This window comes from Pyrus communis, chromosome 9, assembly GCF_041283825.1.
Source record: "Pyrus communis isolate YQ-2024b chromosome 9, ASM4128382v1, whole genome shotgun sequence".
Lineage (NCBI taxonomy): Eukaryota > Viridiplantae > Streptophyta > Magnoliopsida > Rosales > Rosaceae > Pyrus > Pyrus communis.
Window position 1 is genome coordinate 14695770 of NC_142573.1, and position 70854 is coordinate 14766623.

General features: G+C 37.0%; 6 protein-coding genes, 1 long non-coding RNA gene, 1 other non-coding gene and 1 pseudogene across 17 annotated transcripts; 6 read left to right on the plus strand and 3 right to left on the minus strand.

The window, feature by feature from the left end:
- The first annotated feature begins 9625 nt into the window (after window positions 1-9625).
- LOC148694306 (uncharacterized) lies at window positions 9626-10592 on the plus strand. The gene is made up of 2 exons (XM_088700674.1): window positions 9626-9922; window positions 10017-10592. Exons 1-2 carry the CDS (start codon window positions 9632-9634, stop codon window positions 10590-10592), a joined length of 867 nt encoding a protein of 288 aa, XP_088556800.1. The 5' UTR covers window positions 9626-9631.
- A 3945-nt stretch (window positions 10593-14537) lies between these two features.
- On the minus strand, window positions 14538-18154 carry LOC137738899 (protein JINGUBANG-like). The gene is made up of 2 exons (XM_068478369.2): window positions 17429-18154; window positions 14538-15572 (listed from the first exon to the last, which is right to left on the minus strand). Exons 1-2 carry the CDS (start codon window positions 18041-18043, stop codon window positions 14847-14849), a joined length of 1341 nt encoding a protein of 446 aa, XP_068334470.2. The 5' UTR covers window positions 18044-18154; the 3' UTR covers window positions 14538-14846.
- A 2010-nt stretch (window positions 18155-20164) lies between these two features.
- On the plus strand, window positions 20165-23074 carry LOC137740120 (uncharacterized). Its single transcript, XM_068479928.2, has 4 exons — window positions 20165-20649; window positions 21336-21780; window positions 21898-22013; window positions 22360-23074. Exons 1-4 carry the CDS (start codon window positions 20277-20279, stop codon window positions 22773-22775), a joined length of 1350 nt encoding a protein of 449 aa, XP_068336029.2. The 5' UTR covers window positions 20165-20276; the 3' UTR covers window positions 22776-23074.
- A 197-nt stretch (window positions 23075-23271) lies between these two features.
- LOC137739996 (auxin-responsive protein IAA27-like) lies at window positions 23272-26640 on the minus strand. 2 transcript variants are annotated; one of them, XM_068479776.2, is made up of 5 exons: window positions 25877-26640; window positions 24480-24709; window positions 24064-24205; window positions 23768-23829; window positions 23272-23632 (listed from the first exon to the last, which is right to left on the minus strand). In XM_068479776.2, the coding sequence occupies exons 1-5, from the start codon at window positions 26413-26415 to the stop codon at window positions 23586-23588; spliced, it is 1020 nt and encodes a 339-aa protein (XP_068335877.2). In that variant the 5' UTR covers window positions 26416-26640; the 3' UTR covers window positions 23272-23585. The 2 variants fall into 2 exon arrangements, with proteins under 2 accessions (XP_068335877.2, XP_068335876.2); XM_068479775.2 differs by having other exon boundaries at window positions 24480-24712.
- A 9498-nt stretch (window positions 26641-36138) lies between these two features.
- TRNAS-CGA (transfer RNA serine (anticodon CGA)) lies at window positions 36139-36220 on the plus strand. Its single transcript has one exon. It is a non-coding gene; the product is annotated as a tRNA-Ser (tRNA).
- Window positions 36145-37125, plus strand: LOC137740614 (protein THYLAKOID ASSEMBLY 8, chloroplastic pseudogene; annotated as a pseudogene).
- A 194-nt stretch (window positions 37126-37319) lies between these two features.
- Window positions 37320-41665, plus strand: LOC137743402 (uncharacterized). 9 transcript variants are annotated; one of them, XR_015966569.1, is made up of 11 exons: window positions 37325-37532; window positions 37658-37711; window positions 37923-38059; window positions 38264-38327; window positions 38568-38679; window positions 38770-38863; window positions 38957-39017; window positions 39446-39505; window positions 40145-40220; window positions 40733-40819; window positions 41501-41665. It is a non-coding gene; the product is annotated as an uncharacterized LOC137743402 (long non-coding RNA). The 9 variants fall into 9 exon arrangements; XR_015966572.1 differs by lacking the exon at window positions 41501-41665 and adding an exon at window positions 41275-41313; XR_015966567.1 differs by lacking the exon at window positions 41501-41665 and adding an exon at window positions 41221-41293.
- Window positions 41666-44649: 2984 nt separating this feature from the next.
- Window positions 44650-50112, minus strand: LOC137740044 (peroxisome biogenesis protein 2). Its single transcript, XM_068479831.2, has 8 exons — window positions 49797-50112; window positions 49222-49335; window positions 48966-49119; window positions 48137-48273; window positions 47943-48043; window positions 46761-46878; window positions 45221-45387; window positions 44650-45080 (listed from the first exon to the last, which is right to left on the minus strand). The coding sequence occupies exons 1-8, from the start codon at window positions 49902-49904 to the stop codon at window positions 44966-44968; spliced, it is 1014 nt and encodes a 337-aa protein (XP_068335932.1). The 5' UTR covers window positions 49905-50112; the 3' UTR covers window positions 44650-44965.
- An 11427-nt stretch (window positions 50113-61539) lies between these two features.
- On the plus strand, window positions 61540-65317 carry LOC148694307 (uncharacterized). The gene is made up of 4 exons (XM_088700675.1): window positions 61540-62445; window positions 62591-63193; window positions 64277-64328; window positions 64437-65317. Exons 1-4 carry the CDS (start codon window positions 61540-61542, stop codon window positions 65315-65317), a joined length of 2442 nt encoding a protein of 813 aa, XP_088556801.1.
- Window positions 65318-70854: the final 5537 nt, after the last annotated feature.

Consider the following 70854-nt stretch of genomic DNA (forward strand, 5'->3'; position numbering starts at 1 on the left):
ACCGACAAGCCTCTGATAGAAGCTGATATCCGAGAGCGGTGTGCCTCCCAAGTCAAGTTTGAGCTTGCTATCGAGAGGAGTAAGTGCAGGCTTAGCATCGCTCATATTAGCATCCTTGAGTAGGTCCATGACGTATTTTCGTTGGTTAAGAAATAGTCCCTTGTGAGAAGATGCCATTTCGATTCCAAGAAAATACTTCAGCACCCCAAGATCTTTAATCGCAAATCTTTGTTGAAGTGACTTTTTGAGTGTGGAGATCTCTGCAGCATTATCACCTGTAATTATTAAGTCATCCACGTATATCAACACAACTAATTTGCTCGCAGCTCCCGTGCGAACAAATAATGATGAATCTGCATTACTCCTTTTGAAACCAACACTATGAAGAACTGAACTTAGTTTTGCATACCAAGCACGAGGCGATTGCTTCAATCCATAAATCGACTTATGCAACTTACACACCAAATCAGGCTCCTGGCTTTGAGGGTGTCCTGGTGGCAATCTCATATAGACCTCTTCTTCAAGATCACCATGTAGAAAAGCGTTCTTTACGTCCATTTGGTACATGGACCAACCCTTATTGACGGCAACAGACAATAGGACCCTAACTGAGTTCATTTTTGCAACAGGAGCAAATGTTTCTTTGTAATCTACCTCAAATGTTTGAGTGAATCCTCGAGCCACCAGCCTGGCTTTATGTCTTTCAATTGAACCATCAGAATTAAACTTGATCTTATAGATCCATTTGCAGCCCACTGCCCTTTTTCCTTTTGGAAGTTTGGTGATGCTCCAGGTGTTATTTTGGTCCAGTGCTTTGAGTTCATCTCGCATTGCTTCTTTCCACACAACTTGGTTATTAGCCTCATGAAAGTTTTGAGGCTCACTGTGACTTGAAATGGTATTAAGAAAAGCAGCATGAGATGGAGTCACATTTTGATACGACACGTAATTGGAGATTGGATACCTCGGTTTATATATGACAAAATCTTGAAGTCTTGTGGGAGGTTGTCTATCACGCCGAGGGTTGCGTCGAGGTACTGGGAGAGTTGTCTCATCCTCGTTCAAATTATCAGCCACACTTTGAAGATTTTCTTGGTTGCCGCTGTTATCATCATCCACAGAACCATCAGGATAAGTGCCTTCATTGTTGACTTCAGTGAGTGGTGTAGGAGATTCATCATTGTTGTCATGGTTAGAACCTCTTTCGTTTAAAACATCTGGAGTGCTGATTCTTGGTAGAGGAAGCAGATCAAAGATACACTCCCCCTGACCTGTGGCTTCAAGTGACTTGCTGAAAAAAGGGTTAGCTTCATGGAATCGAACATCTTTGGATACAATGATTTTTCTCAGTTGGGGATCATAGCACTTATATCCTTTTTGTGTTGATGAATAACCAAGAAAAATGCATTTGAGAGCTCTAGGGTCCAATTTATCTCGATGGTGTGACTGAACATGAACAAAACAGACACAACCAAAGGTTCTAAGATGTGAGAGGTCGATTTTTCTTCCTTTCATGACTTCAAGGGGAGATTTAAACCCCAAGACTCGGCTAGGAAGTCTATTGATGATGTACACAGCCGCCATGGCTCCTTGGGACCAAAATCTCTTTGGTACATTCATGTGTAACATTAATGCTCTTGTTTTTTCCAGTATGTCACGATTTTTCCTTTCGGCTATACCATTTTGTTGAGGTGTGCCAACACAGCTTGTTTGATGCATGATACCATGATTGCTCAAATATTGTGACATGAGATGGGACGTGTATTCGGTGCCATTGTCAGATCTTAAAGTTTGAATTTGAGAAGAAAAATGGTTCTTAACAAGGTTGTGAAAATCCTTGAATACTTCCATTACTTCACTCTTAGACTTTAAAAGGTACAACCAAGTGGCTCTAGAGAAATCATCAACAAAGATCACATAATACTTATAACCATCAAAAGATTCAAACGTTGGTCCCCATACATCTGAGTGAACTAGTTCGAAAACTTTACTAGTCCTAGATAAGGATGGGTTAAAAGGCAATCTAGTGTCCTTAGACAAATGACAGGTTTCACACGAAATTAAATCATTCCCTAAATTTGGAAACAAAGATGACAAAACAGGTTGAGAAGGATGAGCTAGACGTTGATGCCGCAATTGACTATCTTGGGATGGATTGGACTTGGCTTGAAATCCCCTGGGACTGCTCTTTGATATGTAATAGAGACCATCTAGATAAAACCCTTCACCAATCGTCTTCTTGGTGAGACAATCCTGAAAAATGACATTGTGAGGAGAGAAGATGGCTAAACAATTCAAGGTATTGGTGATTTTTCCCACAGATAGAAGTTGAAATGGAAAAGAAGGAACATATAAGGCTACTGACTCAATTTTGTCCGACATTAAGTGGATATTTCCCTTGCCTAAAACCTTGGAACTCTCACCATTGGTAGTTGAGACTTGAGAAGGTTGCGAAAATTTTTCAAACTTTTGAAACTTAGAAACATGATTGGTCATATGATATGTGGCACCCGAATCAACAATCCATAAATCATGCATCATATTTACATTAAGAGCAGTTTTGAAAGCAGTCATGATACCTTGCATGTCATCTCGGGACATGTGTTGTGTGTCTGTCAGAAAACCAGCGAACTTGCCTAGCAAAGCTGTTGAGTTTCCATCTTCAAAAATGACCGTTTGATCACTCTTAACCTCTTCTTTCTTGCTTTGAAGATATGCTGCAAACTCATTTATGAGTGCAACCGGATTTGCTGTGAAGCTCTTGAGTGCGTCAGACCCATGTGAGGTTGAGGTAGATGCATTGTTGGCTCTGTGTGGTGCACGGTTCAGTCTTTGTGAGCCCTTGTTATCCTTCATGAACTCTGGTTTTAATTCTGGATGTAAAATCCAGCATGTCTCCTTAACATGGCCAGTATAGTTGCAATGTTGGCACTTCAAGTGTGGATTCTTCACTTTGTATTTTCTTTCGTTGGTTAGGTAAGACCTTGCTTCAGTTACATTGGTCTTTGTGCCAATGTTCATGACTTTCCTTCGTACTTCTTCACGTTGGATTGTTGCACATACACTGGTGAAGGAAGGTAGTTCGGGGTTCATGAGTATGTAGCTTCGTAGGTCTTCGTATCCTGAATTGAGGCTTGACAAGAGTTGGAATATCTTGTCTTCTTCTGCCCTTTTCAGTAGCACGGACGCTTCAGTTGTATGAGGCCGATACATTTCCAACTCATTCCACATGCTCTTCATGCTGCCAAGAAGTTGAACAAATGGCTTTCCTTCTTGTTGCAGGTTGGAAATGTCCTTCTTTAGTTGAAACACACGTGCAGCATTGTTTTGACTGCCATACATCTCCTTGACTGTCTCCTATAGCTCGAATGATGATTCAGAATAACTGAATATTTCAGCTAGTTTACGCTCCATGGAATTTAGGAGCCATGACATAACTAGCTGATCCTTGCAAAGCCAGTTTTCATATGTTGGTGAGGAAGCATCAGGAACTTCGATGCTTCCATTTATGAACCCTAGCTTGGACCTTCCACCTAGAGCAAGGCTCACTGCTCTCGACCAAGGTAAGTAATTAAACTCATTTAACAAGACTGAGCTTAACCTTTGATTTGGATTGACATCCACCTCAGACATATTTCCGGAAGAAAGAACCGGTGAACTTTCAGCATCTGACCTAAGAGGATTGTCTTCAGCCATCTTGAGGATTGATCACGTTCGAATGAAGCAGAAGCAGGTTATTTTTCCTGCTCTGATACCATGTTGATTTTCAAGGAATGAATTGTATCTCATTCATTCATCATATTTAGTTACAAGAACAACAAAACATATATAGAGGAACCTATAGAAAACTAAGAGGAAAGCTACGGAAACAATGGAGAGTTAAGACCCCTCCATGACACCTCCACCTAACTTAAACCACTAATTAATCCTTACAATGATGATGAGGTCTCCACTCTACCTAACTAAACATCATCAAGGCTTGCATTATGCCTAACGTAGATATTAAACTAAGATGCACTAAAGCATCACTTAAGTTTTAGCCGAAAGTTTGAATCCATGCATTAGCTAGCTTTCCATTATTCTATTCTTCCATGATACTCCATGATGCTTCCAACTCTTAGGAACCCTACTTCCAACCCTACTTCAAATAAACAACCATCCAATAGTTTGCAAACAAAATTTGACAGAAGCCGGTTCAACTACAGGATTACACTTCTTCCATTATTCATGGCCAAGTACAAAGTCTCGTGGATTATGAAGTTGAAATAAGAGAAGTCTACCGCTCAAGATCGGTCAAATGGTGGGATAAGTTCAACCATCAGAAGATCATCAATTTGGTCATATCAGAATTTCCCATCACTCCAACTCCGGTTATCTCAACAATTCCAGCTATTCCAGCACAACCATTGCCGACTATTCCAGAACAATCTTTATCAGACATTAGTTCATCCTCATCCCTCAAAGGAACAACCAGATCATCCAAGTCAACAAGTTCAAAGAAGAAAGAAAAATCTTCCCAGCTCAAAGATTTGGCCCAATAGCTAATGGCAGAAACAACTTTACTCCATGACAAAGTTCAGAATCTGACTTTTCAGATGCATCTTCCCAACAATTAGCCCATTCATCCAACCAAAAAGCTAAGTGGGCAGATTTTCAGGATTCCTTAGACCCATTTGAATTGTAATCAATCTATTTGATTAAACAGTCATCCATCATGTGATTCCAATAGGAAATGTGTCAGTTCCAACACCGAAAGCAATAGCAATTATCAGCAATCATTCCAGATAATTTATTATTCATGAATAGTAAAATCACTTTTTTCACTATTCATCAACAGTAAAAGCAAACAATCATTCCATTTTTCAATGATACCACCGTGAATCAATAGTTATCAGCTTTAATCATTACTCTCTAGCTCAGGAAACAGCGAGATTCTTGGCCTCAATCATTCCATTCATCCCAATCTATTAAAAGAAGGCTCAAGCTTCATTCGGATGAGGTTGAAACTTCTGCGCATTCTAATACAAGAACAGAAGCAATATTTAGCTATCAATATCTCAGTTCAAAATTTGTAAACATTTTAATTTTCAAATGTCAAGGATGCCTGCGTGCAACATTATCCTTTTCATCAGTTATTTTCCCATTTACTGGCCCAATCGTCAGGAAATCAGTTGTAAAGTCTTTAAGTAAGTTTTCAATAAAACTTATTTTCAAATATATCTGCATCATTACTTTGAATTCATTATTTTCATTGTGAAGAATATTTTCATAAAAACTTATTTTAATTGGCATAAAATTTTTACTCACAGTCAATTCATCGAGTATCTCAAATTCAAGGTAAACACTAATCAATCATTTGTTCAATTCTTTCTATTTGTTTATAATAGTTGATTCCATGGCATCTTTAATCCAGGATATCCTCCTCTTCAAATTTCATATAATTCCATGAATTATACATTTAACAGTTCATTCAATCCTGATCATCATTGCCCTTGGTATAATTGCCCTCATCGTTATTTTCATTAAGTTTCCGCCCCCATTTGGTATATATATTATCATATATACTAGTATGGATTTATAAATGTATGGAAGATGAAATTTCTTTGAACTATTTTCATGGATGATAGGTAGATTAATTTTTATTTATTTTCGTAGATACCTATATCACAGGATAAATGTATCTTATCAACCTATGGTATAGGTATCATATATGATGACATATAAATTTTCTTTTAACTATTTTCCATGAAAGTGGTTAGATTTTCAATTTAAATAATAAATATTCAAATTAAAATTTTGAGTAAAGATGCATAAGTCAAGAAATATAATTAAAGTTGAAAAATTGGAAAATTGGGCTAAATCCAACAGCAGCTCCAATTTTTTAACTTGGATCAAAGTACCCTTTTTCATTTTTATTAGACAATGTTCGAAGAAGTCAAAGAAAGAAAGGAACCCGGGAACTTTCTCTCTCTACTCAACCCTCCACCTCCTTCGCCTAAAATCCTAAATCTAGAATTTTCAAAGTCGTTGACCCATTTCTCCGACTTAGGGCCGGTAACAGCCCTACCCTTCTTCCTAGCCTCTCCTTCTCCTCCTCCCTGATGTCCTCCTCCCCCTCCTTTATCCCTCTGTCTTTTCATCTCCTTCATCCCCTATGCTCTCACTCTTCCTGCCGCCCTAACCCTCCACGCCCTCGCGCATCATCTTCTTTCTTGTTTCCACTTCTTCCTACGTTGTTTCCAACACTACTTAGTATAGCTGTCTTCCAGATTCTTGTCTTTAAGGAAATCTTCGTGTGTACTATCTTTCATTATATTTGGTTGAGTTTGGCCTTTTTTGTTTTAATGAAAATGGGTTAATTTTGTTGCTCCTAAACTATAAAGGGTGTTGCCATGGTTGGTGTGCAGATTTGAAGTCGTGGTTTCTCTTAATGGATTGGGCTTTCCCAGGGCTTTTCCCTGGGAAACTATTGTGCAACCTTTAAGTTATAGATTCATGGTGATGGGGGGCTATGGCAATGCAGTGACGGCAATGGCTTTGGCTTGGCAAACCCTTTACCACTCATGTCGTTGTCGTTATTCTTACTAAAACTGCTACCTACACCGGCTGGAAGAAACTATTGGTTGCTTATTGTGCTATCAAATCTTTTGTAGGTTTATGGGCTCATGGCATTACAACGATGATGGTGGCTTCCTAACCCCCCAACACACACACACACGGAAAGAGACCTCTGCCACCCATGTCATTACTGTTATTCTTGCTAAAACTGCGACCCACGTTGGCTAGAAGAAATTATTAGTTGCTTGTTGTGCTATCAAATCTTATGCAAGTTTATGGGCTCACGGCGTTACGATGATGATGGTGGCTTCCTACCCCTTCCACCACCCCCACCATCCTTCTCCCCCCCCCCCCCCCAACACACACACACAGAGGTCTTTACCACCCATATGTCATTGCCATTATTCTTACTAAAATTATGACCCACACCGGCCGAAAGAAACTATTAGTTGCTCATTGTATCAAACCTTTTGCAAATTTATGTGCACATGGCGTTACGACAACGATGGTGGCTTCCTCCCACACCCCCCCTAAACACACACAGAGACCTCTATATGTGTTTATCCTGGCTACAGTGGTAGGCTAGCATGGCCCTACTAACCACACCTCTTGCCAATTATGCACATGCATCTCCAATGTAGACACGTCATGTCATAGACTCTAATTTTGTTTTTCAATTTAGTTTGTGTCGCTACAACAATTGTGTGGCCTTGTTGGTTGTGATGGCTTTATGCAAGGGTTTCGATGCTAGGTATGTTGCGTCTATCGTCTTTGTTACAAATCTGCTGCTAAACTCCTAATTCTAAACTACAAAGAAAATCGTCTAAGAGCACAATTGATTTATGCCCTTTTCAATTTCATTGAGCACATATGTCTATTTGTGCTTTTAAATGTCATAGAACACAAAAACTATCTCAAATGTGTCTCCTAAACAAAAGGGCACATTAATTGGTGTCTTCAAGAAAGTGTGTTTGTGCCTATTAAAATTTGAGCACACAAGTTGTGTCACTATGTATAGATATCAACAATCATAATTTTTTATTAATTTACAAACACAAAAAATAATTTTTGTGTCTTTTGGCTTAATATATTTAAATCATTTGGTCTTAAAGACACAATGTTCGTGTCTTCCTACTAGGGTTGGGTTGGGCCTAAATTTGGAGGAACCTGGCCCTACCCATTTTAAAATGTAACGAGCTAGGCCGAGAATCGGTCCTAACCTGACCCGCTTCAAACGGGCTGGTTCGGGACGGGTCTATGGGTCTCATTACTTCTTCTTTTTTTTCGATTTTGGAACAGCGCCGATCTGTTCCTTAACCTTCACGAGCTCGTCGGAATTAGCCTCCACATTGGCCTGTAATTTTCGACCTGAACAAACACACATTGTCAAAAAACACTAATCATTATCAAATCTCCGATACAAACTTTGAATATAGAAACATTTACTCATAGCAATGCATCATTCACAATTCAACTAATCGAAATCTGTAGAAACCCTAAGCGTACCTTGATCGGGGAGAAATGACATAAGGCAGAGCAGAAGCAGAGGAATGAGAGGGAGTCGAGGGAGAGGGAGGAGAATGAGTTGAAGGATTGACTCAGAGTCTCGCAACCAAACACTCGACGGAGTAGCCATGGACGCTCAGTCGCAGCAGCAAGCCAGACCGGTGAAGAAGAATGAAACTTGGGGTCGGAAGCCTAAGCCCAAGGAAGAGAAGAAGGACAACCACGAACAGCAAGCTAAGCTGAAGAAGTCGCAGTAGAACACCACTGTCAACGCCAAGTTGAAAAAGTCTCATCAAACATTTGGTGTGCAACTCAGAAAAAGCCATCACAATAGAAAGCTAAAAGATAGAAAATTGATGGGAATCAGAGGTTACAGAAGGAATTGGGGCTGTTGAGAAGTAATAGAGGAGGTGGAGGCAGCGCATGGGTCGGTTCTTGAGGGTTGTTGAACTTTGAAAGTGGTGGTAGAGGTGGAGCTAGTAACTCAAAGTTTGAGTCCGATGACGAGTCTCTGTTTACCCCAATCAAGGCCTTCATTCTAGTGACATTATGATAGAGTCAAGAGGGAAAGAGATGAGCGAGAGAAAGGGATAAAAGGGTAGCTGAGACTTGAGAGAGTGACTATGATTATGGAACCTTGGCTTGGACTCAGGTAGAAACTAACGGTTGAAATTGGATGATAGGTTATCATTCAATTTCAACGGTTCATTATAATTAGAAACGGGTCGGTCCGAGTACCCGTTTTTCTAAGTATCTGGACTCGGCCTGCCCAGTAAATGAAAAAGGCCCAGCCCGGCCCGCCCTGTTTGTTTTCTAAAATATTAGGAACAGGCTCGTACCCATCCCGAACTGTGATTACCTGCCCCGACCCACGGTTCTTATACCCGTTTGCCCACCCTTACTTCATACCACACCTATGAGAAATTTTTCATTGTGACTGGAACACTAGGGCACACCACATATTTTTATATAATTGGTGGGAAATTTTATTTTTTAAGTTATGAACTTTTTAACACACATATCTCACCATTTGTATAGTGACATGTAGTGTACCACCCCGTGTACCTGTCACACTGAAAAATTTCTCCACACTCGACCCCACTCAATTTCAAAAGCTGGCTCACCCACACCCCACTTAGCCTTTTCATACTCTCTATCATTTTTCTCCCTTAGGTCATCTCCAACCGAAGGGTCCACATGGTCAGAGGGTTAAAAATAGCCTGAAAATCGTCTCCAATCGAAGGTCGGGCCAAAGGGCTAACCGATTATCCTAACCCAGCCAGCTAACCAGCCCCGAGCGGGGCCACATTTTCAAACACAACGGCTAGTTGACGTCAGTTACCGTTGGATTTGATTTTTTTTTTTTTTTTTTGGGGCAAAATTTTTAAAAAAAATTCTCATTTTTTCATATAAACACCGAAGCCATTCCTACACCATTTGTTACATAATTTTCACCATTCCATATTATCTCACTTCATTCTATTTCAATTCTTCACATTCTATTTTCTTACCTCTTCCAATAATCTTTCCTTCAATTTTTTTCAATAATTTTTGAGCCTCATTTGCAATGAAAGGTAAGGCTTGGACCCGAAAAGAAGATGAAGCTCTTTGCAGGGCTTATAGATGGATCTCAGAAGATAGTGTGAGGGGGACTTCTCAAACAAGTGAAGGTATTTGGACTCGTGTGTCCAAAAAATACTATAAGTTCTACAAAGGCACCACTCCACCGAATACCCGAAACCACAAGAGTTTTTCTTCAAGATGGAAGAAACATCTTCATCCAAGTTTGAATAAATGGCATCAAGCACTGATAGTAACCGCAAGTAGACATGAAAGCAGCGCCAATTATTATGACGAAGTAAGTGTTTTCACAATTTATTTTAAATATTTAATTATATTACATTTAATTTCATAAATTAATTTCCTTTAATTTTTTTAATTATATTTTCTAGATACGCCAAGCGGAGGAATTGTATATGAAGGGCAGCTCAAAACCCCTTCAGTTTCACAGTTGTTGGGAAATTTGTAAAGGGTGGGTGTTATTTGAAGATCCACCTCAATTTAGAGTAGGTCATACACCGATGTTCGGAACTCAATCATCAGCTGTAGATGGGGATGAAGATGGATTTCCTACCATTCAAGAAACAAGGGTGGAAAATCCGTCTTCGGGTGGAGGTTCCATACCTAAGGCTATGGGACGAAACAAGGCCCAAATGTTGAAGGAAAAGGGCAAGGCAAAGGATGATTACGCCGCTCAACAAGATGTGGCGGCCTCATTGCGATTAATGGCTGAGCAAAATGCCTTTGTCGTGGAAGAAAGGAACCGTAGGCATGAAGAACAGGCCAAACAAATACAAAAAGAGATGGATGATAGAAGTATACAAATGAACACTTCGGATTACACTCCAATGAGTAAGGCCTATTTTGATAGGAAAAAGAAGGAAATTATGACCCCGCGACAGTTGTTTACCTCTGACTATACTCCTACAATGACAGATGATGAAGATGATGTTGATTATGGAGTTTGAATTTAAGTTGTACTTTTTAAATTTAAGTTGTTGTAGTTTTTAAATATAAGTTGTAGTTTTTTAATTTAAGTTGTTGTAGCTTTTAAATTTAAGTTGTTGTAATTTTTAAATTTAAATAATAAATTATGTTTGACCCTTAGTTGGAGATGGTAAGAGGGCCAGAGGGCTCGGTTGGAGATGGCCTTACTTTGCTCTTCCGCTCGTCTTCCCTCATATTATTTCACCTCTGTCTCTCTCTCTCCAACTCCCTTTCTCGGTTGGAGACGGTTTTTTGTGACAGGGCTAAAACGAGTTATATGGCCCTCGATTGGAGATGGAGGCAAATATGACCTTGTACTGTTCATTAAAATATTATATCTTGGAGGACTAGAGGGCTAAAATGAGCCATCTGGCCAGCCCTCGGTTAGAGATGGCCTAAGAGGGCTAGAGGGCTCGGCTGGAGATGGCCTTACTTTCGTATTCCGCTCGTCTTCCCTCATATTCTCTCACCTCCGTCTCTCTCTCTCCAACTCCCTTTCTCTCACTTCCTTCCCCAAATCAAATCATGGTAGCTCTTGAGCCCCATCATCACTAGAAGAAAGGATCTTGTAATCGGAGGAATGAGTGGCGTTTGGACTCGCCTTCGTCCCAATACTCGAAGTTGGTGAAGGAAGGGTTGGGAAGATCGGTGCATGGAGAGTCCGAATCGGAAGTCAGGTTGGGATCCGGGTTTGGTATGGAGGGATCAGGGGACGGAGGTGGGTAGGGTTGGGAGGCAATGGTGAAGGAAGGGCGGGTGTGAGTTAGGAGAAGGAAGGAGGGGTAGTTGTCGTCGTCCTCATCAATTTTGTCGCTGTCGTCCTCATTCATTTTGTGGTCCTCATATTTTTTCCAGTTGGGTAATTATCTTTTCTTTTTAGCTTTTTTGTGTAATTTTTTTTAACAAATTTTTTTTTTTTTTTTTTTGTGTGATCCTTTTTAACATTTTTGCTTTTCTGTATTTGATCCCACAGGAAACTCAACGTCTCCTCGGTGAACCTTGTGAGTGATTCACCTTTTTTCCCACTAAATATTGGGAGAGAGAATTTTAAATGGTAAGTGCTTTACTTTTTTCCCACTAAATATTTGGAGCTTGAAATGCCGTGATATACAATGACTATGGCAATGTTAACGTTGTTGAGATGAACACTGAATCTGATGCTGAAAGAGTCATGGATGATTGTATCTAATTTCTTTTGGGTACAACAATGCAAATAGTTGACCTTCAAGGACATAAATGGACTAGTCGATCAGAATGCGCAGCTCAGGAGCCTTGTTCAGAATCTTTCTGACCAACTTGGAAATGGGGAAATGGAGTTCAAGGTTGGTGTGAGTTTCAATGTTTGTCAGTATGGAGCTTGTTTGTTTAGCTTAGTAGTTAGTGCTACCAGCTTTGCTTGTGAAAACTATTTGATGAGTTTTTGTGAATCTAGATTTTTTACCTCTTGTCAATTTTTTGAATAGTTATTATTGTCATAATCTTGGCGCCTACTATTATTCTGACTTGTTACAATAGTCGAGCGGGTCAGAACAGAGGCAGTTTTGCTCTCCTTTTTGGTTAGTTTGTTGTAAGCTCTGTCAACCTCATATATTCAGTTGCTTATTTAAGAAGAAAACATGAATTAACAATAAGTACTAGGAATTGGCTTTACTTTCATAGAAGGAAACATGTGTTAGGAATTGTTATTTTCATTATTCGTATGAATTGATTGTTTGTAGAACTAAATTGTAAAAGCTTGTTTGTAATATTTGAATTTTTTTTTTTTTTTCTAATATTTAACCTATTGGGCACAAAAACAAAATGGTGTTAACATGGCTTGGAAAAGTCAGTATTGTCAGAACTAAGACACAAAAGAACCCCTATTTGTGCTCAATCTTTGAGCACAAATGTCATATGGTGTCCTATGAACAAAGGGCAGGCCCATAGAGGGCACACATGATGTTTTAGTTACTGCATTGTTGCTATTGTTCTATGGGCACATATGTTGATGCCCTTTGGTCTCATAGGGCACAAATAATTTATTGTGCGCAATAGCCATATTTTTTGTAGTGCTAGTGATGTGGTCTATGTGGTAGCCGTATAGGGGTTTAAAATCACTTACATTTTGTACAAATTATCTCTAGATCAAAAATTGATCACTGAAGAACATGTTCCCAATGAAAACCTCTTGTAATTGGTTGTTATTAGTTATGAAACACTATTGCTTTTGTCAAAAAAAATTTAAAAAAAAAGTGTTCGAAGAAAAGAATTTTAATTTTAAACTCCGAGGGTAAATACATGTTTTGAAATCGTAAAGCTATGAGCAACCCTACTCCTAACTTTACTTCATCAACTCCAATTCGTGTGTGCCAAAGTGGTCCTGATTGTTTTTCAAAAAAAAAAAAAAAAAAGTGGTCCTGATTGTGTAAAATAATAATGTATAAAGTAAATGACCATTCGCTTTCAAGAATGTACCAAAGGGATGCGGATCCTTTCAGGAGCCAAAGGAATTGAATTCAATGATCAAATGATCCGGACCATTGAAATTTAATTCAACATCTACAATTATGATAACTTTTAGATGGACACTCTGTTTGTGGTCGTTGGATCAAATTTCAACGATCCGGATCATTTGATCCTTGGGTTCAATTCCTTCGGATCCGGAGGAGATCCGGTTCCGTACCAAAGCTGCTCGTGCGGACTTAATTTGATTTATTTAAGTTTATGTGTAGATCCAAGTAGTTAATTAAATCCCAATAATTGAAAAAGCAATTATTAAAGTTTTAATGACGAAATGATGAAAAAGGAAACGGCTGCTTTAACCTTTGTCATATGATCCAAAATCAAAGATCATATTCCATACTTGAGTGACAAGTGATCAAGTAGCCTCTGTTGAAGGCAAGAATACCACCCACAAACCACTACTTAAAAACCTTCCAACAATTTCAAGTTTCAACAAGCAAGAACTCACTGTGATATATATACAGACATATATATATTTATATATGTACATGTTATATAAATTAGTCAATAATTACATACAGCCATGGTGTGTGTAGGGTTCTTTTTCGGCTGCAAACGACACCGTTCCGTCGGAAGCTATGTTGTATCAGCCTTGGCCATCATTGGCATTCTCTTCGGCTTGCGTGTGCTTTGTTACATCATCTGTAAGTTGTGCTTCAATAGGGAGCATGATAATCCTCGCAGTCCTCGCCTCGAACAAAATCCAAACGATAGGTTGGAAATGCAGTCACCGGAGGCTCGTGATCAGCACCCTGCAGCTGCAGTTAACAGATATTAACCGAAGTTTGTCAAGTTCGGAGGCCTGAGTGAATCATCAGTCAGTACCATGATTTGTATCTCTCATCTTTTCCATTTGCTAGTTATCTAGCTATGTTGTTAGTAAACGTTGGTTTTGACCAACGATACATGCATTTACTTCATAGAAGTACACGAACTATCTAAATGCATACACCGTAGCCAAAAACCAATTTTGTTTCAAGTAAATATAGAGCAGGTCCCAGGAGCCCAATCCCATTATTTATTTGTAAGGATCACATAATGAAGATTGTAAATCATTGTAATTTAATAATCAAAATGTTGATCTAAATCATGGTTATTTACACTGGATCAATCAATGTAACATGATGATTCGGATTGGTTTAATTTAAGCCTCGAATTAGTAGCATAACCAATTCAAACAAGTCCACTTAGTGAAATGATTCGGCTCGGCTATTTCCTTTCGTAAGAAATTAAGCAAATATAATAGCAGACAATGAGCCAAACCACACACTGAACAAAATTCACTAATTGAACAAATTAATGGTAGTTTTTGTCAAGATTACTCTTCTAGTATAAATATTGAACCAAAGTGCTTGAACGGATTCCGATTACAATGATTCAAAATGTTTTTTCACCCCCAACTTATTTAATTTGCATATCCAACGGGCAACTAATATTTGCTGTATATTGAAAGCCCAAAGGAGCACAGTATTGGTTTACTTTCCAAAATTAGCACAAATTACGTCACTCCTACATAAATGCAACAACATCGATCATGAGCAAAGTAGCTACACCAGAATTCTGTACATATAATATATGTAGCAATAGTGCGACAAGTTTGTTAGTTTAGCTATAGGCTACGGCTACCTACCAAATTGAAGTCCCCCCTTTCGACGGAGAAGAACTTCCATGATACCGGACGCTATGGTATAATGTCTATCCTAGCACCATGTAAGTTGCTCACCTCTCTTCGACTACAGCTGAAAATACTCACACTCACTTTGTGCTGAACACAAATTATCAGCAATTTTGTTAGTGCAGGTCACACGCCACACTTTAAGAACACCGTCAAGACTTCCAGTACAAATTGTGCAACCCTCCTCGGCCTCATCCCCTAATCTTCCGGAAAACGCGGTGACACATCTGATCGGCCCTCTATGCCCTACGAGCACTGCCAGGCAAGTGTGCTGACCATCTTCCACATCTCTAGACCAAATCCTACTTGTGGAGTCTGCTGACCCACTGACCACGTAGTTGGCCACGCTGGCCAAGCACATCACTGCATGGGTGTGACCTTGGAGTGCACCCCCATACTGTAATTGGCCAGAGAACCAACCCTTGAGCCAATAGTGTATGTACCCATCAGTGCACCCGCCGTACAAAACTCCGCCATCTGGGGTTAGGGTTAGGGTTTTGACGGGGGAATACTTGGCGGGTAAAGTTACAGTGAGTGAATGAGGAAGCTGGTCTCCACGGCAGAAGTTACGGCGCCACACTCGGACTGTGGCATCGTCTGAGGCCGTGTAGAGCACACCATCATCAGCGACGATGATCTCGTTGATCGGCCCAGCGTGGGCTTTGATGGTCTCAATGCATTTTAGGTCTGAAATTCTCCATACTTTGACTGTTCTGTCAATGGAAGCTGAGTATAGGATGTCTTCTGATACATTGATGGCCAGTGATGTTATAGCACCCATATGCTGTTACATTCATTGAAAAAGTAATTAAGGTAAGTTTAACTCAATCTATTTAGCAAATGGTAGGAATTATAATAACAATCACCAAGAACAAAGTATGTTATGATGTAATAATATCGACAACGATCAAATATATACCTATTTAAAGGTGGGGAGCTGCTATGTACTAACACTTATATACTAACAACATGTGAAATAATTCTTACATATTCTTTGCCTTTTTCAACACACTCCAGTTTATCCTTGTCCTTTAATTATCATTTATTTAATTCAAATATTAGAATAAACGTGCATGTGTAGTGACAGAAAAAAAATGTATGCATAAATCACTTCTCCAACTACTTTAAGAGCTATTTTTATTTTCTAACAAATAGCATTTAGCAATACTATTTAGATAAATAATACTGACAAACCAGATGAATCCGACAAACAACAAAAGAGTCTATTTTTATTACAAGGTGTATCAACAGTTCTTATTAGTGAGCGTGTAAATAGAATTATTGAATACAATTGCCAGGCGTTGTAACAGAATGGACCACACATTAATGACCACATAACTTTAGAAGACTCACATAGGTGGATTCATATCTATTTCCACTGTAGTGAGTAGTGTCCCCGTGTTCCATCTGCTAATTTCAGCTAACTTTCAATAAGTTCCAGCTTGAAATAATAAGTATATACGATTCCACTTTCTTGGCAAATCTAATTCACAACTTCATTTTGTCTTGTGTTATAATGGTCATAAATAAAACCAGCAGAAACTGTGGGTTCTCAATAAATCAAGTCCCAAATGTGGCTTTGGCATGTATGAAATTCATGTTTTACATGCCTAAAACAAAGTGCTACCCCACTGGCCAGTCCTAACAACATTTTTAATAGAAAAGCATTTTGTAATAATGATATTACGAATATCTTTTGATTAAATATCTATAAGTAGAACGTTCTACCTGCAATAATATGAGATGGGAAATTACTGAACAAAACTATGGTTAGCTAATATATGAACGAGAAATTCACTACAAGAAAAGAAAAGTGAGCAACATCCACTCTAATTAGTAACTATTTAGTAGCTGTTGTTGAGGTAACAAGGATTGATGTTGCCAATGAGAAATGGTGACAAAAAATTATTAATCGGGTGACCTTACATTTTAGTAACTATTTTTGTCACCAGTTTCAAACTAAATTGGGTGACCTTCTATTCATTAATTTGTTTATACTTTCTTCGATCTAAATATCCAACATTGGTGTGTAGGGATATAAAAGGAACCGAGAAATCATTTTCCTAATATATATATTGAGTATTACTGCAGTAAACAATTTTGTATATCTAAGTTATTTAACCAAACTATCTAGCAAAGTTTCAATTATTCAAACCTAAACTCACTCTAAACCTCATTTGTTTATAACGGATAAATTACCGGATGAGATATACCGATGTTATTTGGTGAGCAGTGAGTTGCATTAGTGATGTAAAATGATCCTCGTGTTTACTGCAGCTACCTTACCAAGTAGAAGAGATAATTCTAGTCACGAAAGAACTATAAGTAGTTAAGAGTCTCCAAACCCCTACATACGTGAAACACATTAATTATAACTATTACCCTCCGAACACATCAAGGAGAAATTTTTCATTGTGATGGGAACAAGGATAGTACACGTGTTCATATATATAAATGGTGATAAATTTTGTTTTTTAAGTTATTAACTTTTTCACACATATATGACATTATTTGTATAATTACACGTGATGTACCACCCTTATACCGGTCACATTAAAAAATCTCTCCACATCAAGCCCTACCATCAATAAAGCCATAAATACAAAACCAAACAAAAACATATCGTACAGCTTCACTTACCATCTTATCTTTCCCGGCGGCAATGTATAAGCTCCGAACATAACTTCCGGTCTTCGGAATTGTCGCCAGCCTCACGTGCTTCAACCCGCCATCCCACGTTCTCTGCCAAACCCTAACCTTACCATCACCATAAGCTGCATAGACCTTGTCATGGGACACCTCCATTGCCACGACCATGCGAGCCTTGGTCTTGAGCTGCCCACATTCCGTGAACTCTGGCAGCTTCCAAACCCTAATGAGGTTGCTGGCGGAGCCAGTGTAAACTAGGCCATTTGATGCAGCAACGGACAAGATCTGACCATCCTTCTTGAGGACGGAGGAGATGCAGCGGTAGGCGGTGAGGAGGTCGGGGTTTTTGGAGGGAGATGATGATTGGAGAGGGTGGAGAGGAGAGGCGGTAGGAGAGGCATGGAGGCTTTGGGTATGGGAGGAAGGCGAGTTGGTGCGGTGCGGTGGGGTATAGGGGAAGTTCGAGAAGGATGGGGCATCTTTGGTTGAAATGCTTCTGAAAAACCTGCTCTGGAGATTTTGTGTACTATTATTTGATGGTGTTTTAGGTGTGGATGCAAAAGATGGGGTTTTGGGAGAGTTGGAAGAGTAATCTAGGGAGGCCATTTCTAGTTCTAATTTGTGTATGTCAATGCAAGAAGAGGTGGTGGATATGGATATATTGGGGAAATGAATTGTAAATGCATATAGTATTAGGAGTGATGTGAGTTAGTGAAATATCTAAGCCACTAGTCGTGAGTATGGTGGTGTTGTAAATGTTTATAAATGCAACAGACTTGCAATTTAGAGTGGGATGGGACACTTGGAGTTGGGGGCCAACTGCCGCCAGAGAAATGTAATGTAAGCATAATGGCTTGATAGGCGTTTGAATGAGGGGAATTCATTTTAAAATGCCATATCTCAATCCTAATCATTTTGTATCAATCTTCTATAGGATTATATATTATAGCATTCATTTGATATTGTAAATGTTAGCGCATAAAATTAGTAGGGTTAACAAATACATAATGGTATGTAGAGGATGGTATGGTTTTTAGTAGGGAAAACCAGATGATTTAGGGTTTTTCATCTGATTTTATGGGAGTTTATTGTGTAGGGTTATAAATAACTTCACCAGAACACAGAAAAGAAGGATCAGAGGATACCCGTGCCCTACCTAACTGCTCAGAGACCTTTATTAGTATTTAATGGGAAGGAGAAATAGGTTGAACAAGGGTTAAGGTTTCTATTCTTACTCTCTGCTTTAGCTTTTCCTGGTCTTCCCTCCTCTATACGGGTCTTGGTGAAGGTATAAATGTGGGTGGTGATTGTGGGGCCAATTTTTGTGGGGGGTTCGGGACAGCAACCGTCATTCAAAAGTAGTAGTCAGAGTCATGGTTCCTCTAGTACATGTTTCAGATCGGGTACCCCTCGATCAGAAGAGTGATCATTGCCGTTAGTCATGAAACAAATGTTTTACGAAAATTGTAAGTCCCAGTCACATCTTCCATATACTTCGCCCCCAGGATCCGGTTGTTCGTGTGTACACGAATGTCAATGCACTTCTAGCAGCTCGGATTGATGCCCTCGAGGGTAGTACGTGAATGTGATTGAGACGTGAATCAGGCGGTTTATGCGCATTTTCCAATGAGAGGCAATATAGTAATTTTACATCATCGGAAATTTTTTTACTTGCTTATCGAGACGATAATGAGTTGTTTGTATTGCAGACTACAAAATGTATTATCGATAACTCATTCAGTGGGTTTGTAAGTAAGTGGGCAAGTAGACCCATCTATATTAGTATTTATTAATTAGGTTTTGAACCTACCTAGTTATTTTTGGGGCTCGACCCATGACACACACATACACATATTCTTGAAGTACGTGACGTTACGAATGTTTGGGTGAGAGTTATTTCCATTTTCGGTTTTAATTTCAGTGCAAATATTTTAACTTATGTTAGTTTATATATATATATATATATATATATATATATTGATGTTATGTTATTATTATATTATATTATATTTTATATATACATACATATATATTAAAAAAAAAAATTTGACCTTTTGTTAGTACATAGGCATTATATCATAATATTATACTAAATGAGAATAAAAGTATGAGCTTTGAGGCATGAAAGAGAAACCATTGCAATCTGATCATGATGGAATGACATTCTCTTTTATGCAACTGCTCTAACTTGATTTCTTCCTTATATATATATATTTTTTCTTTCTATATTTTGAGTATTTTTTATGTATAGCAAGTTATTGCCAATTTTGGGAACGAAATTTTCATAAGGGGGGTAGATTGTAATAATCCATTCCTGATTTTACGGTATTTTAATTTTAAAAGTTTGAATTTACAAAAATGCCCTTTGAAGCGAAATAGTAGACTTTTGTTGACCCTTGTATCGTGAGACATAATCCCTTCTGTTAGCGTATCCTTGTGGTACTCGTTGTTACGAACGCATAGACGCAAACAAAATTAAAATTTTGAATTAAGACGTTGTTTTTACAATATTTGAAATGTTAGAGGTATTTGGATAATTTTACGTTTCGCAAGAAACTTTTTCGTTTCGTCAAATTGATAAAGAAAGGTAAATGTTTAATCTAAAAACTTAAAAAACGAGCCATCTATATTAAAACTTATGAGATATGATTCTTGTCATTTCAAACTCACTTTTTCGGTCTACCAAATCCATTAATCCATCTTTCTTCCCAATAATACCCTTGTTACTCTTTATAAATCACAATCCGGAAAAGTGGGACCCACACTTGCATCAAACGCACACTCCCTCACTCACTCTTCCTCGAAAGCGCAGGAAAAGCCCAGCTCATCGCTTCAAGCAATGCCACTCCCTCCGTCGAGCTCCAGCCAAAGATCCCCTACCAAAATGCTCGAGCGCGTCCTCTCCTCGCGCCGATACGCGCCGTACGCGGACGAATCCGCCGCTGAAAACGACGCTGTCGCCGACGAGTCCAAGACCAAGAAGCACCTGCCCATCTCCTTCTTCACCACCCGAATCACCAACTACTTGACTCGAACCGGACCCGTCTGGCCCTGCCTCCTCGTCCTCGCCCTCGTCCTCCTTCTAATATTCTCCCTCATCTTCAACTCCCGGAGATTCGTCTGCGTCTCGCCTTACGACCCGGTTTCTCGTACCGGCTTCTTCGGGTTCGATGGCCTCGAATCGGATTTCGGATCCCTCGGCGTGCCTTGGTGTAAGTATATCCGGGTCGGATCTCATTTCTCTAAAATTCCCATTCTTTAGGCACAAATTGAACGATCTGAGTTAATTTTGCTGTTGGTGTAGAAATCAGATCGAGGGTTTTGGTATAATTTTTGCTTTTTTTAATTAAAATTAAATGAAAATGTAGAATTTCTGATAGCTGAGTAAATTTGGAAGCTTGGAATGAATTTCAAACCATTTGGGTTTCTAAGAAAAGCTGGAAAATTTAGCTTTGTTAAGTTTACTTAGTGCACAGTAAAATTCAGGGTAGGTTCAATAAGTTTATGATTCAAAGGAATTGCAATTTTTATATTTCGCTTTCGATTCTAGTCGATATGAGATATGTGGATGATACAACCATTTCCATATGTTTTAGTCAATTGTAGTAGTTGTTAACGATCGAATTAAAGTTAGGGTATTTTTTTTCGCCAGACTACAAAATAGAAAATCTGATTAACGTTAGGGTTTTATGCATTAAATTTGGTGACCAATGCCTATGTTAGTCAGAATTGCTCAATGTTTAATGGATTTCGGTAGTATGTGGACCATGATTGGTTCTTTATGAAGTGAATGTAGGGATTTTTGAGTTCTTTTATTGGTTATAATTCCTTGTTTTCGTTGTGAGATCCCTGGGTTCACGCCCTTGTTTGATTCTTATAATGTTATCCTTGGCAAAAGGCAGATCGAAACACGGAAAAGCAGTTGAATGGACAACTAAGGATTTAATCAAGGGCTTGGAAATGTTTGTACCTATTTACGAAACCCGACCAATAAAAAACAACATGTACGGGATGGGTTTTGACCACAGCTTTGGGCTCTGGTTCATTGCCCAGTGGCTGAAGCCGGATCTAATGATTGAGAGTGGCGCCTTCAAGGGTCATTCCACTTGGGTTTTGCGACAAGCGATGCCAGACACGCCAATTATTACCCTCACACCCAAGCATCCTGGGAAGTTTCTAAAGAAGGGGCCTGCATATGTTGATGGAAACTGCACTTACTTTACCGGAAAAGATTTTGTGGATTTTGGAAATGTTGATTGGGGAAAAGTGATGAAGAAACATGGGATTACTGATCTAAGCCGTGTTCTTATTTTTTTCGATGATCATCAGAATGAATTGAAAAGGTACTAACAATATCTCAACGTAATCTTGCTCCTTCATCTCGTTATTGCATGGCCACTGGAATTGTCGATTGCCAGCTGCTGACTTATCATATTTTTATTATATGCTCTGGCAAGCAGAGTAAAGCAGGCTCTGAAAGCTGGTTTTCAGCACATAATATTTGAGGATAATTATGACACTGGAACAGGAGATCATTATTCCTTACGGCAGATATGTGATCAATCCTATATAAGAGGTGCATGCTCTGTTATCCTTCATTTTTTAAGTCTATTTGTTCGTCATATGCTTTATGTTGGTGAAATGCATTCTTACCTTCTTTCCTACTGAAGCCCAAGGTAACTTTAGTTAATGTACTATGGATTGAGTTACTGGTGGATCGTTTTGTCAAATTAAAAGCCATTGTAGTAAAAGACCCGGTGTGGTGCCAAATCTTTTAACTCATTTGATCAAAATGTGTGTTTTACTTCGGTTTATTGGTTTAATAGTTTTTGGTTTGTTTCCCCATAGAATTCCTTATGAACTGTTGCCATGGTGTATTGCTCCAACTAGTAATCCTCGTAGTTTTCTTTTCGGTGCTTTAGGAGGTGGTCACAGCTGCTTTAAAGACAGTGATGAAGCTAGGATTAGGTCAAAAAGGAAGAAGTTCTGGGAGAAAGCAGTGGATATTGAAGAACTTTGTGGGCCGGGTGAAGCATGGTGGGGTGTTAGAGGATACATGCATGATAACTTTACTAAAAGTAGTAAGAAGATATCATATTCAGAACATTTTCAGAATAGCCGGTTTGTGGAATCAATTCTTGATGTTTACTGGGAGGTTCCACCAGTGGCAGGTCCGTCCCTCACTCATCAAACTAGATACGATCCTGCTCGTGCTGTAACTCCTATTGTCGAAGATGGCCGATATGGCTTGTTCAATCGACTTGGCTTAACCAGATTCGACCCGTCTGTATTTAATGGATATACTCAGATGGTTTACCTTGAGATATCAAAACAGTAATTTTTGAGCTGTCTAGATTCAGATACATTGTTTAGCTTTCAGTAGTTTGTTCATATTATGCAATATGCATGCAGTTTTCTCATAGCTTTCCGGCTCGTGTATTTCCTTTGAAGTTTTTTTGTCTTTCATGGTCGACAATGGTTAATTTGTGGAATCAATCCGAGCAACGATTGTTCTGTACTAGTATCGTGCCACAGCGGAACCGATTTGGCTCGTTTTCAGCTGTCCAGGAACTGATTCAGTTAACTTGTCTGTTGTAATACTTATAAATTCCATTAATTCGAAGTTTCCTTGTTTCAGTAGCATGTTCCTTAACCTTATGTCAAATTCAATTCACTTTATTTATTTATTTTTAATTTATATATTTTTATTCGAGCAGCATTCTAATCTAATCTATATTATAAACTATAGGGAGGGGAATTTGAACTTCCATCTTATCGTTCCCAAACAAACCCAAATCAGTTCCCTTCCGACTACCAATTAAAAAAAAAAAAACTCGGTTTCAAATATCATTGGAGGAACTTATACGTACAGTTGTTCTTAAGAGAAGAAACTGGCAGAGATTTGCAAGCAGCAAATATCATTTACACGGTAATTAGAATATGTGGTCCATGTAAGAGGGAAAAACAGCAACAGCAAACACATAATCTGGACGTCTCCAGCGAAAACTTTCTAACTAATCGGAAAATTTCCAGTCCGTAAAGAAACAAAAACTAGGATTCTATCAAACATACTTCGGACTCTGCAACAAGCACCCGACTTCGAGTCCATTTTGATGCTCCGCAGAATGCTATTTCCAGCTGGTACGGTTCATGTTAGTTGCGGTTGGTTCTTGCACTTCCCCGCGGCCCTTGGAGCTGCAAACAAGAACAGTGGTCAGGTTAATTACAATCTGACTTAATGCAATCCCGAGATTAGAACATCGAAGGAAGCGAAAATACCACCAAATTCCTTCTAGTCATAACCAACAAATGATCAAAGTTAGAACATACCTAGTCCGATTGCTTCAGAACCCTTCATGATCCTCAGCCTCCTACAGGTCTCAGTGAACATCCTGTCATACACACACACTGATCAGATGAGAACAGACGACCATCTGAAGATGTTAACAGTCACTGACGGTAAAAATTGAGACCCGATCAATTGGAACGTAACAACCACGTTGTGTATCTGATTGAAGGTAATTGCAATTCAATCAGCTAGATAATTTCAATTTTTGAACACTAATCATGCGATTAAGTTCAACTAGCCATAACACAGTGTTCATACAGAACAGTTAAAAACGTACTGCCAAGGAACATCGCCAACAAGCATCCAGTCATCATCCTTGTCCTCGAAAGTCAGAACAAATTCAGAACCATTGAGAAGATCCATCAATCGACTCACACTCAGACCATCTCGCTCTGGAAGTCCATTAGAACTGCACTGCCCTGAATCACAGATAATCACAATGTTAAGCAAAAACGCATCTGATTTACTTTAAACACTGTATAAAACATGTAATACACCCTAATGCAGTCTCACTGCTCGGCAGCTAGTTTCATTCTGGTACTAGCCTATTAAAACACCAACCTTAAGTTAATTTCTGGATCAAACCGTACTGGACAGGCGTTGTACACCAAACCAAGTCGTGGTATAACTCAGTCTGCATGTGCATGCCTGCCTGCACACGAGAAAAACAGAGAGACAGAGAGAGAAGAGTACCAATGGTGAAGCAGCTAAACATCTTCTCCAGAGCCATGGAAAGTTCAGTGTAGTTGTTGTAGGTTTTAAGGTCAACTTTTCGCAGGTATGGAGCGCCGTCCATGCTAACCTTCACATAAAGGCACCCGGACCCTTGTTTGCCCGCAGCGTCATCGTTGTTTTTCGCCAGACTAGAGGCCATGGAATTCTTCCGAAATGATCGAATTGGGGGCCATCCTACCACCTGTGCCCTGCTACAAGTGTAAGAATTAATTGCTAAGCTTACAAGTTATTACAAAGGGAGAAGATTAGCAGATAAATTAACATTTTTCAAATGAATCGCTTTATTCTGAATGCTGAAGACTTGATGCAGAAAACATTAGGAATCAAATTGCAGGATGGTAAAACTTTCAACCACAAAAGGAAAAATAAAGTACAAGAAGTTCAGGGGAAAAAAACCCAGAAAAAATCTAAGGGAACGACCAAATGAGTTCATATACAAATATTAGAGATGGATTTTTGTCCAAATCTTTTTAAACATTGTTGTCCTCGACACCAAACAAATATTCTCAGTTAGACCAGTCACTTCCTAACGAGGAAAGTAAAAATTTGAGGATTATTTAATAACTATTTTGTGTTTAATTTTTAGTAAGATTTTAAAAGATACTAGCGCCTAGGCGGTTAGGTTGGGGTCTAGGCGAACTAGGCGGAATTGAATAAATTTATTATATATTGTATAAATAAGTGTTAACTTATACTTAAAAAATACATGATTTCATTAGAATATAAATTGTAAAACAAAATGACATAGATTATAAAGTATTAAAACATAATGAAAACATGGTGAACACGCATATAATCTGTGTTCATCTCTCAGTATTTAACAAGTCTCTTAAAATTTATTGAAAGAAAAAAATAGAAAATGAAAGTTATGTATTTTCTATCTAAGTGAGAATCCCAACTTAGGCTAGGTGCTTAGGAAGTCTAGGTGGGCATCTAAACAGGTCTAGACGCTCTTTCTTAATTTTTAAATGTTCAAGAATTAATCGAAACAATGAACAACCGTTTAACGTCTAGGCTAAGATTTTTAGAATAATGATTTTTAGTTTAATTTTTATGTTGGATAAAGAGAATAAATACATGAGATATTTTTGTTTTAATTCACTCTTAATTATTTTTAATTCACTCTTAATTATTTCTTCTCCTCCCTCCAATTACACTTACTTGTTCCCTATTTTCTCGTACTTCAAGCACAAAAGTGAAAATAACAAACTAAAAATAAAATAGTTACCAAAGGGGCACGAAATTTTGTTTCTTTTTATTGTTGTCGAATCAAATTTCTCAGAAATAAAAATTAACCCAGCAAACACAAACAATTAAGAAGGGAGTAAAAAGGTAAAAAAAACAGAAAAGCTTACTTGCAAGAAGGAGAAGCAGCAGCATGCTCAGAGGCCAGAGTGTTCTTCTTCTCCAACTGAGCTGCTGGCTTTGGCGACAGAGGAACGGAAGAATCCTCCTTCTTGGCTAATGGAGAACCCAAGACTCCTGCTTTATCCACATCAACCTCAGATCCATTACTCATGGTAAAAACCCATTTCTCAGAACACCCATCAATGGCGTCAGAGAATCCCCTTTTTGCCCCTGACACAGGGTTCTTTGGAGGGTTTGGAGAAAACGCAGTTGGCTTGTTATTCTCCTCCAAATCTTTCCCAAAAAATGAGACCCCAAGTCCAAGCCCTGATGGTTTTTTTTTGTCAGGAGAGTGGGACCCAGGCAGGCCAAGCCTGAGCTCAGTCTCCTTGAGGTTGATGGCGGAGGAAGAGGTCTTCTCTTCCTCTGCTGTGGTGGACGAGAGGGCAGAGGAAGTGGAAGATGAAATCTTCTCAGAGCTTCTTTCCATTGGAGAAGATGAAGTCTCTGTTAGGCCTATGTAATCATGCTCCAGTGGCCTAGACATCAAGTTTTTTTCAACCAATTTTTTACCTCAAAGTATCAGACTTTGTGAGAGAAGTGAATGAACTCGGAGACGTTCGATAGAGAGAGAGAGAGAGAGTAGGCAGAGTCTGTCTGGTTAAGCTGGTTTTTGTTGAGGCAGAAAGTAAGCTTCTTTTAAGCCTTTCTGCTGCTGCATTATTCTTTTCCATTTTATTAAAAACTCTCCGAACCTTTTTCTTCATATCGCAGTTTGCAACAATGATGAAAGTAATTTTATATATTTGTTGTTTAATTAAAAATAGAAAAGGTTTCTTTTAATGGACCATCATAATACCAATTCTGTTTAATTAAACACTCATGTTTACTTCCTTTTTTGGCAATTTAGATTTAATTCATGATGCTATTCAAAATATAATACTTGTATTATTCATTTGTATATTTTATAACTAATAATGATATTTAACCTTATCATTTTGTACAGATGATTGGATTGAAATCGACAATTCTTAAAATTTAAGGCATAATAAAGGTAGAGTTCAATAGTTTTTCATTTTCAGGAAATTAGATATGAAGGTTATATCTCCCTTTCAATTCTTACCGTTTTGGGGATTTGATGAGCTTTCTTCTTGATTAATTTATCTTCTACCTCCAAACTTGTTGCAATATTTTTTTTTCTTTCAGTTTACATACCTTCAAAATAGTGTCGTATGCGTTACAATCCAATTCTTTGTATCAAACCAAACTTAATGTTTATGACATATAGTACGTGGATAATAATATCACGTTATAATGTAATTGCCAAAGTCAAAAACTTGTTATACATAAACATGTGTAGCTATTGCTCATACTATACCTTATCTCTATGAGATGTTCACCATATCGTTTACCGATATAATAATATGTGATGCTAAATAGCCAAAAAGAAAAGACTTAACTGAAATTCGATTGTCATTCATCACTACGACGTTCAATAAATTAATTTATCAATTACATGTATATATAGGCTACAATGCTTGTATATATCTAGCACAATCATCATCTGACGATCAGATATAATTCATGTTTATATATATTTTATATAATCACTATCTAACCTTTAAAACGATAATTATATTAAATTTAATAAAAATAATAATCATATGAAATACTCTTATCGTCAAATTCGTAAATATTTCATCGGAAGAATTAAAATACAAACCCACATAAACTGAATTTATTTTTTAGCTAATGGAATTTTTATAATATTAATTGGAGGCAAGACCACCGACAGAAGTCTGCGTACTCCCCGCCAACCTTTAAGATATTGTTCCCAAATACCCCGATTCGTTTATACCCATATTCCAACCCACTAAAGTGCACCGACCGCACAAGCGCAAGTTAGAAAAGTGAATATTGCACGGAATTGGATAATACAGGGCAGGGCTTTACTAAATACACAACTGGGAAAGTGATCGACAAATTTCAACATCTGTGATCATTTCCCTCGCCACCATCCCCTAATTGGTAATTGCCGAATACTCTTTTGCAACTTCCTGATGACGGCTTTCTCCTCCCTCTCGTCGACGGCGTTGGTGACTTTAACTTATCACATTTACTGTCTCATGCTTCTGATGTGTCTGATGAATGAATCTTTACTTTTACCACGCCCGTATCTGCCGTAATAATTGCGTAATCCAAAAGTGGGGACGCGAGTGTGCAACACATCTGACACGCAAGGATCGACGGTTCAGTGTTGGCCACGTCAACTAGTGAGTGGTTAGGGGACAAAACGGTGTTCCGTTTTCTAGCGTTGACTGGAGTCAACGCTCATGATTGGGATATAGAACTTTGCGGTAAACGGTAAATGGCGGTGGTGACCGTTTACTGTGAGTCCCGTAAGGTGAAAAAGTAGTCATGAGTCCAAAGACTGCCTATTGAAAACATTATTAAGTTGGAAGCCTTTCTTTTTTATTTTTTTATTTTTTTATAAATACATTATATATATATATACTAAGAACATCTCGAAGGAAGGTAGCATTTGAGTTGTAAAGTTAAATTTGTTACGACATGTAGAAAAAATGCATCTATGACACAGATAAAACGCATCTACAAGGTTAGTTGCTATTTCTGTTTTTGTTTCTTTTTTTGTTTTGTTTGTTATACAAGCGATATTGGCAGAGATGAAATTCAAATTCAGAACCTTCGGTGTAAGAGTGAATGCTCTTACCCAATTGAATTACAAAGCCCCTTGCACTTTTTACAATTTTACCTCCTGTTATTAAAATGGCGTTTTATTGTAGTGACAGAAACCAATCACATCTATACGTTAAGGTGTCAATTTGACTCCTACTTGAATCTCTTGTTATTTAAAGTATTTTCCTTTTAACATTTTAGCTAGTAACATTTTAACAATTTAACCCACACACTTTTACCACACGGCTAATTAGCTAAAGTTGAGTTTCTTGTTATTTAAATTGTTTTCCTTAACATTTACGCTAACAACATTTTAACTATTTAACCCACACACTTTTCTCATGTGCAAACTTAGCTAAAGTTATGTGCTTTCTTTATGCACTCAAATTTGAATCCCTCTCGTCAAAATATATTTATTATTATTATTAAGTGGCCCCTCATCATAATATAGATTAGGCTAATATACATATATATATATATAGCTTTTTTTGTAATAGGAAAAAAAAAAAAAAAAACTCTCCTCTCTTTGTATATAGATGAGATTTTGTTTGGCCAAAAATGTAACACTCTCTATTTACTAGGAAGTAAATATGAAAGTAATAACTCGTAACAATTTAGTTCATCCTCCAATCACAAATTTAATTAAAGTAGTAAGTGTGCCAAATTCTACAATATTGTTTTCATGTTTTTAAGAAGATAATCATCATATATGAATTAACAAAAACTTCATTCTACAACATTGATTGTGTCTTTTGAGTCTTGTAGATATTATGCCGTATACATCATTTGCAACTCTATAGTTTGCTTTAATCAAATTAATCCTTATATTACCATTATTCGATTTTCAAAAAAATATCTCTCACTTATAAGAAAACAGTGATCCATGGGAAAGAGACTCCTCCTATCCTAATTAAGCCCCACGAATCAAAATGTAATCATGATAGAATGTTTATTAACTCTTTCATTGTTTTATAGTGAAAAGAATATGTGTGCCTAGTACATTGCATTTGGATCAGTTGACGACGAGCCGCCTAGGTGCCCAGCCTGTACATATATATACTGCTCTGGATTAGCAAATGGGTAGGTACACATTACTATCGTTCACTTCATAGCTCGATCGGTACGTAGGATTGAACTGGAAGGAATAACTCTCTATTTGAGGTATGCGTAAGGAAAAGAAACTGGTTTTTCGTTTGAAGGGGATTAGAAAGTGATTACTAAACAAATAGCCTAAAGGTATATATATACCTTCTTTAGGGTTTTATTTATTTATTTAGGGATCCAAAGTTCAACTTTGAGATTATGATTTTGTGGAAGCTGCACTTTTAAGGCTCATTTGGTATATAGTACTGAATTGGAATGGATAACTCTCAAATTTTAAGGTATGTTGAAGTGAAAAATGAACAAATTATGACTAACTAAAGGGTAGAAGATGAATTACTCACAAAGAACACTTATCCCTTCCAATTTGTACGATAAAACTTAGGTGGAGTGAATTTCTTCATGATATAAAGTAAAGTTTTTAATACGCACTGCGCATAGCCCCCAGATACAAGATGCTGTAACATCCTAGAGGATAAGTGAGATCAGAACCATCCAATATTGGGTTTAGAGAAAATCCGATACTAATCAGCATGCTTATAAATATATAATCACCTTGATTTCCTTATCTTTAAACATAATTGTTTGGGCCCAAAATAATATTGTTGGGCCTAGCAGCAGGATGTGCTCGGCCCAAGGTTATGTCAAATACTATGGGCCGAATGATAAATCCTGGGCCAGTTGGCAGGGTCGGTCAAGTCCTATCCTAAGTAGTCCAGATAAATAGAAAAGGTCGAGGAAGTCCTGGTGCGACCAGGATTCCCGACCGGCAAAGAATAAAGCCTCGAAAAGAAGGAAAATTCAGAATCCCAGTGGGAGTAGGTTTGTTCGAGTTAGAGTTGAAACGGGACAAGGACTCCCAATCCAGATCAGGATGCAAATCGGTCTCAAGGAATGGGGTGCTATAAATACAAGAAATCATGCAACAGAAAGCTCCCTTCAAAATCTGCATACAATTGCCCTGCGCAAAACCTCTCAAATACCTTGAGATCTTTTCTTTTTCTTTTTCTGCCGATACATCTTCAGTTTGGATAAATAGCACTGCTGCCGCAGAATCAGCCGACCGAGAAGCACCTTCAGTTTGGATAAACAGCACTGCGTCGAGGTCGATCGGTTACCTATCTAAGTCTCGGCCGAGAAGGGTTTTCGAATCCTTGTTGGTAGAGGTCATCTTGCTAGCCTTCTCGGCATAGTCAGGTGTTACGAATTGCATTGCTCGGCGTATTGGACGCCGAGTGATTTTATGATTGGATACTCGCAAGTAAGTTTCAGGGTTCGGCATTCCGACGGCCGAACTACGTTTACCATCAAGACATACATCACATTTGAGTACATGTGCCCATATAGTTTGGTCTCGATTCGGCGTGCTTATACTCTTACGAATATAATCACAGTGACCGAATCGGGCTCCGACGATTTGTGAACTCCGAAGAATTAGTAGCCTTGTCTTCAGGCTATAGAACCCAGAAACCGAGAGTGTTCCTTCCTCGGTCGCAATCGCAAGATAGAGAAGTCAACGACGCGCTCGACGCGACATCAACAAATTTTACTCCTCGGCCGACGAGTTGGCACGCCCCACATTCAACCGAAGGACGTAGTTAGCTTGTTAGTTACTCGGCCTGCGCGCCACGTAGGTTTTGTAATTTTTAGAGTCAACAATAATATATTAGTAGTTGTTGGTAGATGTTTGTTATATAAGACCCACATAAGTAATTGTGTGCCAGTTTTAGTCAAACATTGGGTGTTATGATCTTTCAAGCAAAAGGAAAATCTCATTGCTGCAATATGAAAGTACGTTTTGGAATAAAATTTTGGATTTGCTTAGTTGGGGTATCAGTACCCAATGGTGTATATTTTGGTTGTTCCTGCTTTCGAGATATGCGATATTCTACTAATTAATATCTAGATTCGAATATCCCACAGATGATATTGAAGAACTGCATCTGTTTTGATTGTTAGAGAAGGAGTACTCTTGTCCAAGAAAACATTATCTCCTAAGGTTTAGAAATTAATATTGTGATCTAGTTCTGATTGTATTCTTAATACGTAGAGATTCTTACATGTAACGGCAAATGTGTGTGAATAAAATAAACATGTAGTTAATATTTTCTATATGCTCACACCCCCCCCCCCCCCCCCCCCCAACAAAAAAAAACACAAAAAAAATCCTCAAAGTTCCTTTTTTTTTTTTTTTTTTTTTCCCCTTGCCGTCTTCTTCTCCAATGGCTTCTGCAGCGGCCTCAATATCTTTCTTCCTGATGGACATAATGTGGCTCACTTCTTCAAGCTCACGGAGACCATCGTAGTTTATATTTTCTACATTGATGAACCCGGGCCAACCTTAATAAGAATGTTGTCCATGCAGATATAGATACGCCGCAGTATTTTAGAGTCTAATTAATTTTGGGACATACATATATAGTTAAGAAAAAGCGTACTCGTTTAATAAGTTCGCAGCAAAACACAGTAATATACTAATATATATGTTCCATGTACAATTCCATGCACGAAAGGTACAGTAAATTATATATAAATATCAGGTCCTTTATGTAAAAGAATTCTATTTTTTTTTTTTCAAAAAATCGGGATTAGGTTTAGGATTCACTCCATATCGAAATTCAACGATCTGAATTGTCTATTTTGTAATTTTTTATTCATAGATCATCCTTACAAAAATTCAATTCAATTCGAAATCATTTGCCTCTTTAATTATCAAGATAAAATTTAGGAATTGTTATTAGCACTCCAAAAATCTCATTCTACACTCCAAACTTTTTATATTAGGAAAGAAAAATACATTTGTGGGGGGACTGTAGAATGAGATTTTTGGAGTGTCAATTAGACTCTCCTAAAATTTTATTGTTTCTTATATAACAAAATATTTGTTAATTTTTTTGAATCCAATTAAATGTTTTAAATATTTCTGATTTGACTAATATTTTGTAAGGAAGATATATGAGATGCAACTTGAAAATAGACTATTCGAATCATTAAAGTTTAATATGATGTGAACCCACAATTAATCTTCATTTTTATAAATAAAAAATAAAAATTTCTTTCTTTAAAGGCTTCCATTTGAATATATATACATATATGTATATGTATATATATACACACACGCGCATTGGTTTTAAGAAAAATATCCTCTTGGACAGTGTGTGCTCCAAATTTATAATCTTTAAAGAAAAGAAAGCAATAGTTCACCATCAGTTAGTTGTTGTTACTGGAGTATGATAAAGTTATTAATAAGATAAATGTGGTAAAGAGCGCCATATTTTTTTCATTAATTAGTATATAATATCATTATTACGTCAGCAATAACTACTAATAAATGGTGGCTATTGTTCTTTTATCTTGTAGTGAGTATAGTAAAAAAAAAAAAAAGGACAAGGATTGTTTGTCCTTTCATTTTCGGTGTCCTTCTGTACTCTGTTGTTTTGTGTTGTCACAATTAAGCCACATCAATATTTTATATTATTTTTTATAGAGATAATAAGATAAAAATGAATAGTAAAATAAAATGTTGACGTAGCTTAATTGTGACCACACAAACAAGAAAGCACGGAAGGACACCGAAAATGAAAAGACAGACAATCCTTGTCCAAAAAAAAAAAAAAAAAAAACACTATGACACCATTTTGTCTAGTATATTATGATCTCTTCTGCATCTGTACAACGGTGTTGAAATGCTACAATCTATTGGTTGAGGAATTATTTAGATTTCCTAGAAATGATGCCCTTTATGAGGTATTAGCAAATAAATTGACTGAGCATGGACTATGGTGCCCCATTTGCTCCCCACGCCAAACGTACAAAAGATGCAAATTAATACCCTTTAATTAGTGACAACAAAACTTGGTCCCTCCATGGATAACCACTAGTTCATTAGCCTAGTCCTAAGTGCACTTCATACACATTCACTCTTATCTACACTATTTTTGATCATTTAGGGTAATGTTTTTTTCTTCTAACTCGTAATAATACTTACTTACGTTTATTTTCATAGTGACTTTCAGACCGATTGAACATCATTAGCGAAAAAGACTAAAAAAATCACTTATTAATTTCACCAATTACCATATCGATTTTTGATCATTTAGGGTAATGTTTTTTTCTTCTAACTCGTAATAATACTTACTTACGTTTATTTTCATAGTGACTTTCAGACCGATTGAACATCATTAGCGAAAAAGACTAAAAAAATCACTTATTAATTTCACCAATTACCATATAGATACCAAGGATGAGAATTTGGTTTCGTTTTTTTTTTATAAAGATAGATCAATATCAATCTGTTAGTAGCATGTAACAGATCATGTTTTAGTTGAAATCGATTAACTAGGTTCTTTGCACAATTGCATTCTATAGATTAGCTTATGCACCTTTTTCTTTTAGGGTTTGGTCCACTATTATAATTCAACATAGACAGCCAGCTTTTGCAGTACTATATGCCTATATTACCCAAAGAAATCTTATTATCTAATAGGATTTAATCATGACATTCTTCAATTGGAAAAATTAATATGTTATCCTTCTAATGAGAGAATTTCTGATAGCCGTTTTATTTGACTAATAGGCAAAAGAGCTGGTTTGGATCCACCATGGAGTAGCAGATCCAGATGGCTCTTGCCATAAGATAGTGACTCTCAAAGGGAATAACAAGCTAGGACCATCTTTAAGATGTGGCCTTAAGTTGGAGGAAACCCAACTGAAAACCCTAGCTAGGGTTTCAAGATGGTGATATATTAGTCTCTTTTTCCCGACTGCATTTATTTGACACATTGTTTTGGTGTTACACTTGTGGGGTTCAATTCCCAGCACACTATTTCTACAGTGAGCACAATTTGCAGACTTGATAAGATCTGTATTCCAAGAGATTCAAAATGTTCCCCAATATTCCCCTCTATTATTCCCCATTGCAAAAATTCTGTTTTGTCATACTGCTGAAAATGAAATTCTTCAAACTTTTTAGTCCATTAAACATGAGGCAGTTTAAATCTAACCACTGACAAGTGTGTGTGTGTGTGTGTGTGTATCGTCACAATAAAATAAAATAAAAATTTGTTGAATACAAAACTAATGGCAATTATGTGCTAAGTTAGCAACACCATATATATGCGGTTTTATTAGTTTCTCTTTAAATATGAATTATCTAATCAATTCATTGCATGTGTCAATTTTTAATTGTGTCTATCTTCAATTCATTGTATGGACATTGTGAAGCGACAATGATATTAAGGTGAAGTATTCATCAAGAATCTAGAGCCATGCATATATTACTATCACGATGGGGTCTCTTCGCGAATCACCAATTTAGTTTTAGGTTGAACAAAAGGACTGCAGTTTTGATGTTATTTCCATGCAAAAAATGCATGCATATGTCAACTGTTGAAGGTCACCGACTCACAGGAAACCATTTTGGTTTCCATCTCTCCTCAAATTTTACAAACACCATACGATTTTCATGACGGTGTTAATTTGACATCCACAAAAACTATCATATATACAAAAATATTTCTCATTTTTGTAATGCTCAAATCAACAAGTGGCCTGGTAGCTAGTTTTTCACATGGCCAAGTACACTTTACCTACTTCTTGCTGATATATTCAAATTATGTAGAGCTTTATATGATTAAGAAAATTCACACACACACACACACACATATATATATATATATATATATATAGAGCTTTTAGAAATATGATGATTGGATCTTTTGATTTGAAAATCTATGATCAGGATATATAGAAATGTCAAAATCAATATTCCAGACTTTTGGGAATTTATCAACATGGTAGATCTTTGGGGTCTAGATTAAGCAATATTATTATAAAGCACCATCATAAGAAAATACTACGTACATCAATACTCGAAATAGTGATGAACCACTATAAATCTAAGGTAACTGTATATGAAAAAGAAATACACCTCAATTCTCTCTCGCACTTTTGTTAATTGGTGAAAGTGAATAATAAACGCACAATCACATGAAGAACACACACCTAAATACGAATTAGTTTTCCCGAGTTGGGCTGCGTCCAAGGTTGGTTGTTTCAGGCATTTTGCTACGACAAAAAGAGAGTGAGAGTAAAAGGGAAAACTCATGCCATGTTACAATGCGACGGATAAAGTTATTGCATAGACAAAGGTTTAGGCCTCATTGATGTCGCCCATGGAGAAAAGGATTGCAGCATAAGCCGGAAAATGGGAAAGTTAAACACCAAATCTCCAATTATGTTCTTATAATACATCTCCTCCACCGTTGGATTAAGACGTGACTTCAATTTTTTACTCCAGTGCCAAGGAGAACTGGACATGCAAAGGGTCCCCTAATTCTTAAGCCTGCCAGAACCCAGAAGATAGCATTTCAGCTTAAAATATCTAGGCCCATCACAGGCCCGTATAATACATATCTTGAATTACCATAAAAAATATAATTAATATGTTAAATGGAATGCCTTCATCAAGAACGTCGATATGTCCGAGTGGTTAAGGAGACAGACTCGAAATCTGTTGGGCTTTGCCTGCGCAGGTTCGAATCCTGCTGTCGACGTTTGTTTTCTATTTTCCGTTTTCCAAACTAATAAATTTCCGGGGTTCGAAATCGTCATTATACATGAAAATATTAAAATGCGAAGTTGCGTTCTTTTTTTTCTTTTATATTTTTCCACGAACAAATCATATTATATTTTCTTTTTAAAAGGGCAAATTCGTCATTACAAATCAAAATCCAAAGCAATTTTTACCACTTCACTTTCCAGCTCTTTGCTTTCCCTTCCCCACCCACATCCATGGGGACTCTGCACCCGAACACAACCCACTTCCTCGCACCCGCACCCGCACCACAACCTGCGTTTCCATAGGGTGCGGACCATGCGACAACCGTGGACTTTTGGTCAAAGGCCGGGTCCTCAGCATCGAGGCCATCCAAGTCGTTCAAACCCTCAAACGGGCGCGAAGGTCCGACGCAGCCCAATTCCCCGCCCTTGTCTCCAAAGCCCTCTCCCGCCTGATCAAAGCCGACCTCGCCGCCGCTTTCCGGAAGCTTCTACAGCAGGATCAATGCCACCTGGCCCTCCTTATCCGTTTATGCCGAGATGGCACTGACGCTGGCGAGAAATGAAAAGGCGGAGGACATGGATTTGATTTGTGATCTGGAGACAGAGAGCGGGGTCCCGTGGGACAGCGATAAGGGGCTGATAAGGTTGATCAGGGCCGTTATTGGCGAGGATAGGAGGGAATCAACGGTTAGAATTTACGAGATGCTGAAGAGGAATGGGTGGGGGTGTAGTGGGTTTAAAGCGGATGAGTACATGGTTAGGGTTTTGAGTAGGGGACTGAAGAGACTTGGTTTATTTGAAATTTGGGAGCCTTTTGAAGGGTAGTTTCGGGAATTTAAGTGTACAAAACTAGTGAAGGAAATTGTAAGGAGGGAGTGGAGTTTTTATTTACACCCTCCAAAATTCTATATATACTAAATCTCAGCGGATTGGCACTGTTCATTAACAGTGCCGTTCCGGTTTCGTCCCTCAGTTTCTTCATGGTTTTTCGGCTTTAGTGGGATTGTGCAGTAAATTGGCCATTTTGCCCTTCATCATAGGTGTTGCGCGTGCCTGCCTGTTTGCTTCTAAGCGATGTTGACACGTTAGTCTGATTCGAAGAGTTCTCCACCGTTCCTTTTCGTTTTTGGTGAGGAAGGTGCTCGAAGGCTCTTCCATTTTCTTCCGTCGCTTTTTCCTTTCTTTCCTCTCTGTGCTTTTCTCCCCGCGTCAACCCTTCGTGTTTCCCTGCTTCTCTCGCCGCGTCTATCGTCGATCGTGTGTTGTGTGAAGAGTCTCTTTTTCCGGCTGATTGTACTGTTTCAGGTGGTTTCTCTGCTTTTTTTTATTTTTTATTTTTTATTTTTTATCTTTTTATCTTTTTTCTGATTGGGAAGAAAATTTGTGTTTTCAGTGTGGTTGTTTAATTTGATTGGGTTTTTTTGTTTCAGGAAAATTGGTGTGCGAATTTTAGGGGTTTTTTGTACAACCTTGCAAACCCCTAGGTCTGTGAGTTTTTTCTTTCAAATCTTTTCTTATTTTTTTCGATGATTTGTGTGTGGCTGTTCCATCTAATTCGATTTTTCGTTTTAGGAAATCTTGGTCTTCGAGGTTTAGGGTTTTCATCTAGATCGATTGCTCGATCGATGTAAAATTGAAGTCCTCTGTTTTTTTCTCTCTCTAGAACTCTGTTTTATTGTGTTGTTTCTGTTGCAGGTGGCGGTGTTTGCTTGGTTTTGTGCTCTGGTCTTAGAAATTGAATAGTTTTTTTTTTTTTTTGGTGGTTTCGTGCTATCTTGAACTCCAAGTGGAAAGCCCGGGGAACAGGAAATGGACAATCACAATTATTATTGGTTTTTATATTTAATATTTAACTCAGTTTAATTAATTAAAATTTTTTCATCAATTAATTTGAATTATGTGGTGAAATAATCATATATAATTAAGTTTATTAGGTTGCTTTTTTTTTTTTTTTTTGGGTGTGTTTTAGCATGTGGATCAGATTTCAAGTATTTTTTAGGGTGGGTAAAAAGGTTGATATAGTCTATTTGTTGCAGAGGATATGAAGAAGTGGAAAGGTACCGGGTGGAATGCGAGTTTTGATGCTTAAGACAAAGAATGGTAACTTAGCTATTTCATTTGCTTTTTGGCTATTTCATTTGCGCTGTACAATGCGTTTTAGTTTTGTTCAACTCATAGATAGTTTAACCCATGATATGTCTTCGCATCGTTCTTGGATATCATTAACTACTCCTTGCAAAAGGTGAAACTGAATATATACAAAATTTTATATTTGTGCATCAATAGATAACTATGACTAATTTAAAGAAATTGTTGCAATTTGGTATCAATTGTGTTCAGTTGTTTGGAAGCATGACTATGTCTGCAAGAGATTTACTGAGGATCCAGATTGTATCATGTTCTGAATGAGCTTGAAAGAGGAGTTGCTCTTCATCTGACAATTGCATCTCATGTGAGTAATGTCTTCTGTTTTTGTGTCTAAATTATTGAGAATTAACTTATACAGATGGGGATTAAGTGATTTAAAGACATTGCATTTTAGAATAGGTTTTGTTAATCTACCCGTGGTGGAACCCAGCTGTTGAGAGGCAACCATAAGATAGAATCCATCGGATAGGGCAGTACAAACTGATCAGGTACACATTTTTCTCCAGTTCTGCAAAGTGTTCCCAACTATACAAACCAAAAAATCTATGTTAATATCTCTAATATTTTCTTCTCCATTGCAGAATTATGAGATTGGTTTGGAATTTGATTATTTCAATTTGTTTTTCTGGAATATATTTCAAGGTCAGTTGCTAAACTCTGTCCTTTGTTATTGGTTTTTGTTATTAGATTATTCTTTGTTGCTTTGGATTTAAGCTATTGTTCAATGTCTTTTCATATGAGTTCTGCTTTTTGCATTGTTCTTTTTTGTTATTAATGTTGGATTGTTGGCTTATAAATTTAGAGTGGGTTGCTTTAGATTTTACTTGGAGTAGCTTGCGAATTGATTGCTGGGTTTTAATTTAGAGCACTATCTAATCAAATGAAGGGCCAAGAGTTTCTATTTGAATGATGGTCCTAGATCATTTCATTCGTTCCAGAAATGTTTCTGAATTTGAAGACTTAAAATCCAGACTAAAGAGTAGCATTATCTTGGATTGCCTATCTTAGCATGATGATTTTAAATTACAACAACTTTGAAATTTACATTTGGAGTGTATTTTCATGTACAGGACAAGGTGTGGATTAGATAGCAGGATCTGGTTGGAAGACAAGATTTTGTGAAAGAAAGGGTAAGAAAATGCTGATGAATTTTCTTTGTTGATCTGTGCATGTAAGAGCTCTTACTGATTGTTTTGTTTTCTTTTGGCCATGTAAAGGCTCTGTACATAGAGTTCACAATACATGCATAGTTTTTCTTTGTTCTAAAAATTTTAAGTTCCTATAATTCTTTTCCTGCATTTATGAATTCTAAATAAATGCAAATCATAAAAATAATCACAGTGGATAAAATTATTGGCTTTTATGCACTAATGAAATATGGCATCCTTTCAGCTCCCACCCAAGGGTTTTTTAAAGAATGATGTAATTAAATCAATTACATGCTCTATTAAGTATGTTTTATATATAGTTGTGGTAGTTGTAAGGGAATGAAATATTTATGCAGATAATTGGTAGTTTAAATATATAAAAATGGAGAATAATTATAAATGGAACACCTAGGATATTTAACATTGTTTTGTTTTGCATGTTTTCTCATGTTAGCACAGCTTTTGTTTATGCATTTTATTCAAGTGCTATTTTTTATAAGTGTTAATTTCGGGTTGTATATCTACATCTAACAATTAATTATTCGTTTGGAATTTGGTTGTTTGTTAATTTCATTACTACCTATTCCCTCAACTTCACCTAAACTGTTCTGCATGTATAAGATTTGTGTTCATGCAAGTGATTTCAGACAGATTTCAAGCTGGGGTGTAGAGATTTGATTCAAATTGATGGATTTGGGTAAGAAACTAAGAAACTCTGATATTTTCTTTTGGTTGTAAGATTTGAAATGGACATGCATGTGACTTTCTTTGTGAGATATAAGAAATTGAGAATTTTTTTGTTTATTGTTCTAGGGTGGGAGGGGTATTGATAGATATAAGAGAATTAGTAATTTTAATCAATTTGATAAATTAAGAATAGCGAGCTAGCGATCTACACAAAAAATTTGTTAATAAATTGGTTAATAGGTTTTCATTTCCATTTTATTATTAGCTCTAATGCTTTTGTTTGACTTATGTGTATGATACAATTGATACGTTCTGTGTATATGAGCTTGCTTGAAATATAGCTAGGAATCATCTTTCCATTTTTTAGAATACTTTGAAATATAACTAGGAAACGTCTTTCCTTTTTTTATTTGGGCAAACATTTATTTCCTACACTGTTAACTTTCTTTAATGCTTGCTCTGGATTTTACAGGTTCTTTTTAAAGTTTGGCACTAAATTGCTTTTCTTTTCTTGGGTGCAAGGAAAATGAAGGAAGAGAAGGAATTAAATTCTGGATTTATCAAACACTTTGTAGATATTCCATGCATTTTTGCAGCTGGAATCTTTTGGTAAATACTTAACCTTTTAATCAAAGCCTATGTATGCCAATTGGTTTTGTAAGTAGCATCAAATAATTAATTGCTTTTTTCTTGGTAAGTGCTTAAATGTTTACACTTTCAGTTTACCAGAAAATGATAAATTGAGACAAAGTTGGAACCTAAATTACCTAATAAATCAATATTAGCAAACCCATGAACTTATTTCGTGATTATCACAATATTGTTTCAATATCCTATTTTTGCTTGCAATTTTGTTCTCTCTAGGACATTAAGGTGCATTTTTGGTTTTTAAGTTTCACCGCCAGATAACAACTGTTTCATTGTGATCTCTCTGTGAGATTGGATATATGATTTAAAATTTTTGTTAACAAATGTTAATCGTGATTCAATTGTTTTCTCAATTATGTAAGGAGATGCAATCTAACCGACTGTAAAAGATGTCGACTGTGTTGATCAAAAAATAGAAACTGCATGTCTGTATTATGACAGGAAATGGAGAGCAATCTGTCTCAGTTTTGGAATGTACTGGAATCAAAGAAGCTAACTCAAGGTGTTAACTTTGAATTTCCCCGAAATATCCTTTTTTTATTAATTATTTAGATGTAGAAATTCTCCATGTTATTTTTATTAATTATTTATTTGGGAGTGAAGTGAAAATCTGTAAATGCGGATTTGTGTTTGTTTGCCCAGATGCTATTTCAAAGCTGGAGGAGGCATTGTTGATTAATCCTAGGAAATATGATGCTCTGTGGTGCTGGGAAATGCTTAAATTGCTTGCGCATTATGCACTCCGGACCAGAATGAGGCAAAGGTTCCAAAAGGTGTTATACTGCTTCCAGAAGGCTTTCAACGAGGTGCTTCCACTTACAAATTTGTTATTCTTGGAATTTGTAATCCCGCAGCAACGCGCGGGCATTACTAGCTAGTGTTTACTAATCCACATTCTAATGATAAATTTTGGGTCACACTAAAAATTGCAGCTTGGGCTATTCTAATTTCAACTGTCTCTTTTATTTATTTATTAGTACAACGGTATATTTTACATTAAAGGGAGGGAAGAGTTCGGCTAAAATATATCCAGGGCAAGAAACCAAAAGTATACAAGTAGGCCTACAAAGAGGCAAGCACCAAAGACAACACCACAAATAGGTAATGCAAGGAGTTACAAGGATCTCAACACCGCATCAAATGCTAAAATGTCACTCCTTACACTATCCTCATAAAGACTTAGTGTAGACAAGAAAAACCATCATTACAAAGCACATGAACCAGAGAAGATGGAGGTTGTTAATCCAAACATGATTCTTCATTTCCTTACACCGCCACGACGCCAAAAAGTGCGTAGCCTTGTTGGTTGATCTTCGAATCCAAAACCAGCGACAAACATGAAAAGAATCTCCCAATCGAATGCACTACTAAAGTAGAAGGAAAGCTTCCCACTTGCCCTTCGAAGGTGAGTGTCGCAAACCTGAAACTGTTTCGGAGGAATCAGATTCAAGAACCATAGAATGCCAACCCAATTGATGACCAAATTTACATCCAAATTCAACAGCCATCGCCTTCACCATAGCCACACTCCTGGCCTTGACTCTATACCTAGCAGCACCCAAAAAAGTCCCAGCTTCGTTGCATGCAACCACCCCAACAAAACCCGATTCGAAAGTCATTTCCCAACTAGCATCCACATTAAGCTTGATAAACCCCAAGCTTGGAGGAGTCCACGTGATCGGAGTTACCAGAGATCTAGGGGCCGTGGTTGGCCGATTACCTGGCAACTGAGTACCATGCATGAAAGTCCCAAAAGAATTAGAAATTTTGAAAACTACCTTCTCTGGATGAATGGGTTGATGATTGAAAAGGAAATTACGTCGGGTCTTCCAAATCTGCCAACATGTAAAAGCAATATAAGACAGCAAGCGTCTCTTATCAATCTTCGATCCAGGAGCCGCCTCTAAGCAAATCGAAAGCTAGGTTGCCCAGGTGGTGACATCCGCACATTGTATCCTTAGACCCAAAGCTCCTCCAAACCACACCAACTCAACCCACGGACAGAGAAGTAGGAGATGCTCAATGGTCTCCTCTTGAGTGTTGCAGATAGGACATATAGGAGATGAAAAGGATCTTTTTTAAAATAAATTCGCCATGGTAGCAAGAGCCTCATGAAGTGTCTTCCACATAAAACAGTTAATTTTTGGTAACACATGCATACTCCACAGCCATTTCCAAAGAAAAGAAGGGATATTGGCCGAAGTAGTGGCCATGAAAGATCTTTGGGGACATCTGAAAATAATATGCGAGTCAAAACGGTCCAAGTGATATACACACACACACACACACAAGCCTTTTAAGGGAAGGGAAATTTTATTTGAACCCATGTAACCTCTGTCTACACCCAACTTACTCTCTAAACTCAACTTACTCTCTAAACTCATATTACTTTTAATCAAACTATTAATATCACTTTAAACCCAACTTTACTACCTAAATTACCCTCATAAACCCACTTCAATATATAAATTTCTTTTTACCCCCATTTAGAAAACAAAAACCCGAAATCAATATTCTAGAACTTATTCAAGGCGTAAAGAGAGTAACATCTCTTGCCCATTTGTCTCATACTTAATCTTTGTTGCATATTTGCCACTCTAATACACAAAGGCAAGGACCTAGTGGATACTGAAAATGATGCAATACTCGTCATTCTGATATACAATTAAGTCGAGTTTAAATAACTGTGTCATCTCGGTGCTATTGTTTGATCCTTGCTCTTGCATTTGTCAAGTTCAAGCTTAATTAATTAGAGCTAGGTATAAATTGTATTCAATGGTTAAGTTATATAAAATAGACAACGTGTAGTTTAGAAATCATAAAAATAGTTTGTTGTGTGTCAATGTTTTAGTCAATTTTCGCATCTTACTTGCCAAGAAGATTAACTGCTTTCACAGAAACAAGTAGAAGGGTTTGGATAATACTAATCTATGTTGTAGTTGTCAGCCAAAAGCCAAGAAAATTACATCTCTAGTGTTGGCTATAAATTGAACATTTATTGTTACGGACTTAAACTTAGATTTAGTTTCTGGGCAAGTGTAATAGAAAAGGTGTTAATTTTGTTTCTAAATCCTAAAAAAATTGAAATCAAATGAAAAAAATTTGCATAAATCGATTCATACCTTAGTTGGAGGATTCACAACTTTAAAATCATCATCCATTGGTCAAGAAGAGCATATTTTTCTCTATGAAAGCGTTACAAGGGTTTAGCTAGAATGAATGTACGATAAATATTACGTGATCGTAAGGTTTAATGTGATGATAGGGTTTGATTATTGAGTGGGTTTATTAATAAATTTTAATTTTATTGTTAATTTCATCTTGTATTTGATAGTAATTATGCAATAGAGTAGAAAAGATAATTCACATTTAAAATTCAAGTTGGGTGTAAAAAGAGGTTATATGGGTTTAAATAAAATTTCCCTTAAGGGAAGGGATCCCCATTTAAAAAAAAAATAAGAACACTCTATTGACCATTAGATTTGACTTTAATGAAATTCTGTGGCTGAGATTAAATCACATGCCACTGAATCTCAATCATAGGATTTCATTAAAGCCAAATTTAACGGTTAAATTTTGAAAAAAAAATATATATATATTTATATTTATATCACATAATTGATAACACGAAGCACAAAACGAACAATTTGAAAACAATATGCGCGTCGTTTCGATGTAAAAACAACGATATTTCCACTCACTGGACACGTGACAAAACAATTTATGGATATCTTGAAAGCAGATACGCGGCAAATAAGTCTAAAAACGACATAATTAACTAGATTCGTGACTTTTATAAACCCAATTGCATATGAAATTATATTACATATTTTATGGAATAGCATTAAGTTTCAAAGCAGATAAATTATATACAAAAAGGTACAACAGACAAGGACGTACAAGGATCAAAAGGGTAAAGAATGAAGCTCTCTCTAATCAATAGATGAATCAATGATTCTAAAAGGAACATGATTTCTAAATTTCATATTGATTTTCCCCCCAATTCATAGGTTTTTCTTAGGAGGAGGAAAATAAAGCAATGCTACTTTCAAGCATTATTTTGTACCCTTGTACTTATTAAGTGCTTTGCTTCTCCATTGTAACGAATCATTGCTTTGGCTCGCTAACATGCCGCTGCATTGCGACCACGGGCTCATTGCATCTGGAACATCTGAAAGCTGGGACAGCAGCACACCGCGTCCTAAGGCAGTAATAACAGTATCTGCCGAACATGAACAATTATTTCATCAATATTAAATTTTACTGTAAATCATCATTTGATCCGACGAATTTGTTCCTCGCTCAAAAGTAGCTTTCTTTCAATAAGAAAAAGTAAAAGAGGGATCAGATTTAGTGACGCACCTGTGCTCACATGGAAGAGCGAGAAATGGAACGGTTGGACTGGCCTGGCAAATGGGGCAAGTAAGGTCATCCTCTTTTGAACTTGATGATTTATCTTTGGAAAATGGACTAAGAAGTTTTTTCATAGAGGATGAGTTTAGAAGAGGAAGAAGTAACAATAACATCTCCTGCCATCAGCACAAGGACTAATTAAGTTCTATCCGATGTTATGGCCGAAATTCCATAAAGTAAACCAAAATTGGACAGCAGAACAACAAATCATGAGGCAAAGCTGTAAAGACCATTATGCAGAACAAAAAATTTAAATAGAAGCCCGCGCACACATGCACGTGTGGGAAGTGGATACATTTGCAACAGGCCAATCAAGTAATTAATATTGTTTTTTTTCTTCTCTAGTTTCAACATCTAAAAGAATGCCATGGATGTATGAGTCATGGTTATGAATTCAGGATTGGTACAAAATCTAGAACTTTCCCTCGCAAATCCAAAACTTTGAAAATGTTTTTGCTCTGTAAGGTGGAGAATGACTGCATATGTACATTTGGTTAACCTTGATCCTTGGTTTGTGTATTTAAAACCATGCAAGAAGGATTAAGGATTGAGCACATAACCAAGAGCTTTCCTTGCAGAAAGAACTCTAAAAATGTTTTTGCTTTGTCCGAATAGACAAAATATTGCAAACAAAAAATCAGCGTACTTGTGTAGGTATCTGTTTTCATACCAATGCAAGTACATGCCAAGACGCATGCAACCTAGGCAGGAAAAAGAGGCCGAAGCTCGTGCAGTATGAGCAGTGGCAGAGATAAAATTGACACATGATCTCTAGAAACCACTAAATACCATTAACCCGGAACTAAAAGAGAGCGAGCTTAATTTTTTACTTACAGACAAAATAGCTTCTCTTAAGCAAGGAAACATTTGGGAGAAGATCCTTTATAATATGGTTTTTTATACTACTTATCATATCGAAAAATAGAAGTATCTACAACCCTAATTAAATACAAATCCATCAATACAGAACCCTGAGTCTCCCTCTATGAATGCATTAAATGAGAGGGAAGCAGATGCTATGCTGATTCTAATTGGTGAAATGTGGAAAACATAATTTCAAATAATAGAACTGTTCTCATATGTCTACCATATCATATTTAACTGCTCACCAGTATAGAAAAACCGCAAAATCATAATTATCGAGAACAAATCCCTTTTACCAAAGATTCAAACCCGACAAAAGGAAAGACTGCACATATACTTCGTTCTTAAGAACCCTTAACCACTATTCACTTGCGACAGACGGCAAAATAACGCATGAGACAGTGAAATGACCCCAAATGACAAAATAAGTATTGAGACGAAATTTCAAATATCCTAGAATTTTTCGAGTATCAACTAAACATCAGCTGTTTTAAGTCTAAATCCCCTACTACCAAATCATAGATAGAATTACTTGGTGTGCTTCAGAGTGACAATTCCTCAAACTACGAATGTAAACTCACCTCACACAATAATTAAAGTGATAAATCAAATAAAAAGGGCATACCGAGAATTCATTCCATACTAACTGGCGGTTCATGTATTCAAAGCTAACTGCTCTATTCATATTAGGGCTCCCATAGACCAGCCTAGCTCTTAAAGCTCTTTCAATTAGATTCCTATACCTGCATCACCAACTTGTAATATGAAAAGTTCTGCAAGCTTGCCAAGGAAAATGTTATTCCTAGATCACACTAAGAACATCACATGAAAAAATTCTCACATTATTATATCACACATGTAGCTTCAACATGTTGACCTATATAAAATGGAAGTAAAGAAAATTTCGATTTCCATTAAAAAATATTGCATACGATACTACAAGTTCAGTTATATGTTTTAACATAAACTACCAACTCTAAATGTAGTGCACTTATACTCCAAGCTTTGTTAAGGACTGGCTTGATAGGATCTATGTTGCACAGACACGGACACACACACGGCGACACGGCAAAATCTTAAAAAATAAGGACACGGACACCGCTAGGACACGATGATTAAAATATAATAAATTTATAATAAATATTACGTATATTAAAAACAACACACCCAATCAAATTAATCAACATCTAATTCAAATTATGCACACCCAATCAAATTATCAACCTCTATTATCTTTGCAATAGACAATAGTCAATGAAAAATTCAAAATACACAAAATTCAATCAAAATATGGAATGCTTACTTCTAATTTTGGAGTACAGGAGTTTCGATATGTACAAAACTGCCCCCAAACTTATAAACTTTAGGTTTTATAAGCTTTGGTATTTACAACACTACCGTGAAAATGTTTTTTAAATTTAAAAAAAGCCCCTGCCGTGTCTTGACCGTGTCCGATGCGTCTAACACTTCAGCATTTCGGAGTGTCCGTGCAACCTAGGATAGGATAAGTCACTAGATTCAAGGCATACTGAAGAAAGAAATGGATGACGGTTTACATGTTTTGTCCAAGTTTGATGGTAGCAGATGGATTACTCATGAAGCAAATTCAGCCTTCAATTTGGACAAAGTTTGGAAGGTTCCTCCATTTCTTTCTTCCATATGCCTAGAATCTAGTGAGTTATCCTACCCAAATCTAATTCTCTCCACAAAATGCAGCCTCAGTCTCTGAAAAAATTGGCTCAAAGTAGCATGCAGACATGAGTATACTGATTCAATGAAAACCATCTTTCAAGTATCAAATCCATACCTTCCTGTGTAAAGAAATAAAAGCAAGTTGCCAAATGAGGCAGCTTTGTAAAGTCCTTCTATACGTTGTATCAGAATCCATGCTCCTCGTGCCACTGACCTCTGAACAAATGCAGAGCGCTTCATTTGCCCATTTCAATAATTCTCCATGCGTTGTAATGAAGGGCAACGAAAAGATTGAAAAGAAAACAATACCTGTTCAGAATCGCCCCACCTACGGAAAGCAGAAAATGATTGCAAACGAGCCCATATGTATTGACCACCAACAGTAGCAACACAATACCAAAGCTTCTGCGCAACTGTAAGTCCAGGTCCTTCCAAACCCGTTCTGACTATATATAAGTTGAAGAAAAAACCGTAAGCATAACAAATAGAAATACTACATGTAATTAGGATGTAATTTAAACAAGCTGAATAAAAATTAAAAAAATAAAAATTAAAAAAATAAAAAAAAAAATTAAAAAAAAAAAAGCAAATTGCACACATCAGACAAAATATATCCGTTCACAGATCAATTTGTGATTGGGTAATTTAGGAAAAGCCTGGTTACTACATCAGACAATGATCTGGAATTGTAAACTTCTATTTTAACAAAGTCCAGAATGTTCGTTCAGCTGTATCATATAAAGTTGGTGTACGTTTGTTATTCTGTTGTGAGAGTATAATCATATTTGTTAACAACAAACATAGGGAAGAAAAAGCAAATTTTTCTAGAAATATAACAATATCAATACTTATTTGGTTATTGTATATCACCTAAAACAGCAACATTGGATCAATCTAGGACAAAGTGCATGCATACCAAACAAATCAGAATCGTCTAGGAGGATATAACTCCATTTACCAATGCCAAAAGAAGCAATACCATTGTTTTTAAGCCACAATGACTCATATAAATCAGTGCCAAGACAAGACTATTCAGAAAGCTCATCTTCTTTGGTTCTTCCTTAGCCAAACTGATCACAACTTTGTCTAGAACCTAGAGCCAGCTTAACATATGCAACAAATTTCCAGAAGTTCTTACCTTTCCCTCTTGCTACCATAGCACGCTCGTCTCTATACCTCAGATTCATGAGAGCGATTCCTGGAGTAGGTTTATCTACCCAAATTGAGAACCGCCAGATAAGAAACTCGAGGAAAGCATCAAGTTCTGCTTCATATTGAAATAACATTCCTGGCTAATCCCAATGAAAATAATAACAGTTTAGGGATTCTGTAACAGCTATACATGGTTACTCGCTTTGAGCACTAGCACTATAAGCCAAGACCAGGAGAGGTACCTTCATTAAGGAGAAGACCTTAACCAACTGTTCTTTCAACATGGCTGACATTTCAATGTCCAGCCTTCCCGCATCGAATTGGTTAACTCTGGATATCGAAATTGGGATTATTGACTGCAAAAGAATTCCTCATAAATCAACAAACACTATAACTAAGGTAATTCAACTCGAACAAAGTCACATAAACACTACTACACATGTGTATGCACGTATTTAAGCAATACCCAATGGAAAGAAGATTCTTTTAAACAAGAAGTTTACATTTAACAAATAATTGGTTTTGTTTTGCCATTAAATTACAATTTTTTTTGAGAATTCACTGGGTTTTATTTATGTGCTAATTCTAAACGAAAGACTGAATTTAATCTCAAAAACCATCAAACTGTCTCCCCACTCCACAAAAATTTATTTCCCAGTTATCATTTTCCGTAAAAACAAATACAAAAAGAAATAAAAACCCACGAAATTAATTTACTTTCTGAAATCCAGAAATTGAAAAATTGAACTAAATTAATAGCAGAGACATGAAAGCTATTTAACAAGTAAATTGATAAATTTTGAAAGGGAAAAGGAACCTGGTGGGAGTGAGAGATGGATTTCCATTGAGGAAGTAAGGATTTGTAAGTGTGAAGCCAAGCGTCTTCTGCTGGTGGTCTAACAGTACTATTACTGCTACCACTCATTGAACGACTGAACAATTCAACAATCCCCTTCTTCTTCTACTTCTTTGAAGGGTTCGGTGATTGTGAATCGAATAAAATTTATTTGGAGTTTTGATTTGAGATTGGGGGTGGACGGTGATTGCTCTTCTCAAGGCTCTCTCTCTTTCTCTCTCTCGGTTTGCAAGGGCGGGCGGTTGAGCTAGCGGCAAAAACCTATATTCACTCGAGCGACGGTTAAAATTGCAAAATTTGGTATTACGTTCGAATCTCGTAAATGACGAATTCGATAAGTGGATCGAATTAGATTTGTTTGATCAAATCTAAAAGGTTGAATAAATCCATAAAAATGAGTTTAGAGTGAAACCAGTTCATAAATAACTCATCATTAATTCAAAACGATACCCAACAATTGTTTTAAAATTTCTGAATTTAAAGTCTCTTTTTCCTTGACAGTTACCTTCTTAATGTCCAAAACTCTCCATCTCCCACGAGCGATTTCAAACTTCCTTCACCTTGAAAATTTCCTTGCCATTCGAAACACAGTCGTAGTTGTGTTATACTTGTCGTCTCCAACCTCACTGCAATTCCACAAAACAGTTTAGAAAATTAGGCGCGTTTGGTTCGAGGGTGTCCATTTGGTTCCACAAAAAGGATGTGATGCTTGTTTGATTCGAGCTGGGTTCAGAGTCCTTGCATGATAACCAACATCATATTTGATTTCCTTAATTCAATTTCAAAATTGGTGAGTTTTGAAAATTTGCTATTTTAATTCTAATTAATAGTGTTCATGGTTAATTATGCATGTTTGTTGATGAAATTATTTGAAATTGATGGATATATGTGAAATTTGTGGGAAATTTGGGTGCGTTGTGAAGTTATGAAGCGATGTTGACATGTTGTGTAAGTGTGATGTCTTTAAGTTTTGTTGAAGTTGTAGTGTTGACTTGGGATTGATTTTTGTTGATGAAATTTTGTTTAATTTTATTAATTGAGTTGATAATGCTTAAGTCATGATGCGTTGTTCACAGTAGATGTATAGCAATAAAAACTTGTTGACAGATTGTTGTATATGTATATTGTTGAATTTGGTTGTATTAAGGGTGTATCTTGTTGAATTTGGTTGTGTTCAATGTTTGTATGTTATGTGTACAGAAAATGGCAACTCACGGTGTTTAATAAGCAACCAAAGAAAAAGATTCCTGTACGAAAAAGGGTTAACAAACTGTCCCAAGAGCCCAATGTGTTAGGATTGATACGTGAGAAGTTTAATGAGGCACAACTTGCTGCCTTTAGGGCATCCTGCTTTGGCCTCTTGGAGCATGTGAATGAATTGGCCTTCAGTGGCCAATTGGTCCATAAGTTGTCGCTCTAGAGTAGCAAGTCAAGTGGTTAAAGACCTTGAAGGATTGAACTATTTCATATGTTGTAAATTGACTCAATTCACAAACCAGGACTTTTGCCCGGGCTTCGATTTGATGAACCTCATGATGTATACGTTAAGCCGGAAGGGATTAGGTTTGTAAAGGCTGCTAACAAGACCCCCGAAGATCCTTAGGGTGAAGTTTGCCTTCTTAGAATTTAGGTTTCGTCATTTTTTACATTTTTTCCACTTTTTAAAGTGATATTGTAATATCAAGGTTCATTAATTGATTCAAGTGTTATTTTCATAAATTTCCATAAGGTATCACAAATATTCATATACATTCATCACAAGTCACAGTTAGTGCATCACAGTGCATCACAATTTTCATCAGTGTTGTGACACACATATACATGCTAAAACAACCAACTTTGGCCACAACAAAACAATAGTTATCCTCATGCAAACTTAACACATTTTGTATATAAAAAAAGACCCGCCGCAAATTACTTTTCAAACTGTCTTTAATGGGGCATTGAGCATATATTTGTAAAAAGCGTCTAACATTCCCAAATTTTCGACGATCACATTACTGTTACTTTTGAGTTGGTTGCGAATTAGGCACACGGTTAGCATTTTCTTTTGCATCGGTAACATCATCGACAGCTCGCACGGTGTGGCCTCTGTGCATTCTTCGGCATTGGTAAGGCAAAACCTGGACAACTACAGAATAATCCTAAATATTACTACCACGAGTATCTTGTGAGGCAAAGCATAAGCTATAATTAATTTTGTTGTGTACCTTGTGGTAATGGACAATTGCCACTGGTGCGTCTCTGATATTGACTTTGCTTCTCTTTTATACTTGCTTTCAACGCCTTTTTTATTAACTTGAATTGGATCTTTAACCACCTCGGTTTGAGAACTCCTACCTCTGTCTTCACTCTCTTTTCTTTTTTGACCACAGTTAGGCCTGGTAAATGGGTCGTGTCTGTCGTGTTCGTGTAACACCTGTTATCTTAACGAGTCGTGTCGTGTCATACCTGTTATCTTAACAGATCCTTAACAGGTCGGGTCACTTTACCCAACAGCTAAAGTGACCCGACTCATTAAGAAAAATATATTTTTGTTTCTTAAATTTGCACATAACACACATTGCCACATAAATATTACTTCAAAACATTAAACCACATTTGTCATTTAAGTACTACATCTACACTCGAAAATAAGAGCCTAATAAAAAAAACATCCATACGCTACTAGTCTATTACAAAATATTAAATGTGCAAGGATATGCAAGAGAGATGCGGATTAAGGAGACGGCGCAGGAATAAGTCTGGACTGGAGAGATCAGAGTGAATGAGAGAGAAGAGAAGGATAGCCTCCAACCTAATGCACAATGGACAACTGAGATTAAATCTCAACCGATCCAATGGTCACCAATTTTTTAAATTTAATTTAAAAAATATATAAATATAATTATTATAGTTTTTAGGGGTATAAAATTGTTAAATTTATATATATATATATATAATTATCATAGTATTTTTTTGGGAGTTTTAACGAAAAGCCCGCGGTACTGTTCACTGTAACGAAAAACCACATTTTTACACTAAAAAGTCAAGCCTGGTACTATTCACTTTACCCTTTATTTTTGTCCTTATCGTTAAAACTCAAAGTTTTCAAGCTATTTTCATTAATTTTCCTTTTTTTTTAAGGGTTAAAAAATTATTAAATTAATATTTTGCTTATTGTGTATCTTGTTACTCATGTGTATACCCGAACCAACCCGTTATCTTAACAGGTGCTTATCGGGTTACCCGATAACAACCCGATTCGTTATCGTGTTGACCCGAACACCTGTTAATTTTGTGTCGTGTTTTGTTAGGTTATCAGGCCGTGTCAGGAATTTCCAGGCCTGTTACCAACAACCAAAGAGTTCAGCTTTGTATCTAAAGATTTTAAAATGCACTTCCACACAATAGTTTAGAAAATTAGGCGATTTGGTTCGAGGATGTCTAGTCGATTCCACAGAAAGGACACAATGTGTGCTTGATTCGAGCTGGGTTCATAGTCCTTGCATGATAACCAACATCATATTCGACTTCCCAAAGTCAATTTCAAAATTGGTGAGTTTTGAAAATAGAACCCTAGAATTAAAATTTGTTATGTTAATTCTGATTAATTAAGTTAGTATTTGTGGTTAATTATGCATGCTTGTTGATGAAATTATATGAAATTGATGGATATATGTGAAATTTGTGGAAAAATTGGGTGTGTTGTTAGGTTATGAAGCAATGTTGACAGGTTATGAAGCAATGTTTGTATTGTTATGTGTACAGGAAATGACAACTCATGGTGTTCAATTAGCAACCAAAGCAAAAAAATTCCTATAGGAAAGTGGTTAACAACCTATCCCAAGACCCCAATGTGCTAGGATTGATACATGAGAAGTTTAATGAGGCACATCTTGCTGCCTTTAGGGCATCATGTTTTGGCCTCTCGGAGCATGTGAATGAATTAGCCTTTAGTGGCCAATTGGTCCATGAGTTGTTGCACCTAGAGTAGCAAATCAACGGGTTAAAGACCTTGAGGGACTGACCTATTTAATAGGTTGTGAATTGACTCAGTTCAAAAAGCAGGACTTCTGCCTCATTGTGGGGCTTCGATTTGACGAATCCCATGATGTATATGTTGAGCCGAAATGGATTATGCTTGAAAAGGCTGCTCACAAGGCCCTCAAAGATCTTTAAGGGTGAAGTTTGCCTTCTTAGAATTGAGGTTTCATCATTTTTATTTTTTATTTTTTTATTTTTTACATTTTTCGCACTTTTTTAACTATATCATAATTTCAAGGTTCATTAAGTGATTCAAGTATTATTTTCATAAATGTTCATAAGGTATCACAAATATTCATATACATTCATCACAAGTCACAGTTAGTGTATCACATTTCCATTAGAGTTGGGACACACATATACGTATGCTTAAACAACCAACTTTGGCCACAACAAAACGATAGTTGTCCCCATGCAAACTCAACACATCTTGTATAAAAAAAAGACCCGCCACAAATTCTTTTCAAATCGTTTTTAATGGGTCATTGAGCATATATTTGTAAAAAGCGTCTAGCACTCCCAAATTTTCGGTGGTCACATCACTATTAATATTTTGAGGTTGCTGCGAATTAGGCACATGATCAACATTTTCATTTGCATTGGTAACATCACGAACAGCTCACACGATGTGGCCTCTATGCGTTCTTGGACAGCGGTAAGACAAGACCTGGACAACTACAGAATAATCCAAAGTTGTTTTAAATATTACTACCACTAATATATTGCAAGGCAAAGCATAAATGATCTTTGCTTTCATTGCGTACCTTGTGTTCTGTAATGGACAATTCTTGTTGCCATCAATGTGTCTCGAATATTGACTTTGCTTATCTTTTGTACTTGTTTCGACACCCTTTTTAACTTGAATTAGATCTTTAATCACTTCGGTTTGAGAACTCCTACCTCGGTCTTCACTCTCTTTTCTTTTTTGACCACGGTTACCAACATCTAAAGAGTTCAAATTTGTATCCAAAGATTTTAAAATGCATTACAGAAGTTTGCTACATTCCTCTAACATTACTGCCTTGTCAATCAAATCTAAAGTTTTTCTTGAAAACTGAGCTTTTTTGGACACGGTAGAATTGTTGGCATCTTTGCCTTCAGTGTCCAAAACAATATTGGATTTGCTGATTTGAAGCTATTTTTTTAGTATGTAGTGTTGAGGCAACAACTTTATTTGTTTCATTCTCAAATATGTCAATATATGCTGCAAAGAGAAACTCTCTAAAACTGTATCTCTTTGCAGCTTCACTTAGCATAATTCAAGATTGTATCACCCATCAACCTCTTCATCTTTGTCACCTCTACAGCCCTCTTAAGTATTTCATACACTGCCTTATTTTCATCTCCTGACTTCTCCCTCATGAAATAAGTCACAATCTTTATTTCCTCCGCTTGAAAAATTTCAAACAAAAATCGAATGTACAATTTGGCCACTTGAGCTTCCATTGGGGTACGAAGTTGCATAGGAGATGCATAGTTTTCATCCTTATGGTCACCAAGCACCTTTTTTTACGTTCCACATCGTGCTCGATTAGATGAGCTCACAATTGTTGTTAGGCATTAAACATATCCTTGGAAGTGCAACCAATATTTCCAGTTCATCCACTTTGCACCTCCAATAAACCCACTTGTTTATGAAAATATTTGCATGTGTCGTACATTGTTCATTCATCGTCTTCTTTGCCTTCGAAACTCGATGATGAGATCTGAATAAGTGTGAGACATTTGACATATGGTGGTTGTGTCATTTGTTAACTTTTCATAACTAATTCCTTTATAAAGCGTAAGTTTTGCCTTGTAGTCAGTTCTAGCATCTCCCCTCCTACCTTTCCGATTGGGTTTAGGAATGACATCCACCCTCTTTTTGCCTTCTTTGCAATAAACAAATTCTTTATCACCAAACAATCACCATTACTGGACTTTTGACTACCATGCTCTTGAATCCCAAACCTAGCTGCAAATGCATAATTGTTGTAAAATGTATACCCTTCATCCAATGAATCAAATACCCTTTCCAATCAACTCAACATCTACTATTGGTACCACAAATTCAACCTTTCCGACACCAAATTGATCTCCTGCATCTATATCCTCTCTTTACTATATATTTTCTTCAATTTTTTACTCATCCCTATCGAATTATAGTTTAGTAACTACCTGCTGCAAATTTACACATAACTTATCACAACCTAGCACAAGTTTTACACTTATATATATCTAAAATCGAATTGTAGGATTTCAACCAAGTCCAGTGGTAAACATCAACATTAAGGATTCAAATCCCATAATTATAAATATCTTACACATGTACCCAAAGTTGGTTTTCATAACCAAACTTAAACGGAAATGGATTAACTGACATAACAAAACTAGCCTTTATAATCTGGGTTTCTTTAGAGGTTGTGGACGAACCATCCTTGTCAACTCTAATCTCATTCTACATAAAATCGAGCTCTCACACCCTTTACTAGCTCTCCCTGCCTCTTTTTCCTCACGAATACAATTCTCAACTATCATTCTCTCTCCAACAAAAACATACACAGTGAACCAAAAAAAGTATTAGATTTTTCGAAGGTGGATTAGTTAGAGCTTCAGCATAAGATGCAGAAGTCTCATACTAGTTGTGTAGGTGGTTCATTTACTCATTGATCGATGAGTCCATGGTCAAGTTATGTACTCTTACATATATGCTTCTTCCATGTCGATTTTGAAACCAGGATTTTCCAAGGCCAAAGTAAGATAGAGTGAAATACGAATACTTTAGGATTCTGGTCATGATCTTAACGTCTCCAATCAGGCTGAGCTGCTCAAACAGGCTAACCATGCCACCACATCCTACTGTGCTCTGGAAAGGTAGGCGAAGTTTTGCTGACTTCATTGAGATTGACCATTGATTTCAGATCACACAAGCATTTTATCATTGATTTCTCGAATTAGGACAATGGAATGTTTTTGTTACATTGTTTCATTTAAAATAAATAGTATTTTCAAGGAAGATAACCAATATTCTTTGTTCCATAAAAAGTTAACAAAGTATAGTCAAGTATAAATATAACAATTTAAATAGCATGGCAAGGAAATTAGTCAATCTTAGATGAGATGAAAGAAAATCATATCTTGCTCATCCAGTTTGGATGGTGGGAAATAACAGGTAGAGGCTCCAGTAGCGATGACCTTAGTTTAACGGAGTCCAACGATAGCATCAAGCATGGATAGCGGCATGGTGGTGCCAATATCTCAAAAAGAAACCCGAAGCATGTGAACTACAATGACAGAGGAAACGAGGATGATGATGTCCTTGGATTTTGTTGTGGAAGTGTGAGATAAGCATGGTGAATATTGTTTTCTATATAGGCATGGAGCCCCCAAATTTCTAGATATGCAATTGAATTTGGAAACTTTTTTAGAGTTTTCTGGCACCTAAATGCTATGAGTTTTGAACCCACTAAAAGGCTTGTCTCGAAATTCATTTTGCTTGAGGCTAGACATCTAAAGCATAAACCCATAGAAAATGGTAAGTAATCTTTATGCATAGTTGTCTGAAAGAAAATATAGCCAAAATGAAATTTGAGATATCTTTCAATTTTTCTTGGCAGTTTGTGCATAAAAAGTTTGTGAAGTTTGAAAGCCATTATAAGAGTAATGGCTTAGTCCCTAGTGAAGTCACCATTTATGTTGGAGGTTTTTGTGCTAAAGGGTTTTGATAGGCTTGTATTATAAAAATGTGAACCAAAATCTTCACATCCCCCATTTTTTAGTTAACAAGGACTATGCTCAAAGCATCCTGAAGGAAAAGCAAGTCCTAGGGAATGCTTTGTAGTTCTTCCAACAACTACTAGGTGCTTTGTCTAGTGTAATATTGAATGCTTCTAGTGCTGACGAAGTGTTTCCAGTGGTTATGAGGAGTTTCCCTTAGTTGTTGAGATGTTTCTTATGGTAGCCAACTGTTTCCAGCAATGATGAAATGCTTCTTGCAACATTGATGAAGTCTTTCCTTTGGTAGTCGAATATTTCTGGCATCGATTAAATGTTTTTGGAGGCTTTGTGGAGCTTCCTGCGGTAGTTAAATGTTTCAGGCATTGATGAAGTACTTCTCGTGGCACTGAAGAAGTGTTTCCCGTGATCGCCAAATATTTCCAGCACTGATGAAGTGTTTCCAGTGGTAGTCAAATGTTTTCGGTACTGATAAGGTGCTTCTGGAAGCTCTGACAAGGATTTGTTAAACTAACAAACATTGGGAACAATTGAGTAATCATAATAAATCATAGCTTACCTGCATGATGCGTGGTGTGGAAGCTAAAAGCCTACTAATTTGGCTTGAGGGAGAGCTTGTTCTTGGTTACATGGTTTTTTGAAGTGGCTAATTTAGGGTTATGATGGTTTTATATTTTTGCAAGAACTAGGGAAGCTTCTGGGAAAACTCATAATGAAAGGAAAGTTTACCCCTCAAGAACTAGGTTTCCTACATTTAGAAAAAGTTTGCTTTGCATGGTGTGTGCTTACCCTTGTCTTTCCTCAACCCCGTTTCCCCCTGTCATTCGTTATTCCCAAGTGTGCTGATGTTTTTTTATTTATAGGTGCATGAATTCCTCCAACTTTCAATTGGGGAGTCTCTTGGGTTTTTCTCTTTCTCCAAATGGATCTACTAAATCTTCTCTTCTTCTATTCATGGGTACAAATATGGACTTCCTTTTTGGTATAACATTGAAGAGAGTTACTAGCCTCGTGAAGCCTAGATTGAGCACACTACCCGTTCTTCCAATGCCAATTTTCACAGACTATTTTTGGCAACGCTCGTTCTTACTTTTCTTTCTTGCTTTATTGTGTAAGCTTGGAAGGGAAAGGTTCATTCTCTCCCCATTAATGAGGCACGTTGCTCTATGTTTGAACGTGATCCTATATGCAGCTCATCTTTGTATGTTGGTTGTTTCCCAAATGTCCTATTTGGTTTGTAAGGAAAAAGGAAAGAATAAAGTTACTTTGTCTCAAGCCTTCCCACGTGAAGCCAAAATATGGGCTTAGACTTTTGGTGCTCCCAAGCAGCCCAAAGTTTTCCACAATTTTAATTCCACGTAGGCCTAGTAAAACTTTTGTAACCATCTAAACCATGACTCACTTAAGCGTATCATATGCTTGGTGTGATTCGAATTATAAGTTAATCAATTAATATTATAATAAAACTTGTCATGATAAATATGTGTGATTGCATGGGCTTGGCATGTTTTTACAAATATCTAATTTATAGACTACTATTTTATTGGCATGGCATGATCGTAAATTTGCATACCATTCATTTCACTCTTCATGTTTGAGCTCGCTTGTGACAATTGGGCTTTGAGATACAATTGGGATTATAGTTGAGGTTTTTGGGCCTGACACAAACAAAATTAATTAATTACACAATTAAACAAATAGAAAAACCTTAAATTAATTGGGAGAGGGAGAAAAGCTGGATGATGAAATGGGTGTGCGATGGGTGTGGGTGAGAGCAAGGGAGATAGATAGAGAAAGCAGAAAGCATAGAGAGCTGGGAAAGAAAGAAAAAATGAGAAGGAGAAGGAAAATGAAGGTTACACGACTTGTTTTAATGAATTGGGGTTTGCCCGATAGAATCCTTTGCCATGCAAAGTCACTAAAGTTTGTCAGTAGGGTTTATGATAGGTCATTGTGGGTCTTTGGAGACGATTCATATAGACGTGGCAATTCCTTACACGATCCGTTAATACGACACGTAAACGACACGAAAATAACGGGTTTCGGGTCAACACGATAACTAATCTGGTCATTATCGGGTCACACGATAATAATACATTAATAACGGGTCTTTAACAAGTTTACACGAGAGTGTACATATTGATTATTAATTATTATTCTATATAAAATTTAAAATGGCAAAGATTGAGATTAAAAATCATAAAACACATTAAAAATAAAAATATCAAGTAATTTAAAAATAACAAACACATTTAAAAAAATTATAATAATTAATTTACATGTGCAAAAATATGGAAACGCTTGTAGTTGCATCGTTGTACGCTTTGAGGATGGGTATATGATCGTTTGAATTTTTAAAACCATACAAACTCTCATGAATAATATTTTTAAGGGAGTTCAAAATAAACAAAATTCATAATCATTAATGTATAAGTCTGAAAGATATGAAAGCATAACAAACGTTTACAATTGCATCCTCAATGCTGAAACGATGGTTGCATGGTTGTTTGGATTTTTAAAACCCTCCAAATCTCATGAACAATGTTTTTATTTGAGTGCAAAATTAATAAAATTAATAATAATTATTATAGAAGTGTGAAAAATGTAATCACTCGTAATGAAAAGCTTTACAGCTTTCATGAAGGGGTCAACTCCAAAATTTAGTATGTATATACTAAATTTTATTGATTTAAAAAATATTTTTCTTAATGGGTAACGGGTCGGGTCATATTACCTGATAATATTAACGGGTTGATTTGGGATCGGGTCATATTATCCGTTTACTTTAACAGGTATTACACGACATGACCTGTTAAGCTATCGGGTATGACACAAAAACGACACGAACACGAAAAACATGATATGAATGCCAGGTCTAGATTCATTTACTTAGCCCAACCAATATTCGTCGGGCAAAGTTACTTCCGCCCACGAACTTATTTTTAGCTAGGCAAAAGGTGGCATAATACCGCCAATTTTCCCTTCGTGTGAAAACCTTGCCCGACGAAGAATAGTTTGTCCATCAAAATGTTTCATTGCCTAAAGTTTCAAAAAAAAAAAGCCAAAATGTTGAATAGTTTTTGCCGACCAAAATTTTAAGTCCGTCAGCTAAAGTTCCTTTGCCCGATGAAATTTGGGTCGTTAGGCAAACTTTTATCGGATGTGGAAAATTTTAGTTATGTGAGTATGATGGAACTAGTATTCATTCTTATGGATGAGAAGTTACAAGGTGTGAATGTTAGTTTTAAAGTTAAAATATACAAATGAGAAGGACTTAAAGATTGTTGTGGAAGAAGGGTGGTTTGTTTAAAAAAATCACAACCCTCTCTTTGGTCAATGGTAGAAACCTGGCATAGTCGAAATCACTATAGCATATGAATGATGATTATGCAGAGTAGTATTAGCTAGCAGTGTACATAAACATATGAATGAGTTTTTCTTAAAAATAAAAAAAATAAAAAAACCAGCTAGTGACTTCGCTATAGTAGTTCACTTTTTTAGGCGCTGAAAAGACTCATAGAGGCATTTCAGTCTTTTCTTGGACATCATCGTGTAATTTATCAGAGCCAGGAATCAAATTAGGACGTGGTATGTGAAATATGAGCCTAATATTTGTCCCTAATCATTGAGTAACCCCGTTAGTTTTAACTATGCCCTTTTTTTTTTTTCAATAACAACTTTTTCATAGGGGCTAGTCTACGATGCCTTTAATAAAAACGGAAAACTAATGAAAGGTGTTAGACAAATAGGAAAGTAGTTAGACTTAAATTGTAATTGTACTTCTAACTTGTAGGAGGAATCCTTGCTACTCAAGGAATGTATTTGTATATATATATATATACCCTTTTCACGTATCAATGAAAATGAATTCAGCCATATATTATTTTACTACATGGTATACAGAGCAGGTTCAAAACCCTAACCCTAGCTCTATTTTTTTTGACAAACATCTCTGACGTTCCTTATGGCCGACTCTTCTTCCTTTGATGGCCCCTTTTACATTCATCATTCAGACCACCCAAACCTTGTTCTTGTCTCCAAAAACTTAAATGGTGATAATTACACCTCCTGGGCTCGTGGCATGCAGATTTCCTTGAGTGCCAAGAACAAGCTTGGATTCATCACTGGCGATGTTCAGGAACCTTCTTCCTCCGACGATCCTGATGCTCACGCGGCTTGGCGTCGTTGCAATGACATAATTCTTTCTTGGCTTTTTCATTCCTTGGAACCTGATCTTCAAGAATCCGTTCTCTTTACAATGACTGCTCAGGATGTGTGGGACGACCTTCACGAACGGTTCTCGCAGAGCAACGTGCCTTGCATCTTTCAACTCAACCATGAGCTTGCTACAATTTCTCAAGGATCCTCTTCTGTCTCCGCTTATTTTACTCGCCTCAAAGTTATTTGGGACGAGCTTGCCTCTTATAGTGACGACTACATGTGCTCTTGTGGCACTAAGTTTGAACGGCAACACCTTATGCAGTTCCTCATGGGTCTTCACGACTTTTTCTCTGCTGTTCCTGACCAAATCCTCTTGATGAATCCTTTACCTACTGTTCATCAAGCCTGTTCTTCTGTTTCTCAGGCTAAGAAACAACGATCCTTGGGCTCCGTCCATTCCACCGACTCTCCAGCTGCCATGGTTGTCCGCGATTATTTCTGCACCTCCTCCGACAGACCTCCACTTCATTGTACCTACTGCGAATACAATTTCCATACTCGTGAGACCTGCCATAAGCTAATGGCTGTCCCGTTGGCCATCCTCTTCATGGGCAACCTTGGCGTCCACCGTGCCGTACGTCCACCTCTGGCGGCTCCTCTTGCAGCAACACTACTGCTTCTTCTGCCCGCAGCGCCCAGCGCCTTCACGGTCTTCTAGCAACCCCCGGCTCCTTACAGGCAGCCACTCCAGCGCCTTCACACCACGCTCTTCACCATCTGCCGATCAGGTGCACAGCTCTCCCAGCCTTCACAATTTGCAATTAGCCATGCCCAATCTGTCTGCTGATCAATAGACTCGTCTCCTTGCTGCCCTTGACAATTCCGTAGCCCCGTCGTCTTCTCCTCAAGTTCATGCCGTCTCTAGTGCTGACTTCGCCAAAGGTTTGTTACCTGTTGGCCCATGTCATGGTCCCTGGATCATTGACAGTGGTGCCACAGACCATAATACTTCCTCACCTTCCAATTTGGTTCACACTTCTGCTTCACTTTTGCCACCCATCTCCTTACCTAGTGGTGCCACGACTCCCGTCACTTTAACTGGCACTCTTCCTTTAAATTCCTCGATTGATTTAAAGGATGTTTTATGTGTTCCTACTTTTAAAGTGTACCTTTTATCCATTGGTAAGCTTACAGATGGTTTATCTTGTTCCGTGACCTTTTTCCCATCTTGGTGTATTTTGCAAGACTTGGTTTCGAAAGCGACGATTGGTGTGGGTAAGCAACGTGGCGACCTTTACTACCTTGTGGCCCTTGCCTCTCTCCCTACCCGCCAACCTCTATGCAACGTCATCACAATTCCCTCCTCCCTCTGGCATAGGCGCCTCGGCCATCTCTCTTCTGCTCGTTTACAAGTTTTAGCCTCTAGTTTTCTCACATGTTCTTTAGATTCTAGTCATGTTTGTGATGTTTGTCCTTTGGCAAAACAAACTCGTCAATCTTTTGGTTTACGTTCAATTTCATTGACTTTTCCTTTTTCCTTAATTCATTGTGATATTTGGGGTCCAAATCGTCAGCCTTCTCTTACAGGCGCTCATTATTTTTTGACTATTGTGGATGATTTTTCTCGTTTTACTTGGGTTTTCCTGATGAAGCATAAATCTGATACTCAACAAATTCTCAAACATTTTTTTGCCTATGTCCGCACCCAATTTAACACCACCATTAAGACCATACGTACCGACAATGGCGGGGAATTTTATTCTCTTCGCCTTTTTTTTCTCTAAACATGGGGTCGTTTTTCAAACTTCTTGTGTTTACACGCCCCAGCAAAATGGCGTTGTTGAACACAAACACAGGCACCTTCTTGAAACTGCTCGCGCGCTTCGCTTTCAATCACACCTTCCCCTCAAGTTTTGGGGCGAGGGTATCCTCACTGCCGCCTATACCATCAATCGTCTTCCTACCTGCCTTCTTAATAACAAAACTCTTTTTCCTGTCCTCCACAATAAACCTTCGCTCTACGATAACTTCCGTGTTTTCGATTGTTTAGCCTATGCCACGTCCGTCCTTCCGCCCACTAAGTTCTCTCTTAGAGCTCATTGTTATATCTTCATTGGCTACCCCGCTGGTCAAAAGGCTTACAAACTCTATGACCTTGCCACACATTGCACTTTCACTAGTCGGGATGTCATCTTCCATGAGGATTTTTTTCCTTTTGCTTCCCCTCCCACTACACCTGTCACGGACCCCTCTTCCCACCACATCTCCCTACCCCTTACGCCCTTAATGGATGTCCCTTTTCTCACCTCGCCGGGCCCTACACCACCGCCCATTCCCTCTTTATTGCTTATTTCCACGCCTCCTGACCCAATTCCCAGCACCACACCGTATAATCCCCTTCCCCCACCCACGGCCCCACCAGCTCTTCCCTCCATGCCCTATTTCCCACCCGTGCCTTCTCCTGCACCCTCTCCATCTCTCCATGTGTCTTCCCGCTCCTATCACCCCCACCTTATTTAAAAGACTACGTTTGCTCGCAGGTGATTCTGCCCCCACACCCGTCCTTGTCTTCGCCACCAAGTTCTATCAAAGGTACGCAACATCTTTTCTGTAATTATGTTTCTTACCATCGTTTATCCCCACATCACCTTTCATATATCTACTTTATGAGTCGGGGTGTCGAACCATTTTCTTTTGTAGAGGCTGCTAGTGATCCTAACCAATGTCGTGCTATGAGCGAGGAACTAGATGCTCTACATGCCAACCGGACTTGGACCATGACTACCTTACCCTTCGACAAAGTTCCCATTGATGGTTCCATTGAGCGTTACAAAGCCAGTTTGGTTGCCAAAGGTTTCACACAGGCCGAAGGTATCGATTATCATGACATTTTCTCTCCTACTGCTAAAATGATCACTGTGCGCTGTCTTCTTGCCCTTGCTGCTAGTCACTCTTGGTCTCTTCATCAACTCGACGTCAATAATGCTTTCTTACATGGTGATTTAGATGAGGAAATCTATATGTCTCCTCCTCCTGGTCTTCGGCGACAGGGGGAAAATCTAGTGTGTCACCTCCACAAATCTATTTATGATCTCAAGCAGGCTTCTCGTCAATGGTTTGCCAAGTTCACTAGTGCCATTCTTTCTGCTGGGTTTCAACAATCCAAAGCTGACTATTCATTGGTTACTAAAAAGTCAAGTACTTCTTTTACAACCTTGCTCATTTATGTGGATGATATTGTCATAACAGGAAATGATGTAGGTGCAATTGATTCTCTGAAACTTTTTCTCCACAATCACTTTTGGATTAAGGATCTTGGTAATTTAAAGTACTTTCTGGGTATCGAGGTTTCTCGGTCCAAACGTGGCATTTATATTTCTCAGCGTAAATATGCATTAGAGATTTTCAAAGACTATGGCTTCTTGGGAGCACGGCCCATTGCCTTTCCTATGGATGATACAAAACTATCTGCCAAAGAAGGACTTCTCAAGGATCCTGAAAAGTATCGGCCCTACCCTGTACATGTTCTGAGTTGGTTTATGCATAAGCCACGTACTTCTCATATGGATACTGCACTTTGAGTTGTTCGTTATTTGAAGTCTACTCCAGGTCAAGGCTTACTATTCCGTTTTGACAATCAAATCAAGTTGACTGCTTTTTGTGATTCTGACTGGGCGGGTTGTCCTCTTACTCGTCGGTCGATTACTGGCTATTGCGTTTTCTTAGGAAATTCTTTGATTTCATGGCGGACAAAGTGACAGAAAACTGTGTCACTTTCTTCTGCTGAAGCAAAATATAGAGCTATGTCGGGTGCTTGTTGTGAGATAATTTGGCTGCGCTTCCTATTGAAGGATTTGAACATTCCATTAACCGATCCATCTGATCTATTTTGTGACAATCAAGCAGCATTGCATATTGCTGCCAACCCTGTTTTTCATGAGCATACTCGCCACATTGAGATGGATTGTCATTTTATACGTGATAAGATTGTTGATGGCACTATAACTACCAAGTATGTTAGTACGGTACATCAGTTGGCAGACCTATTTACGAAGCCTCTTGGGAAGGAGAAATTTTCAATCATGTTACGCAAGTTGGGCGTTCTTGACATTCACTCTCCAACTTGAGGATGAGTGTTAGACAAATAGGAAAGTAGTTAGACTTAAATTGTAATTGTACTCCTAACTTGTAGGAGGAATCCTTGCTACTCAAGGAATGTATTTGTATATATATACCCTTTCACTTATCAATGAAAATGAATTCAGCCATATATTATTTTTCTACAAAAGGCCCTTAAAAACTTTGTGTTTAATCTTTAGTACAAAAGTTTTCATAAATATCGATCCTACCCTTTATACATTCAAACAGAAAAAGGCAAAGGTGGCCTAATATTCATAGTTCACATGCTCTTCTTCAAAGCAAATACATAAGATGACAAAGAAAATACAGCCAAAAGAACAAAAAGACAATTCAATCAGAAATGAAAGAACCAACACTTTCAAAAACAATGGTACCAATAGTTTTTCATAAACAGTGCAAGGTCACTATTTAAAAAGTTGTAAATAGTTGTTTGGTTTTTGAAAAGTTGTTTTGTCGTTTAGGAAATTGATTTGTATATAAGGGAGCTTTTCCTCCCATTCAGAGACACCATACACACCATACTTCAATCTTCATATACTCAAGCATCTGAAGCCTTCCTAGCATCCTTTGTAAACACTTCATTGTGAACACTTCTCTTTGTAAACATTTTATATATCAATAAAAGTTCAAGTGTACATATTCAAGTAATCTCTAAGTCTTTAGTAAGTTTTCTTTCTTTCTTTAGTGTGTTTGCTTAATTAAACTTCTAGTCCAAAATAGGGAAACACTATTGTAGTTATATTATTAACCTACTAAACTGATAATCATACTTTGTTTGAGCACTCTGTTATAGTTGAATGCTTGCCATACAAATAACTGGACATTAACTAGGGTGCTTCTAAGTTCAGTCGTTAAGGCCTTATATCTGCATTGTGAGTGGCCTTCATGTTGAAACATGTCGACTTCCATGTGCAAGGTTTTATGTCTAGTTGTTATAATGGTCATCCGACTATTTAACTGGTCCTTTGCTTAGCGAATTTGGTATCAGAGCCAAGTTTAGCATATTAATAGTATAATTATAATAGTAAAGTACCTTGAGGACGGAAGTTATTAACACAGCTGATATCACACATTTGTTTAATTTTGTATGAACAATAGATATTATTGTCCTGTAGACCTTGTCAACCATAACCACCAAGTATTTATTTCCTAGACACCCAACTATAACTTGCATAAAAAGAAGATTAGCATATATTTCAAAAAGAATTAGCGAGACTTTGAAGAAGCAGAAGTTTTATCTTGGTTATCTTGAACACCCTTCATTTATTAGTAAATATAATAACACAGAAGTGCAGCATAAAGTTTTTGAAGCAAAAAATCAACAGATCAGACTTTAGCAAATTTGAGAGAAGAAAGAAAGTTTTTAAGAAATCAATTAGCTCTAACTTTAGAGAAAGATATACTGTAGTTTAAGATATATTACCTTAATTTAGAAATTAGTGAACCTCAAAAAGGAAAAATAACCTTAGACCAAAATAAGTTAGTTTGTTATTTTCCACTGAGAAAGTATAATCATATTTTTTTCATAGTGAAGAAAATCCACAAGCCAATAGTATTGTAGATTTTATTATTAGCCAAGCAGAAAATATAAAATTAGAAAATAATAAGCATAATTATTTGTTAAACCAGTTGTTAGAGCATTTTGAAAAAAATTCCATAAACGCAATTAGACAAAATTTAAATTATATTACATCTCAGTTAGAAGATAACAATAAAAATATCCAAAGGTTTCCTAGCAAGAGAGATAAAAGAGTTTGTTGACCTCATAGATGGTAAGCCCAAGCAAGTAGAACTTAGATTATTAGAAATAGTTTAGCAATTAAAATTAGAAGTTCAAAAACTTCAATTAGTGAAAAAAGATTTGAGTGAACAAGTAGATAAGTTACATAATAAAATAGATAGATTATTAGTTTAATGAACGATTCTAAAACTAATAAAAAATATATTCAAGCTTTGAAAGAAATTAGCAAGTTAGATAAAGAGCCAGTAGGTTTAACAGATTTTTCAACGCTAGTAGCCAGTAGTAATATCCCTATTAGACAAAATAATTTAATTATCCAATTAGTTTTAAGTTTAGCTGAAAAATTAGATCAAGTTGAAGAACAAATAACATAAATAAATCAAGTTTTACATAACGCATCTTCATCACTTCCACCATCTTTGTTAGAAAAATTAGAAAATTTAACTAAATAAAAATAATCATATTAGAAGTAGGGGTGGGCACGGGCTGGGCCAGGCCAATTGACAGGAACTAGATCGTACCGGTTGTAAATAGTAACGGGGCGGGTCGAGCCGGGTAATGAAATTTCTGTGTTAGGAACCAGACCGTACTAGACTCATTTGAAATGGGATTTTATGGGCCAGGTCCACGAGTCCCCATTTCCCTTGCTCATCTCTCGCAATCCGAAATCAAGGTTTGTGTCTATCAACTCTGATCGACGATGGCACGAGATTGTCAAACACCACTAGATGCTCTAAAGTCTAAACTCCACAACAAATTCAGAAGAAAAAAAAAAAAAAAAAAAAAACTCATCTTAGATTTCCCACCAAACCTGCAGATTAATGAAAACCCAGATGGGCCAGATACCAAATCTTGCAGAAAATTAAGATCTAAGAGGAGACACTGGAAGACTAAGAACAAAGGGCATGGTGGTTGATTTCGATTCACATGGCGTTGACGATATAGTTGAATCTAAAGATTCAGAACTAATGGTTTATCACTTATCAGCTTAAAAATCAGAAATAGAACATTTACATACATATAAATTAATAAAACAGAAAACTATTGGGTTGGAGTTTATCGAAATTGGTCAAATGAGTTGCTCAATTTACTTGATAATTGTAATTGATTCACTTACTTTGCCTGATCCATATCATTTCCTTCCACAATATATTCCATTTGTTTTTCCGGAAATTACAAGAAAATAATTAAATCAATTAAAAAAATTACTAGCTTTGCTTGCCTGGGCTTGGAAATGCCAGCCTTCTGGCTAGTTTTGGTGAGGATGTCAAAGTACTCTTCTTGTGATGAACATCACCTTATGTCCCGGTACCCTAGCTCACCGACAACAAAGTGAACAGGCAGGTGAGATTAGCTGCTCCATCACGAACTCATCGATAACCTTGTCATCGGCGCACCACAAAACGTTGCCAGAGATTAGTGCTAAACAAAGTGTTGTCAGAGATCGAGGCTTGATGATGATGGCAATGGACGGAGCGAGGAAGATAGGAACAAATTAGGAGGAGAGATCGAGGTCTGATGATGATGGTGGCAGCGAGAGAGGAAAGGAGATTCAAGGAGGAGAGATTTAAAGAGGGGAGAGTTGAGTGAATTGAGTCTGAGAATGGAATGGAGCCTTGGGAGTGCCAGACAAGAATGAGAGAAAGAGAGAGAGAGAGAGAGGGTTATATCAACGTAGGAAATCGAGGTAAGAAATCAACGGTCCAGGCCAGGGGCCAATTTTTTTCCAATTTCTAGAACCACCCCACCCCGTTATTTATCTGTACCCACCACACCCTGTCCCGTTTTGTATTTATAGTTTTTGGACTCGCCCGAACCTTGATTACTCGGCCTGACCCACGGTTCCTATACCCGTTTGCCCACTCCTAATTAGAAGATCTAAGATAAATCCTTTTGATAACAAAAAATGGAACTCTTTAGGAGAAAAAGAAGAGTAGTTAGAACTAAAGATATTTACGCAAATGAAGAAGAAGCACAAGAATTCATCAGAAGATGATTTGAGAGAACATAGAGAAATAAATATAATTTGTACCAATTAGGTTTATTTGAAAATAGAAGTAGAATTGTAAGGAGCATCAGTCAACATGAAGTTAGCTATATTGATAAAGAAGTTACACTTAATTTCCTTAGTAAAGAAGCAGTTACTCATTTAAGAAAATTACATTTTAGTTAGATTCACATAGGAACAATATTAATTAGAATAGCATGATTAACTAGAGCACAAGTAGGCACAAAAGCATTAGTATACATATATGATGATAGATGGGATAATCACCAACAAGCAGCAATAACAACAGCTGAAGTAGACTTAAGTTCAAACTTAGCAGTCATAGGATGCATTCCAAATTATGTTATGATAATAAATGAATTTAGTAAATATATTAAAGTAAGCATAAGAACAAAAAATTATAATATGAAAGGAGAACATAAAAATTTGTGTATTAACTTAATGTATATTGGCTAAGCTTCTGATATTATAATCATATGTCTAATTTAGAATTTCAAAATTTAGTTCAAACATTTGGTAGTGAACATGTAAATATGATAGAAGCAAAACCCGTTGAAATAGACAACCAGATAGGGCACAAAAATATAAAACTAGTACAGGAGAAGCAACAATTAGATTTAGCAATTATACGAAATTAGAAAATATAGAAGATATGAGAGTGAGATAAAAAAAATGAGAGTATTCATATGGCTTTTGATAATTTAGATATTAATTTAGTTGAGCAAAATTTTGATCATATGGTAGATAAGCTTATAGAAGATATTGAGCATGTAGATGAAGAACAATACTTAAAAAAAATATAAGACATATGATTTAAGACTACATAGAATTTCTGACACGTCCTGATCCCGATATCCCTAGATACTAGGATAGGCATGTGCTGGCCGACGCCCAAGGGTGACGAAGCCATTTTAAACATGTATATAAATTAAAATATGTAATTAGAAAGAAATATACTAATGCAGGAACGTGTTCAAAGCATACAACTAATTAAGAATAAGGTAAAAGATTTATTATGGAAAGGATGAACAGAGGAATAGAACCTACACAGAGGAGGCTCGAAGATGCCTAAGAGGAAGTGCCCTTATGCCAAGATCGTGTGCCTTAAATCTAAATCCTGAGAGAGTGCAAAACAGAAAAGGTGAGTGGACCAAATTTATAATAATACTAATAATAAGAAAACTATTTTCTTTCTGAACATACTAACCCCCTGTTTTGAGGTTTTTCAA

Excerpts from the sequence above, each read along its gene's own strand:
- LOC148694306 (XM_088700674.1), top strand. The coding sequence starts at position 9,632 with ATGAAAGGTAAGGCTTGGACCCGAAAAGAAGATGAAGCTCTTTGCAGG. Across the intron at positions 9,923-10,016 it reads GCGCCAATTATTATGACGAA|ATACGCCAAGCGGAGGAATT; the intron begins GTAAGTGTTTTC and ends TATATTTTCTAG.
- LOC137738899 (XM_068478369.2), bottom strand. The coding sequence starts at position 18,043 with ATGGCCTCCCTAGATTACTCTTCCAACTCTCCCAAAACCCCATCTTTT. Across the intron at positions 15,573-17,428 it reads CCGCCGGGAAAGATAAGATG|CATATGGGTGCTATAACATC; the intron begins GTAAGTGAAGCT and ends TGAATGTAACAG.
- LOC137740120 (XM_068479928.2), top strand. The coding sequence starts at position 20,277 with ATGCCACTCCCTCCGTCGAGCTCCAGCCAAAGATCCCCTACCAAAATG. Across the intron at positions 20,650-21,335 it reads ATCCCTCGGCGTGCCTTGGT|GCAGATCGAAACACGGAAAA; the intron begins GTAAGTATATCC and ends CCTTGGCAAAAG. Across the intron at positions 22,014-22,359 it reads TGATCAATCCTATATAAGAG|GAGGTGGTCACAGCTGCTTT; the intron begins GTGCATGCTCTG and ends TCGGTGCTTTAG.
- LOC137739996 (XM_068479775.2), bottom strand. The coding sequence starts at position 26,415 with ATGTCTAGGCCACTGGAGCATGATTACATAGGCCTAACAGAGACTTCA. Across the intron at positions 24,713-25,876 it reads GCTGCTTCTCCTTCTTGCAA|CAGGGCACAGGTGGTAGGAT; the intron begins GTAAGCTTTTCT and ends TTACACTTGTAG. Across the intron at positions 24,206-24,479 it reads GTTTAGCTGCTTCACCATTG|GGCAGTGCAGTTCTAATGGA; the intron begins GTACTCTTCTCT and ends TCTGTGATTCAG.
- LOC137740044 (XM_068479831.2), bottom strand. The coding sequence starts at position 49,904 with ATGAGTGGTAGCAGTAATAGTACTGTTAGACCACCAGCAGAAGACGCT. Across the intron at positions 45,388-46,760 it reads TAGTATGGAATGAATTCTCG|GAGATGTTATTGTTACTTCT; the intron begins GTATGCCCTTTT and ends TGCTGATGGCAG. Across the intron at positions 45,081-45,220 it reads GCTCTTCCATGTGAGCACAG|ATACTGTTATTACTGCCTTA; the intron begins GTGCGTCACTAA and ends CATGTTCGGCAG.
- LOC148694307 (XM_088700675.1), top strand. The coding sequence starts at position 61,540 with ATGGCCGACTCTTCTTCCTTTGATGGCCCCTTTTACATTCATCATTCA. Across the intron at positions 62,446-62,590 it reads CAGCGCCCAGCGCCTTCACG|ACTCGTCTCCTTGCTGCCCT; the intron begins GTCTTCTAGCAA and ends GCTGATCAATAG. Across the intron at positions 63,194-64,276 it reads GTTCTTTAGATTCTAGTCAT|GTGATTCTGCCCCCACACCC; the intron begins GTTTGTGATGTT and ends GTTTGCTCGCAG.